Source organism: Triturus cristatus, chromosome 2_2 (assembly GCF_964204655.1).
Source record: "Triturus cristatus chromosome 2_2, aTriCri1.1, whole genome shotgun sequence".
Taxonomy (NCBI): domain Eukaryota; kingdom Metazoa; phylum Chordata; class Amphibia; order Caudata; family Salamandridae; genus Triturus; species Triturus cristatus.
In genome coordinates, this window is record NC_140582.1 from 383581804 (window position 1) to 383653892 (window position 72089).

Here is a 72089-nt window from a genome sequence, read left to right on the forward strand (position 1 = left end):
CGTAATTTAAAAAAGTCGAGATTTTGTTGGATAGTGAGAGCGTAAAAATTACTATTCCCACTCCAGTGAGTGCAACAGTAGGGAAAGCGTTGGATAGCGTAGGGGTAAAAATTACTATTCCCACTCCAGTGAGTGCAACAGTAGAGAAAACATTGGATAGCGTAGGGGTAAAAATTACTATTCCAACTCCAAACAGTGCAACAGTAGGGAAAGCGTTGGATAGCCTAGGGCTAAAAATTACTATTCCCACTCCAGAGAGTGCAACAGTACGGAAAGCGTTGGATAGCGGGAGGGTAACAATTACTATTCCCACTCCAGAGAGTGCAACACTAGGGAAAGTGTTGGATAGCGGGAGGGTAACAATTACTATTCCCACTGCAGAGAGTGCAACAGCAGGGATAGTGTTGGATAGAGTAGGGGTAAAAATTACTTTTCCCACTCCAGAGAGTGTAGCAGTAGGGAAAGTGTTGGATAGCGGGAGGGTAACAATTACTATTCCCACTCCAGAGAGTGCAACAGTAGGGAAAGCATTGGATAGCGTAGGGGTAAAAAATACGCACAAGAGTTCACAACAAAGCAACCGACAAAATCAGCCTTCTGCTTTTTGAAAGCTTCCATCCCAAAGCCCTAAGACAAAACCTCCCGGTAGGGCAATTTCTGCGCATCCGCAGAAATTGTTCAGAAATTTTAGACTTTCATGAACAAGCAGACACCCTGGAAATGAAACTCAGAGCAAGAAATTACCCCAAAAAATTGGTCAAGAATGCCAAAAAAAGAGCTCGAAACAACAACCGGGCAGCTCTTTTAGAAAATACGCCAAAGGAGCCGGGGAACCGGATGGTGTGTGTCACCACGTTTACCTCAGCGTCCAACAAAATTCAGAACATTATTCAAAAGAAATGGCGCATATTAAACACCAGCGACAAAGTCTGGACCCAACCCCTATTTGCGTACAAACGCAGTAGGAACATCAAGGATGAACTAGTTCATACAAAACCACCAGCCGCTACAGATGACAACCAACTGACACTATGGGGCCACCAACGACCAACTGGACATTACCCCTGTGGCGATTGCGTATCATGCCAATTCACGGCCACCACAAAAGAAGTGGACATAGGTACTGAGCGGCCATGGACTCAGAAGAACTTCTCTAACTGCAACACAGAAAATGTAGTGTACCTACTCAAATGCCCTTGCCAACTCATGTATGTTGGCATGACTACTAGGCGTGTAAAGATCAGAATTAGTGAGCACCGGAGCACTATCAGAAGGAAGAAAGATAACACCAAATTAACAAAACACTTCCTTGAGAAAGAACACTCTGATAAAGATCTAAGATGGACGGTACTGGAAGTAGTACAGAAGCGCAATGGCTGCCTCCCACATGTCTTACATGTTAGAGAACAGCGTTGGGTGTTTCGCCTTAGGACATGGAAAAACGGATTGAACGATGATATCCCGTGGCTACAAATGAAGTAACTTCCCTTAGCGCTCACTAAAACATACACTTTAACAGTACCCATTATAAAGACAAAAACACAAACAATAGACACAGTAATACATGTGAATAGAGCTACACGCAGTTTCCCTTACTCCCTAAAACTAGAATCATCTTGATCAGCAACCATGCGGTAGCTGTAAAATCAACTTGTGCACTAATTGTAGGTTTAACCACACCGCCACCCTGACTGTAAACAATCTGGGTTTGTTTTCTCTTCCTTTCTTCTGTGTAAATACTTGTAACTGCTCCCGTCATGAAATAATACTCATGAGCAGGGCACATGTTCCCCATATTTCTATATAACTTGTCTACACACGTTAAATATCTCCAGAAACTATGGCAGGCGCTCTCATTGGACCACAGCTGGTCCCGCCCCACCCCAGGCAATCATCTGAGGTAATGACGGGACACAGGAAGCGGCGTGTCATAGAGCAGCGCCATGTGCTGACACACCCCAACGAGGGTCAGGCAACAAACAGGCAACGTGCAGTCCTTTCTGCATGCTTCGCTCAGGACACAGGAAATGCAGCATCATCACTGTGCGCCACGCTCACCTGAAACCCATATCGCATGCCACGACCCCACCCAACAGCATAAAAGCTTGCTGCGCACTACACTTAATGTCGACGGGGAGGAGGCTGGACGCATGCAGCACTAGGTTTTCTAGCGGGGAGTACGCCTTGAACTGTAAGTCATTGTTCTGATTTCTTCTTCCAACAGGTTGAAATTATAGTAGACCAAGCACGCCCTGACGGTTTTTTCTGCTAACTAATTCAGTATCTTTGATATACCTTCCCAACCAGTCTGGTTTTTAACCCTTTTGTCTTCATCCTTTATCGTCTCCCACCAGAATGTGGCCACAAGGATTTCCCCCCTACCCCTCCCATGGGGCAAATAGGTTTTTCCAATAGGGTAAGACTTCTATATTTGTTTCACATGAATGTCAGAGTGAACACAGATGCCTGACACTCATATACATTTTTCACCTTTTCACTTTAGGAGAGAGCAGTAAGTATGGAGCGTGACTGTGACACATCAAGGTCTACCGAATGACAACCATTTTGAGTATTTTATGTTTGTCTCACCCCCTCTCTCTTACAGGTTTCTCTAAACAGGTGGCAGCTGGCTATAGGCCTACACCCCAGTGGTAAGATTGGAGCCCAATATTTAAGGTCCTGACGAATGCCACGTACCCAAGTGGACAATACAGGCAGAAACATGTTGACCCCCTATTAACAATCACTGATTCACAGCGGCGACGGGATGATAAGGTCCCCACTCACCGCACTTATATATTTTAATCCCACATATTAACCCCATAGAATAAAAATTGTTCAGGTATACTATGATGGTTTTTAAATTCACTCACTCCTTTTTTTGTTTGGGCCCCCACTCAGTCTAGAAGTGCATCCCTGTCTTCAGGTGTATGCCCGCCCTCTATCAAACGCGGTTTTTAGAGGGCGAGGACTGGCAGATGATGAAGCATGACACCTGGTGGTGTGTGATGCCAGTCCGTCAATATTTTTGTGATTTGCCCCCACTAAATTGGGCATCTCTTAAGACACAACTAGGGACGGTCCTTTCTGTGGTTCATAGCTTTGGTTGGAGGCTGACCGTTCTCTAGTGCCCTAACGCCTCTAGTTCCCTCCCCGGGCCAGACCCTGGGTGTAACTGTGGTTCTTTGTAAAAAATACTATTCCCACTCCAGTGAGTGCAACAGTAGGGAAAGCGTTGGATAGCGTAGGGGTACAAATTACTATTCCCACTCCAAAGAGTGCAACAGTATGGAAAGCGTTGGATAGCGGGAGGATAAAATTACCTATTCCCACTCCAGAGAGTGCAACAGTAGGGAAAGCGTTGGATAGCGCAAATGGAAAAATTACTATTCCCACTCCAGTGAGTGCAACAGTAGGGAAAGCGTTGGATAGCTTAGGGGTAAAAATTACTATTCCCACTCAAGTGAGTGCAACAGTAGGGAAAATGTTGGATAGCGTAGGAGTAAAAATTGCTATTCCCACTCCAAAGAGTGCAACAGTAGGGAAAGCATTGGATAGCAGGAGGGTAAAAATTACTATTCCCACTCCAGTGAGTGCAACAGTAGGGAAAGAGTTGGATAGCGGAGGGTAAAAAATACTATTCCCACTCCTGAGAGTGCAAAAGTAGGGAAAGTAATGATTTAAATTTAAAATAAGATTACATTAATTATCAATACCGATAAAAAGTTAATTAAAAATAATTACCAATTAATAACAATTAATTACCATTTAAAAATACTAATTATCAATTGATAAAAATGTATTACCAATTAATAATAATTAATTACCAATTAAAAATTAATTATCAATTATCAATACACATGAATAAAAAAATAATATTTACTTTATTACAATTAATTTACTTCCCACCCAATTCCCCTATAAACCCACAACCAACTCCCAATAATAAAAAATACAATTAACAATATTATCAATTAATCAATTAATAAAAATAATTTAGCAAATAATAAAAATTATTTTGCAATTCACACAAATTATTTACCCATTAATACAAATGAATTACCAATTATTAATTAATTATCAATACACATAAATAAAAAATTAATTATTTACTTTATTACAATTAATTTACTTCCCACACAATTCCCCTACAAACCCACAACCCGCTCCTAATAATAACAAATACAATTAACATAATTATCAATTAATCAATTAATATAAATTAATTACCAATTAATAAAAATTAATTACCAATTAATAATTATTTATCAATTAATTAATTATCAAAACATATAAATGTAATTAACATTTAATTAACCATAATTAAATTACTTCCCACCCTATTCCCCTATAAACCCACAACCCGCTACGGAATTAAATTACGTAATAATTAAATTACATAACATTCATTTGTTGAAATAAATTAAACATACATTACAAAAATAATACATCATTTTAACACCTATACTACCATACATAACACACAATTTTTTTTTCGATATTATGGTAATCTATATTTTAAAATTCGATATTATGGTATTCTATATTTTTAAAGTCTATATTTTGGAAATCGATATTTTGTACCCCAATTTCGATATTCTGACCTATCTATATTTTGATAATTCGATATTCTGTCCACTCTATATTTTAACTTCGATATTCTGGGCAGTCGATATTTTGGAATCGATATTTTGGGTGTTTACCATGTTTACAAGCTCCTATCCCCACAGGAACATCACTTTTATTGATGTTCCTGTGGCGATAGGGGCTTCACCCTATTTAGAAGGCGGCACTAACCCACCTAACGTGGCTTAACGCCACCTTGTAAATAAAGCACCCTTTTACACTATACTTAGCATCAAAGGGATGGGCAATGGATGTTGCTGTGGGCGTTCCACCATAGCACCAACTGATTTTGACTCTGCACCCTATTTACAAGGGTGGAGTAAATAGGTGGAAGCACCAAAATTAAGATCAGGGAAAACCTGGTCTTAACATGGCAAAACGAGAAGAAACCCTTTATTTCTCCTCGTTTTTGCTGTTTCTATGTGTGCTGCATTGAGCAGCACACCGACACAGTAAACCACCATGAATATTTGTTTGTGTGCAGGAAGGTGTCCCTTACTGCACATAAAAAATCATTTAAAAAATGACGATTTGCAACTTCTATGTGTGCTGCACAAAGCAGCACACATTGAATTTACAAATCGCCTTTATGAATTGTTTATGTACAGAAAGGGACACCTTCCTGCACACAATCGTTCCCTCACTGCAGGCACTCATGCACTATGGTGCAAGGTTGCCTGTGTTGGGGCTAGGCACCTGAGTTCAGTACCAATGCTAGGAAAAATGCAGGGATGCACCGTATTTATTAAATATGGTGCATCCCTGCGTTTTAAAAATGGCGAAGCGCATGGTTAGCTATTTTGGCTTAACGCAGTGCTCCGCCAATCTTTTGGACAGGGAGGAGTAAATATTTTCTTCCATTCTGGGTGCCCCGATACAAACTGGGACACCCACTGCTTAGTTTTCTGTTTTATGGCAGCAAAGGGGGCCCACTCCCACACTGCTGCATATTGAAAAAAAAATGTTTTGGTTGCTCGTTTGCAGCCAATCAGATCCTATCTTTTCATCTTCCAGTATGACAGTTCTACTGTGGCCTGAAAGATCTATACATTTTTAACCTTTAAATTCTCAAAAACTACTGAATGGATTTAAACTAAAAACTTGCTTTTTGGGTAAAGATCTAGTTTCGGCGTTGGGTCTAGTGAAAATATCTACCTTTGAATTTAGACTCTTTTCTGGCAGTTGGAGATTATAAGAGTGGCAAGGCTGCAGACTGAAGCTGAAGAGGGTTTAACATCATCCATTGCCAGCTGGCAGCGGACGCTCGGAAATGGATTTGCTAAAATAAAATAAAAAATGTGCTGTTCTCCCTAAACTGCTGTATAAATATGTATACAACTATAAATACGTTTCTCTACCTATTACCAATTTAAAAAAAATGGTAATAGGGAAAGAACAACAATAAAACCTACTGCTTACCAATATTTAAGACCCTAACCCAGAACGCAGCGAAAAGCAGAGCACACGCCAAAATGGAATCATTTTATGTATTGATAAACACACCCAATAGCCAATCACATTCTGCCTCATCATGTGCATGTACTGTGTTACAATATTTAACTACGTGTTTTAAAACATAACTTTAAGAATGCTTAAGCTACTCACACATACAACCAAAAATTACTGTTAAACCTAATGATGTATTTTCCTGCTAATTTACATCTACATCCATTCACACATACCACTCTTCGACACTTCAATCTATGCTATTACACTCTACATAACTCCATTCTACTGCACACAACTCTACAACGCTACACTGTAGGCCAGTTGTTCCCAGACTTTTTCAACCCATGGCTCCTTTGACCTATTGACTTTTGGGCATGGCTCCTCATTATGTTACTTTTTTGGCAGGTGAACGGGGGGCTGTAAGCATGACCTCGGGAGTACGCAAATTTTTCTTTGAAAACAATCAGGGTGAAGCTAAAAACTGAATATGCAGGCCCACCCTTCTTCTAAAGTCTAATGGTAGCTAATGCAGCCCACTGTGGCTCAATCAGGCTGGCCAGCATATGCACTGGTCACTCCCTTTCCCCATATGCTCATGGTGATGTGTATTTACCCAAGAATTTAATTCCTCTATGTGCTTTATACATTCTGCCACTGTGGAACACATGCGTTAGCTAGTGGGTTTCAAGAGTTTATGTATAACTCCATCTCCATTTTGGGCTCTCTTGTGACAAGTGCAAAGAAATGTAGATGACAAGAGGCCTCCATCACTTACCGATCGTTGGAATGGTGGTGACAATGTCACCCAATTTCTACTTACACAGGATTGTAGTTTTGCTGGCTGCATCCAATCCAACTGAAAGAAAAAAGTGATAATCAGGAAAATATAAAATGTTTAGTCCCTTATTAGTGGAGAAGTATGGCGCAGCGGCCAGAGCGGCTGACTTAGGAGTGTGGGGCTCACAGTTCGACCATCAGCAGCTTCTCAGTTCAGCATCTTTTAACCCTGGGCAATAGTTCAATGAATCTCCCCCACAGCCCCCAGTGCCCTGAAACCCTCAAGGGTGATATGTTTGCGCTTTACAACTGCCTTACTTGTGGTGGTGGTCCGGCCACTGCCACACTGTGGGGCTGCCTGCAGTATTCTGAGTATGGCAGTTGGACTGCCATGACCACTAGGCTAGGCCCGCGATTTGCAACTGGCGTGAATAAGCTGGCAGTGCCACTGCTGGCGCAGCCAAGCATATTACTAGTTGCCGTTTCACTGCCTTTTTCAAGCAGTGAGCCTGCCATGTAAAGGGTGGTGGAGAGGCAACTAAGGGGGCCTGTCCTGGTGTTATACCCAGTTGCAGCAGTGGTGTGACATTCATTACCTTGCAAACGTCTCATTGTTTCATTTAGCAGTTCCCCTCTCCTGCCAGGGCTAGGAATGAGAATACAATGGTCCATTGTGAGACACTGCCAAGCCATGCTTTGGGTACACACGAGCCATATTGATGGGGGAAGGGGAGAGCGATCACTACTGTGCATCAACATGTTGCTAAAGCCAGACTTTCATGTTATTTTATTACAAGTTCACTAGTTCCGATCACTTTACTTTAATCTCCTCCTTCAATGCCTGGAGACTGTCTTGTGGAAGAAAGTTATGATGAAATGACCAATCTGTTCAGGTCCTGTGCTCCTCATGTTGCTTTGCATCCGGTCTTGTATAGTAAGCCCTATGTAAATGCAATTTAAACTTTACCAGCCCCTAAATCACCCGAATGATTCAAGTAAGCATCAGTTTCAAACACAGTACTTTCATCATCTTTGGATGTGAGGCAGAAGTGCGGAGTGAGGCAGAAGTGCGGCTGAGTGTAGCAGAGTCAAGCGATCAGCGCGAGACGACCAGCGTGGTACAGAGCGGAGTGCTGCCGCCAACCGCAAGCTCCAAGCCACAAGTTGAAAGTGGAACGACAGGGGCGTGGCTTGCGCGCCGCACAAGATGGCAGCGTAGCTGCGGAGCTCCATCACCGACTCCCGGTTTCGGACCTCTCCGCTCAGCAATACCAGGCGGTTTCAACATACAGGACCAGACTTTGATACCTCATGATGAGGTGAGCTCCCTGGACCACTTTTCGTGCCATTTTTTGCTCTGTTGAGCTTGGAATTCAGCACGACTCGGCTTGTTGTTATTATACGGCCGCCATTTTGTTTTTTCCTCTTCGCCTTCTCAATACCTCACACGCAATGCTTCTTCCTGAAATTTTATGTGCCTGCTGTTATGTTCACCGAGGGTTTTATCAAGTGAATGGATTTACCCTCATGTGTGAGAAATGTTTGCTGATTGCTTGCATGTCATCTCCACGCAGCTCCTGGTATCCAGCGCTTCTCTGAAGAGTCACCATTTTCTATTTTCTTCCTTGTGAGGTGAATGTTTCAGTACAGCTTTGCTATTGACTTGAGTCCTGCGGCCTGTTGTTTTTATCCTCTCTTGAGCTAACATGCAGCTTTTATGACTCATTTCTTTATGGCTTCTACATTTTGATACTCCTGCTCCTCGGAGGTGTCTTTAGAATCTGGCTCCTTTTTACACTAAATTACAATATACTTCTATGGGGAAACTGCGGAATCTTAAACTTTCTGCTTCTACTAAGCTCGCTGTTGGTTCTGATTCTGACTCAAATTCCCGTGACATGGAGGACTTCCCTCCTCAGAAATCCGACTCTCCTTCTGGCGCTATTCCTAAATCACACATCATGAGTAAATTGCCAACAACTTCTACCAAACGTTCAAAGAAGGATCCTCCCTCTCCAGTGTCTTCTGCGGCTCCTGCATCAATGGGCTTGATCCTTGAGGAGATTTGTGCACTTAAGCCCTTCATGGAGAAGACTACTAAGTCCTTACAATGTTTGCATGATCGGGTACTTATTGTGGAGCAAAACAACGGAGTCTCTTCAAGCCTCATGTTCTCGAATTTCTTCTTTGGAGTCGGATATATCACTTCTTAAGAAACAGGCAGAGGATTTGGAAAATCGTAATCGCAGGAATAACCTTAGACTTTATGGTCTTCTGGAACACACAGAAGGATCAAATCCTACTACCTTTTTTCAATCCTTTCTTCCGAAACTTTTGGACTTACCAGCTTCTTCTTTCATCAACATTCAAAGAGCACATAGACTGGGTCCGAAAGTCTCTAACAAACCTCGTGGTGTTATTATGCTGTTTCTTCAATATACTGACCTTCTACAAGTTTTGTCAGCCGCCAAATCTAAAAAACAAATCTTCTGTGAAGGTCATCGCTTGTTTCTCTCACAGGACGTGGCTAAAGTCACAGCAGATCACCGCAAACAGTTTCTTGATCTTCGTCCACAATTACGTGCTCTAAATGCCAGATTCGGTCTCCTCCATCCTTGCCTCTTCAAGGTTACCTATAAAGACAAAACTACGACATTTGAAGACCCAGTGGCCCTACAAGAGTTCCTTCGTCATCATGGAGCAGATGTCATGGACATTTCAAGGGTCCCTTAAATTGTTATCATGTCTCTCGTTTCTTTAGTTGTTTCCCTGCTATGTTTTATATATATTGATCGTTAATTTGTCTACACCTTTGTATTGTTCTGTATACTAAGTTCTTATTTATCATATGTCTTTTTCCTCTTCTTTTTCCATATATTCTCTACATTTATATTAATTTTCTCTTTTTTTTCTGCAGGTATTGCATTCTCTCAACCCATAACTTTTTGTCCTTTTGTCATGTGAAGTCTTGATATAGTTCATCGGATGTTCGATGATGTCTTCCTTCGCTGCTGTCGTCGTCGTCTTCTGGCGTCGTCACCCTCACTTTTCGTTTTGTATTTGTAGATATGTCTCTCAGTCATCTGTACTTGACTTGTACTGTCTCCTATTTCTCTATCTTTTTCTTTTTCCTTTTGCTATTTCTTCTTTTCTTCTCCTTTTGTCCTTCTTTCCTTTCTCTTTATCGTCTTCTTTATACTACATCGTTATTTTCTCATTCTTCTTCTTCTTGCCTTTTTACTTCCTCCTTCGCTAGTTCATCCTCTACTATATCTTCTTCTCTATTTTCTCAACACTATTTCTACTTTTGTTCTAGTAAGCATAATCTTTGTTCACACTCTTTTCATTTACATTACTTTTCGGGTTACTAACTGGAACATTAAAGGTTTAAATAACCCAATTAAAAGGCAACAGTTGTTATCTCACCTAGCCAAGTTGAAAACAGATATCGCCCTACTCCAAGAGTCTCATATTTCTGAGGTTGAAGCTTTAAAGTTGAAGCGATGTTGGGTGGGTCATGTTTTCAATTCTCCTGCTGTGAGTAAAAAGAATGGAGTTCTGATTTTATGTCATAAAAAGTTAAATGTTTCTATTGTTCACCAAGAATGTGATGCTGATGGTCGTTGGGTGATTGTTAAATTTCTTGTTGATAAGATCCCTATTGTTATTTGTAATGTTTACGCTCCTACCAGAGCTGGTAAAAAATTTTGGCCTGCTATATTTGAAAAATTGCTCTCGTTAGATGATGATTACATTATTTTTGGTGGTGACTGTAACTAAATCCTTGATCCTATCTTAGACAGACATTCTAAGGTTAAATTCTCCCCATCTAAAATGCACTCTCAATTCACCGCCTCTGTACAACACAAAGCCTTAGTCGACATATGGAGACTATGTCACCCTGATCTTTAGCCCAACATGCCATTCATTCTGAAATTGGTTCTATTTTAATTTCTGATCATGCCCCTGTGTTTGTCGATATTGATCTCATTCCCTTCTCTCCTCACCCAGGAAGATGGCGATTTAATAATTCTTTACTTCTTGATCCCATTTTTTGTCAACAATTCAGCACTTTTGCTACTGAATTTTTTGCGATTAATCATACTCCTGATTCCTCTTTCATTATGGTATGGGACTCTTTCAAAGCTGCTGCTAGAGCTTTTATTATCAATTTTGTCTCACGGAGGAAAAAACGCATGGAATCACAATCTAACCAATTACTCATTAAAATTAAACAACTCGAATATAAGTATTATCATTCTAATACTGAGTCCACTCTGAAAGATCTTATTGACGCCAAATTCACTTTTAATAAATTAACTACTGATGCTGCCTCTAATTTTTTGTTAAAGAGTAGTTCTCGTTACTACGGAGGTCAAAACAAAATGGAGAAATTGCTGGCTAACTATTTGAAAGTGAGGAAGGAGCAAACAAAAATAGAGTCTATTCAAGGCTCATCTGGCGTTTTTTATTTAAAGACAAAGATATTTTAAACAAATTTGTGGCTTTCTACAAGTACCTTTACACTCCTGAACTCATTCCCGACTCGGCTGATCTTCTCTCCTATTTTCAATCTATACCTCCTCCTTCATCCAGTCACATCGACTTCAGTCCTCTCGAGTCTGACATCTCACTCGGAGTAATCTCCCATGCTGTTTCAATCCTACGCCGCGGAAAAGCCCCTGGTCCCGATGGTTTCACCATTTAATTTTATAATCATTTTGCATCACTCCTTCTTCCAAATCTTTTACTTTTATTTCAATCTTTTCTTGACTCGGGCTCATCACGAGGTACGTTTCAAGAGGCTTTGATTTGTTTAATCCCTAAGGAGGATAAAGACCATTCTCTTTGCAAGAATTATCGTCCTATCTCTTTGGTCAATACTGATTACAACATTTTTGCAAAGATCTTGGCTCTTCGATTAGATCCACTTTTACCTAATCTTATTGGCCCAGAACAATCTGGTTTCGTTAAGGGACGGCTTTCCTCTGACAACTCACGTGTCTTTTTTAACGTTTTGAGTAAAGCCTCTTCTTTAGATCATCCTCTAGCTGCAATTTCTTTAGATGCTGAGAAAGCATTTGATAGAATCAGTTGGGATTTTATGTTTAATGCTTTAAAATGGGCCGGTTTCCCTCCTAAACTTCTTGCTTTTATCTCTCTCCTCTACTCGGGCCCCCAGGCATCTATTTTTGTTAATGGAATGGTCTCAGATTATTTTTCATTACATAGAGGAGTCAGACAGGGATGCCCATTATCTCCCTTATTATTTGTTTTAGCTCTGGAACCTTTTTTAACAAAAATTCGGCAAGATGACAATATTACTGGTTTTCATTTTGGTCCCCAACAAGTTAAGCTTTCAGTTTATGCTGACGATATTCTTTTATACTGTGCGGACCCCCAATCCTTCCTTCCCTTTTTTCTTCAACAAGTTTCTTCTTTCTCTAAAGTTTCCGGTTATCGTCTTAATGTTGACAAGTGTGAAATTTTACCTTTAAATACACTATGTCAAAAACACCTTTTCGAGCATTCCGGTTTCTCTTGGCAACCTTCAAGTACTTAGGAATTTGGTTTGCTCCCCTATTATCTGATACTCTTAAAATAAACTTTGACTATATAGTCAAAAAATGTAATAGTGCCATTAGGCGATGGAATCCTCTCTTTTTATCTTGGTGGGGCCGTTTAGACTCCATAAAAATGATGTTATCACCTCTTATATTATACACTATTTCCATTATTCCTATTCGCATTCCTGATTATTATTTTAAAAGAATTGACTCTATGCTTCTTAAATTTCTATGGAAAGGCAAACGCTCTCGTATAGCTCTTTCTTCACTGAAGAAGGACAAATCTAATGGAGGCCTTAGTTTCCCTGACTTTAAAACTTATTATCGTGCTTTCTCACTAAAACAAGCGGCCCGTTGGATTTCTGAAGATCTTTCTTTATACCCTCCCTTACGGCTAAAAATAGAATCTGCACTCCTTACTCACTTTAATTTTTGAGAAATTTTATCCTTTACATCGAATATGGCTTCTCTTCGTTCCCCTATCATTTCCCATTCCCGTAATCTCTAGATCCCTATCTTGTCTTCTTCCTATCCCTCTATCGGCTCCATTCATCAACAACCTATTTGGCATAATAAACACCTCTGCATCCGTAATTGATCCATCTATTGGAAATCGTGGCATTCTAAAGGCCTGAGATGGATTTCTCAACTTGTATCTGATAACCAACCTCTTTCTTTTTCTGATCTTCAATCTCAATTTTCTTTACCTTCATCTTTTCATTCACATTATAGTCAAGTTCTTCCCACCCTTGTTCAATATCTTCAATCCTTACCCACTAATATTGAATTACCTGCTCTATCTAAAAATGTGTCTTCTGCACTAGATCATTCTCCTTCTGCTTGTTTTCTATATAAATCCTTTCAATTTTCTTTGGATAGACTCAATCTAAGGTTGAGGTACAGTGGGAAACAGATTTTTCGCAAATTTGGTCAATTCCTCTGTGGGACAAAATATGGTCAAAAAGTCATAAGACCTCTAGAGCTGCCAACACCACACAAACCCTTTTTTTCATTTACCATCGGACTTTGCTTTCTCCGATGGCGTTAGCATCTTTTTCACCAGACACACCTTCTACTTGTTGGTCCTGCCCTTGTCCTACTGCTGACTTAAAGCATATGTTATTTGAGTGCCCTACCATTCTTCGATTTTGGAAACTTGTCTGGTCCCAAATTCAGAAAATTTTTAATATTCAAGTTCCTTTTTCCTTTACTCACATCTTCCTGGGTTCTCTTTGTCCCCTTTGGCCACAATCCTCTCAACGATACAAACTTCTGGACCTTTTGTTAGCTGTTGCTTTTCACCAAATAACTTCCAATTGGAAACAGGCTGATAATGTTACTTTTCGCTCTTGGTGGAATGCGGTTTGCTTCCATCATCGACTAGACACTAATTATGTTTCTCCCATCTCTCTCGCCGTCAAACGAGACCTTCTTTGGCTTCCCTTGACCACTTACTTATCCTTAGTCGCTTCCTCAAACTCTACTTCTACAACTAGATCAGATGATGTACAGAAGCCACCATAACTTCCTCCATTGCCTTTTATTTTTCTTGTTGATTAACTATTATTTTATGATTGATGAGTTTATAATTGAATCTCTTTCACTGAATATTATTATGCTTACAATGTATATTTCCATTGGTATAAATTGTTTGCAATTTCCCTTCCCCTTCTATCTTTTTATTGTATAAGATATGCTTTTTATCATTTCACTGTTTTTTCTTTTTCTGCTTTATTCCTTAATAAACTCAAACTTAAAAAAAATAAAAAGCGGAACGACCAGGGGAGAACGGATTATGGAAACAAAAAACGTCGACCGCAAGCAAGAGTCGAACCATAAAAGGGTTCAGCTGCCACTGAAACTGATAGTTGTGTATGTTCTTTTGCAGTGTTACTGGGATGTATACAATCCTCACACTCCGTCTCACAGGCTGCCACACTTGACAAACTTTTTCATTGGGATTTACAACATCCGTGTTGTGAAGGGGGGTCCAGCGTATGTCCCACATGTTCTGTCAACTGACCTGTGAGTCTGTTCGTATGGATGCATTTCCCTTTGTGTGAGTTTGTGTAATAAAGGTGTTCAGCACAATCCAAAGTGCCTCATCTCTGTCACTGCAGATCTCTTGCCAGTTTGCATGTGTCATCTATGGCATAATTGTCAAAGATTGAGCATATGAGTATATGTGTACTTCGGCAACATGCATGCAGTTCTTCATGGCTAATAATCTCTATTGTGCATGAAGTACCTGGTTGTGTATGTATTTGTGCAGGTTGCTCCCCACAACGGAACGTCAACGCCTGCTGACGGTGTGTCTCCTGTGCGCAGCTCCGCATTTTGTTGCCTGATCCTGTGGCCGTCATTTTTGGTGATTCTTCATACATTTTCTCGGAGTGAACCATGAGTAACCTGACACTCCTTCCTTTACATACACCTGTTGCACTGTGTCTTTCTGACCTCCTTGTCTTTGTGTGCTACTTTTTGCCTAGTTTCTCACCCCTTCCGCCTGCTGCTGCCTCACCTGCGGCACCGCCCCACCGAGTGCCCTGATTCTGCAACCCACACGCCTCCAAAATGCTCCTCCCTTCCCCCTCCACCCATTCTTAATGCAGCCAGCAGCTTGTCTGTGCCACTGTTGCGCCAACGCCGTGCCAAAGGCAGGACCGTCTGCACCTGCAATGTGCACAGTGCACGACCCTCTGGTCCTTGCATGACCCACTTCACACAACAGGCTCATGCTGCAGCCACCCTCCAAGCAATGTCCACCAGCCAAGCAACCGCCTGCTATCAGGCAACCCCTAAGCGCACACACGACACCTTTGCATGCTGAGTGGGCAACTCCAACTGCCTACACAGTGCTGCCCCGCCTACCAGACCCTGTCAGAACAACCAGGTCATGTGCCTCCTACTCCACACCAGCTCCGTCCACCAGCACGCCATTGGACTCTGTTACCTCCTCAACACAACAGCCCCACACATCGCCTTCATGACAGTAACCTGGATAAAAGCATCCTCAGCACACAACTTCTTCATTGCCATCTCTGACGGATACAAGATCACCCGCAGGGATGGCACCAACAATCCCGGAGGATGAATTGCAATTTATTCACAAGTACACCCTCAGAGTCACAAATCCGGTTTTGCACCAACATCCTGGCAACCCTCAGAGTAACACTCATCTACAGATCTCCAGGCCTACATCCACAATTCCGCAAAGCTATCAACACGTACATCTGCACGCACGCCCTCACCTCCACAGGCTACATGTGGCTGGGGGCCAGTAACTTCTTGCTGGAGGAGAACCACCCCACCATCCATCATTGGTCCATCAACATTTGCATCCACGTCTCCGACAAGCAACAGACTGCCCCACACCCCGCTACCGATCCCCCAAAGATGCTTGATGTAAGTCACCACAGACAAGCTGTGTGGGACACTCGAACCAACACCCCCGCCACACCCTGCAACCTCACACACTGGATCAGCAACTGATCCAACAATCTTGCCACATTGACGGACTTTCCTGTGAAGCACAACAACAGTTAAGCCACCTGGGACAAGGCAGACCTACTGGACTCATACAGATCTAGCTGGACTCTTGTGCAAACCTTGCAACACAAAGAGCCATCAGTTACCTTACAGCCCTGGAAAACGCCACACACAGCCATCACCATATCATCAGCAAGGACAAGTGGAGATCCTTCAGATAGGGCCGAGGCACCAAACCACACAATATAAAGGAGCTCATCAGCATTGTGAGTGAACTGACAGCAGCTCTCCATCCAAAAGACACCCCACCCTTGCAAGGCAGATCAAATCCCTTGCAACTTTCTACCACTGCAAGCTCATGGACATACACGACAGCCTTGGCCCACAGAGGCAGAAAGCACTATTATCCACGCGACAAACCCCCCTCAGGTTCTGGACTCCCGTCAGCAGCAAATACACTACCTGGCTCATGTGCACCATCCACTCTGGCTCTCCATCAGGCCCCTTCCCACACAACATCTCAACCACATCATTCCCCATCCTTGAAGCCCACGTCCAGCACGTCATGAATGTCTCCTTTGAGTTTGCCACATTCCATGGGAGCTGGAGGCATGCAGAGACCCAGGCCCTTCTTAAACAACGAACGGCAGTATCTCAGGATCTCCTGGAACATCACCCTGCTTCCCTACCCAGCAAATGTCATCAGGAAGACACTCAACACGCAGCTGACAAACTTCCTCCACACAAACAGCTCCAGGCAACCGGCACCAGACCATCTTCCACAGTAATCACACCACTGCAACCGTCATCATTGCCACCACCAACGACAACTTTGCCCTGCTCAACAATGGTGAGACCACCCCCCTTGACATCTCAACGGCATTCTACACCATGTGCTAACACACGGTCAGCTCACACATCTTCAGCACTGGTATCCAGAGGATGGCCCAGGATTAAATCACCAAGTAGCTCACCAGCAAGGCCCAGGGAGTCGGCCTCCACCCTTCAGCATGTGGTACACTGGGGTCATCTGGCCCATGCCCCAGGGCTCATCTCTCAGCGTGACGATCTTCAATGTCTCCATGACCCCCCTCTCCACCATCACATGCGCACACATCCTCATCATCATCTTGTATGCCATTGACACCCAGCTGCTCCTCACCCTCACCAAAGACCCAGCCATTGCCAGATCCAACCTTCAAGAAGGCATGAGATCCGTTGACCAATGGCTGAACATCAACCACCTGAGGCTGGACTTGGACAGGACTGAGGTCATCATCTGAGGATTGTCCCCTTACGGCTGCGTCAACTCCTTATGTCCCACCGGCCTGGGCACCGCACCAGCACCCAGTGGCCACGCATGCAAGCTGGTGTTCATCATGGACTCATCGCTCACAATTACCATGCAACTCAACACCATCTGCACCTCATGCTGCAACACCCTCCGCATGCTGCAAATGATCCACAGATAGATCCACTTCAAGGCAAGACAGACCGTCCCCCAGGTCCACGACACCAGCCGGGTCAACTACAGCAACACCCTCTACGGAGGAACAACAGCAAAACTGCAGGAGAACTTGTCCACATCCAGGGTGCATCCGCACAACTCATCTTCAACATCCCCCGCCCCAGCCACATCACCGTCCACCTGAGATAGCTACAAAGGCTACTGTCTGCTGCAGGATCGCCTTCAGACTCCTCACCCACACTCAGGAGGCAGTCCACAACTCCAGACCCAAAACCGACCTTGGACGTCTGTCATCCAACACCCCGTTGGCCCAACTCCGTGCAGACAACCTTGCCCTGGCCACCATTCATCACATCCACAGAACAACTGCATGCAGGAGATGGCTCTCCCACCTCGCCAAACAGACCTGGGACTCCCTCCCTGGGCACCTCCACATGACCCATGACCTCTACGCATTCATGATACTCTTCCAAATTGGTCTGTCCGAGCAGTATTGCAAGCCCCCCTCAGCAGCTTGAGGCCATCACGGGTGTGTATTGGGCTCCATATCTGTATTTGATGATACATTGTGACACATGTGTGTCCTCGACCGGACTCAGATCCCAGTGTATGGATGGCTGGAGTTAGTTCCACACTCAGGCATACTTTGACATATCCCCACACGTATGTTGTGGACTCATGCGAAATGACTGCAACATCAATTTTTTTTTTATTTTTTTTATTATAGGTCTGGGGCGTGATTTGTGCAAGAAAAAGGTGCAATACAGGGACCCTAGAATCCAAAGTTCCCAGGGGGAGATGGTATCCTTGGCATTTGAAAGCAGCAGAGTCCAGACCACAGTGTTTGGCATCATTGGTCAGACTGTCACCAGCAAGTCCATGTGGCAGAGAATGTCAGTCAATGAGGTGATGCTGTTGCACATGAAGGCCATGTGCCAGGCCAGATGACCTAGGAGATGTGGATGGGCCGCTGCCTCTCACGGTCTTTTCCGTGGATGACCCACCTTCCTCAGGGGACCCTCAGATGCAGGCCTTGACGATGCGTGGGACGCGCCGTTGGACAAATCCTCCTCCTTCTCCCTCCCTGTGGCTGGTGGTGGTCTTCGCCTGGTGGCACAGGGAGGGTTGCCCATGTTGTCTGCGATCCGAGTGAATGGCTTATGTCCCTTTGCACCGCCAGGAGCTCAGCCAGTCTTGCCTCCATCCGTCCTTGGTGTTCTTGTTGACTGGCGTGTTGCTCGGCCTGCTGGTTCTTCATCTCTGTGATGGTCCCCTTTATCTCTGTGAGTGTCCCAACTACCTGGCTGATATCCCTGGTGTCACGCCGGTATGCCTCCATGATGTTGTGTATGTGTGACATACCGGTCTCTTCAGCTGGCTGGCCAGGTTCTCGCCTCCACCTGCCTCCACTCCCACAACCCCTGCCCACAGGAGCCTAGCCTGCCGTTGTGGGCACATCGGGTCTATGGGACCCCTGAGAGATGGCAGTGGTGGTGTTGACTGCCTCCTCCTGGTTGCCCGGCGAACCTTGTCCCTCCTGGTCAGACTGGCTCAGTAGTTCACTGCGGGCAGGGCTCCTTGGTGTCTCCTGGAATGTGGCAGGAATGGGGGTGGTGGTTGGCACAGATGTTCCTGAACCAGGTGCTGCAGGGGCTTAGACAGCAGAGGGTCCAGGTCGGTCCGGGTCATCCGTGGAGTGTTGAGAGGCGTCGCTGCCGGTGGGATCAGGTTCCTCCCGAGCCTGGGACTGTGATTCTTCACCCCCATTGTTGGGGGGAGATTCATCACGTTGCCCTGTGTGTGAGAGACAGACAATGTTAATGCTGTTTCATGCAACATCCATGTTTCATACACATTCTAGTTGGCACTGTTCCTCCAGGTAGTTGTATGTGCCTAGAATTCTCCTCAATGTTCACTTGTGGATGGGTATGTTGCGGGGGACAGATTGATATGTGTTCCTGAGTCTTTGACTTGTTGATTTTTGGCTTGGATGCTTCTTCGGCTATGTATTGGTCTTGTTGTGTTACATGTCCATTGTGACAGTGGGTAAATCCATTGCCTGTCCCGGGGGTCTCTGCTTGTGTAAGGGGTGTGTGTGACAGGGACTGCTGGTGGGTGTAGTGTGATTTGGCACTGGGGCTCCCAGGTGATGTAGCTGTCCCCCCATGGAGCATGCTGCCATGACAGTGAGTGTGAGTTCCATTCCTAGATAGCTGACCTTGTTGTCTTGGTGTTTGTGTTTGCACTGGTCACAGGAGGGCCTTGTGCTGCCTACACCAGGGCCCAGTGTCAGCTATCTTGTCAGTACTTTCACAGTCCCTGTGCATTGAGCATGGTGCATGGGTATGTACCTGGGCCATATGGGATGAGGGCAATTGTGTCTGATTTTGAGTTCAACAATGCGTTTTGTGATACCCACCCTCCCCGCATACCGGACATCTATTCTTGGGTTAGTGCTCTGTGTAGCATGGGACATAGCATGGCCTTGCTTTCTCAATGGGGCATACACATGTTAGTGGCATTAGCGTTGTTTTTGACTATGGTTCTGGCCAGTGAGTGTTTGGAGGTAGTTGCGTGCATTTTGTGTAGTTGGGGTGTGGATGCCATTACCCCCATGTTACATGAGCTGTTTGTGTACATTTTGAGTAGAGGGGATTCTATCATCAGGAGAAAGATATGTGCTCTAGCACTTTTAGAATGTGAATAATATGGAACATGCTCGCGTAAACTTTAGCCGGCAGCGAGCGTAGTCATGTAGCTTTCTCATCTGGAAGGATTCATTATCTGTGTCACGACACCCCTGACGAAGGGATTCGTCCCAAAATGCATTGAGTAATCTAATAAAATACGTGGCATTTAGAAACCATCTCGCCTCCTGTGTCTGGGTGATCGAGCGTTTATTGAATTTACAATGAGTAAAATGAATTGAAGATAACGTAAAAATGGCAGAAAAAAGCAAAGGATTAAAAGAAAGAGTACAAGAAGAATAAGGAATTAAAGATTTAATTGATAGGACTCATTGAATCAAGTGGCTGTGCTGCTGGTATTGGAGCTGAAATAGGGTCCAGAGTTTTTGTTCATATTGCAGCACAAGTGGGCGGAGCGCTTACCTGGCATGCACGCCTACAATGAATAATATCGTCAAGTTTTAGAGTAATTTTCAAGGATACAAATAAGGTGTGCATCTCACTACTCAATTGCTGTATTGTTTGTGTACTCACCAGGCTCTGGAACTCCTTGAAGTCCATGTACTCCCACCGGCGGAAGCAGGGCCATCACCTTCTCCTCCCAGGGATGGAAATGTACTGGTCTGCGGGGCTCACCACCTCCAGTGATGTTGCTCTGGGCGTAGTCGTCATTCATTTTTCGCTTGACTGACCTCCGCAGATCGTACCACCTGGCTTGGCATTCAGTCCTGGTCCTTCTGATGGGTGCAACAGCATTCACCCTATCGACGATCCTCTGCCACAGCCATGAATTTTTTGGCTATGCTGGTCTGTCTGACCAATGTTCCAAACAGCTGTGGCTCGACTCTGATGACTTCATTGACAAGGATCTCCAGCTCCTCCCTTGTGAACTTTGGATTCTTGTCTGTGGGCTAGGTGTGGAGTGAGGGTATGGATGGTTGTGGGTGTGTGAGTCTGAATGTGAAGTTGTGGGTCTGAATGTGAAGAGGGGGTATGTGTGAAGGAGGTTGTGTGAAGGTGTATTTGTTAAGGTGGATGGGTGCAGTTGTTGGTGTGTGCTCTCTAGCTGCAGTGAGTCTGTTGCAAAGGCTCATGGTTTGTGTGTGTGGGCCCTTTTTATTGGTCCATTTGTGGGTGGGCCTCAGTTTGAATTTTTGGTGGGTGTGTTATAAGGGGTGGTTGTGAGTTTGCCCCACTGTTTGCCTGTTTGGATGTGGCCAGGTCAGTCATTTCCATGTTTTGTGCACTGTAGACGTGTTTTGTGGTGTTGTGCGAGTCGAATAGACCCTCCTTGTGCTGTTTTACATTGCCTATGTATGGTGCGTACATACGCGATGTTGTTGTGAGATGCGTACATACGCGATGTTGGGGTACGCACCATACATACGCGATGTTGTTGTAAGGTGCATACATACGCGATGTTGGTGTACGCACCGTACATATGCGATGTTGGGGTATGCACCGTACATACGTGATGTTGTTGTAAGGTGCGTACATACACGATGTTGGCGTACACACGTACATGCGCGATGTTGGGGTACGCACTGTACATACGCGATGTTGTTGTAAGGTGCGTACATACGCGATGTTAGCGGACGCACCGTACATACACAATGTTGGCGTACGCACCGTACATGCTCGATGTTGTTGTAAGGTGCGTACATACGCGATGTTGGCGTAGCACCGTACATGCGCGATGTTGTTGTAAGGTGCGTACATATGCATGGGGGGGCCTGTACGACTCGCACTCCTGGAATAACTTTTCCCGGGATACGAGTCGTACAAAGTTTGCTTCGTAGCGGGTAAAGTCATTCCCCGTGTACGGGACGTTTTCCGTACGAATCCTAAATCGGAAAGCCGGTCCGGATCGTACTTGTATGGTCGGACTGTATTTTTAGGATTCGTACGGAAAAGTGTCCGGGTCCGTCTCGTACAACTTTTCCCGATCCAATTCATACGGATCGGGCCGATCCGTATGTATTTTTCCCGTACGAATCGTACTTCACACGGGTGGGACGGGACTTGTACCATTCGTATGGGAAAAATTACAGATACGAGTCGTACAGAAAAAATAATACAGGATTGGAATCGGCCCCTATATGTTTCCCTACTTTCAGAAATGAGTTGTGTAATTTCTGTTGTTTTTGTTTGCCTTTTAAACTGTTGTGTCACTGCTACATGCTTCACACATTGTCCTAAGTTGTGCCCGCATACTCTGTGCCATGGCTTCCAGGTGGTTGAGCCCTGGTTGAAATTATTGAAACTGTGTTTTATGCTAATAGCTTTATGGCCTTATTTCTTGAGGCTGACTCACATCGACCCCAATTAATAATCCATGTTTTTACAAAAAATAAAAGACACCTAGAAATTGGGATCACCCTCCTTTATACATCCCCCAGATAGAATCTGGAAAAAATGTGATAAAATTATGTGAGCAGCAAAAATATTAATATTTGTATTGTATAGTGCAACTTTCACCCAACTGGCATCTTGGTGCAGTAAAAGCCATTAAATGTAGGTAAATCATAACCGTAAAATGTGTTGACTCGTTGGCTTAAAACCAGGTTTTAATTTGTCATCTGATTGCCAACAAATTGTAAGAGAGTGGTAGAAGGCTGAGAATTCTAGAGCTTTAGACAGTTATAGAGAAGGCTTTGCCTCTCATTCCTTCTTTGTGCATGTTTTCATTCTATTGTTGCTAACCCCATAGAAGAACATTATCAGATGAGAGAGATGAATAGCTTAAAACACTTTGATTTTGTGTTCAATATTGCAATGTAAACTTATTTATTGACCAGCCGACTAGACTACGGGAACGCCCTCTACGCTGGAACCACAGCCAAACTACAGAAAAGACTCCAGCGCATACAGAACGCATCCGCACGACTCATCCTGGACATACCTCGACACAGCCACATCTCTGCCCACCTGAGAGACCTGCACTGGCTCCCTGTCAGCAAGAGGATCACGTTCAGGCTCCTCACCCACGCACACAAAGCTCTCCACAATATGGGCCCCGAATACCTCAACAACCGCCTCACGTTCTACACACCTACCCGCCAGCTCCGCTCCGCCAGCCTCGCCCTCGCCACCGTGCCTCAGATTGGGAGAACCACCACCGGAGGAAGATCGTTCTCCTACCTGGCTGCCAAGACGTGGAACTCCCTCCGCACCCACCTACGACTTACCAAGGACCATCCCTCCTTCAGGAAGCACCTCAAGACCTGGCTCTTCGAGCGGTAGCAGTTCCCCCCCCCCCAGCGCCTTGAGACCCTCACAGGTGAGTAGCGTGCTCTATAAATGTTCATGATTGATTGATTGATTGAGTGAAACAGATATATATTTTATCTGCTGGTACAAAGCACAGAGAGTTTAGAGCTGGGTAGATTTGGCCTTGATTTTTCAAATTCAGGAAGGAGCGGGGTGCTGCATTCTGCAATAGACGTGGCTCATAAATTAATGTCTCTGGATGCCCTAAGCATGGCACTGTAGCACTTCCGTCTAGAAACTTACACAGTCATCAGAATATTATGTGTGAATGTAAGGAGTGAGAATAATTCAAAAAGGTAATTTTACATGTGGAGATATCCTCACGTCTAGATCTGCACCTGCACCTAGTTGTAAATCATATGGATGGAACTCTCCATTTCCTTGCATACACCTCCATCCAAAGGTAGACTTAGAAGTTGTCACCAACTCAATCAAGGGGCCAGAGTCTCCTAAGATTGAATTTATGACTCAAAAGCTACTTTCAGTTTCCTGACCTCTCCTCCACCAGGTACAGATATGTCTGTAGAAAGTAATAGGGCATTGTATGAAATCAATTAGAATTATTTAAAAAATGAATGTTTTTTGCTAGTCCAAAAATGTTAAAACACATTTCTTTAGTTTCTATCGAACATGATCTATCACAGCAACAAGGGACAATGCACCTGCATATTACATATTACATTTTAAATGACCTTTTTTCAATTTGCAATTAAATGAATATGTTTCATATTACATTAAATGGTAATTTCCTTCTCCCCATTAGAGTATCATTTGCGTTGAATGTGCCATAATCTTTGATGCAAGTAAAGTATTATTTCTTTCATGTTTTTTTAAAGTTAGCATTTACATCATATTTTATAAAAATGTTATTATGTTTTTTATAAAGTTAACACATTTACAATTTTGAAAACAATGTTTAATAATAAAGTGACAATTCATTTGAATGAAGTTTACCTTGAGATGTTAGTAAATTTAATTTATGTTGTTCATTTCACTATGCATTAATATTATTGCCAGTCACTAGTCATTTGTATGGGACTATGTTGCAGTACCCATGAGTGACCATGTGATGTGGTTGACTTACTCAAACGCTGAGCTGTAGAACATTAAGCACTGTTCTTTCAGCAGTACTATGAAAGTTAATGTAGGTGAGTTTTTTTGTGAATGTGAAGTGTCTTAATCATATGTGGGTGTTCTTTGTTATGTTACAGACTTCCTTAAACACATCGTTTAATTTCCCTTAAGCCCGCCCATTCTGTAATAATTATTATCATTTGTCCCACTCCCCCCTTTGTCCCTTACACATTTACTATTAGAACCTATACTTACGTGGGCAGTGTTCTCTGTACATAAAAGATAAGAGAGCAGGGTCAGCTCCTCCACGAAGGCAGAGGAGCATCGCCCCACTGCTTTTTAGAAGGGAAATAAAGGAAAAATATAATGATAGTAACTCAATGTTATTATCATTTTATTTGTTCCTGCTGCAGCAGCTTTGCAGGACGGGGTGGGGCTGCTATAACGACAGGAGCAGGGGGCACAATCTGTAAGTGCGCATGAATGTTTGGCTGGCCATCTCGCGCCCGCCAAACATTCATGCCACTTTGCATATTCTCCACCCATGCTTTATTTCAGCCTGGGTAGAGAACATCCCTGTCTAAGCACTGAACTACGTCACTCAGACCAATCACAACACTGCATTGCAACATTGTGATTGGCTATTGGGAGCCTGGTGTGCTTTCTGTTCTGGCCAGGGCAAGGGTCCACAGGGGAGAGACGCAGCGAGGAAGTGGCAAGAAGGTAAGGTTTTTTTTTACAACCGCTTCCCCCCCGCCCCACCACCCCGATCCTTTCCAGCTCCCATTTTAGGAGAGCGGAGGTGGAGATCTGTGATCAGAAGTTTGTGAACAGCTTTTCAGAGTAGAAAAATGTGTAATACTTTACATACTCCACAACATCTTTTTAGTATGGGGCCCATTGAGTGTATGTTTTAAAGTTCTTAACTGAAAAAAAACAAAAGGTATTTTATTTGAGGTTGTTTTGGGTAATCTACATCTATGTATCTGTTTCGTTCCCTTAGAGATTCAGAAGGTTAGTGTACATCCAGTTGCCCACTACTCTAAATTCGTCTTGAAATGATTATATGGGTCTGAATACCTTGGTTTCCAGTTTGAGGAAATCTGGCTGTCATCTGTGCAAAAACTCAGCTCAAACCCATATGCTTGAAGTACGTGTGGAATAGTAGCCACGTCGACTTTAAAGGAAACAGGGAAAAAAATTGCTCCTACTGGAAAACCATGCTCTACTTCAGATGCCATTTGAAGATGGTAGATAATATGTTCTAGTTTTTTCATTTGTGCATCTCATTAGACTGTGATTCAAAATGATTAAAACAAAAGTATGTCAGCACTGAAAACCAATGTTTCCATGAACACAACTGACTTCAAATACCAAAGATGCTCTACACTACACTAAACATTGACAAAGACAATAGATCTGGTCTTGGTAGACTGGTGCGATAATTGACTTTCATTTGTATTGCAAGTATAATGCACAATAAGAAGATATGTGTAGTGTCTTACTTTAAGAATAAGTTGTTCTTTGACTCTGCATGGAATGTGGAATCCCTAGGTTGCTAAGGAAGGTTGAGCAACTGTTCAGTTGACAGTTACCAGTCTTCAGTGTTGGATGGGGTCCCTGATGTCTTCAACTTAATAAAGACTCTTCTACCTCTACATCTACCTCCTGTGTTCCTGTGAAGAAGGATCCTACATTTGGTGACGACTGGAAATAAAAGAACACCCACGCTTACTCCCAGAGACCCCAACACACAATTTCATAGAAGATGCTTCAAGGGGAACAACGTCTACTTCACATCTCATCTCTTTCTGAGGAGAAGACAGACACCTCGTATCCTGCACTTGTATTTCCTGTTCAGGGTGAAAGCTGAACATTTGTGAATCCAGCAGCTGGTGAGGTGTATGTTTGTGATATTTGCACGGATGGGAGACCCCGCTGCGCACATGTATCTGGTTGACTCATGCTGCCACTTAATGTGTAGTAAGCAGATCTACTCCGAAGAGGCTTGTGGAGATTCATGTTGGGACATTTTGCATGAGGGGGAGCTCTACTGGTGCGAGAGATAAACTGTTGTGCCGTGGTGGGAGCGACTAGTTGCTAAGCAACCTCACCTGGTGTCATCCGCCCGCATCGACTACTCCTCGTGCGCGTCCCGCTGCGACCATCCCTCGTGCTCAACAGCATCTTCTCGCACATTCTGTGTTTGTTTAAAGCGGTGACGTCCTTCTGTGTCACCTGCCAAGTACCTGACGTCTGCTTGTGAATCTCAAGCGTGTCTCGGATACTCGACGCTGACACGCACAGCGTTTCCACATGGCACATCATTACGTTATCACCGCCATCTTGGTTTGGGTTTGTGTGTGTTATGGAACGCGAATGCTGACATGCACAGCATTTCTTTATACAATATTGTGGATCAATTTGCGTGTCAATGTAATCAACCGCTGACACGCACAGCATTTCCTTATACAATTTCAACCGCTGACACGCACAGCATTACTTTGTGCACTTCATTCTTTGATCTTATGCGTGTTTTGGAGCTTCACTGCTGACATGCACAGCCCCTCACCAAATTGTCTGCTGCACTGTCTCCCACTGACCTGCACAACATACCTGCCTTAAGAGAAAGGAGGTATTTGTTTCACTTTACAGTGCAAGCACCGTTACAAGTACAAGTTTTTTATACTGTGCAAGCACTATTACTATTTCTGGTTCTGCTTACAGTGCAAGTACGGATATAGATACTTGTTTTGCATAACAACGTTTCACTCTTACTAAAATTATTACATTTCTTGTCATCTTTACATTTACATAAGTAAGAGTCCTTATGTGCATGACATCTTATTCTTTTCTTTTAATACAATATTTGTAAAGTGTGTTATTTATATATATTTTCAATTATGCAAAACTTAACTGCACCTCCCTTTTTCTTATCTTCTCTCGGTGAGTCTGCCCTTCTATGGCTCAAAGAAGGTTTTTAGTCATTACGCTAGGGTCTGTGGCACGTCTCTCAGCACTGAAAGGAAAACATCTCTATTAATGCATTTTTTGGGTTCTGAGGAACAAGAAGTTTTTGAGCATCTCCCTGAACTCACAGATGGGGATGCCACTGGTCTAAATGAATTTTAAATTTCTATAAAAAAAACTGGATTTACATTACCTTCCGAAGATCAGCACTGTACTAGAAAGGTATCATTTTGGAAGGAGAATGCAGAGGCAAGAAGAGTCTGTGGAACAATACATTACTGAATTACGCAAACTTGCCGCCACTTGCAATTTTGCAGCGTCTTTGGATGAACGTCTTCGGAATCAATTGATGTCGGGATGTAGTATTGACAAAGCCAGAGATAACTTTTGGCAGAAAGACAATCCGTCTCTACATGTGGTTATTGCTACTGCTAAAACTCATGAACATTCAAAGGCATGTGTTGATACTATTCGTAAAAACGATCCTGTAAAAAAAGTAATGATAATGGTGTTTTGGTCATTGAAAAAGAAAAAGCAACTAGAACCAAAATACCTGTTAAGATAGAGAGCAAACCTGTCATATCCAAGATGTTCTCTGGCAAGTGTTTCAGGTGTGGCAATCCTGGGCACATGGCCAATTTTAAAGGTTGGCCTGGTTTGAAAGCCACATGTAATGGGTGTGGATGCAAAGAGCATTTTACAAAATGTTGCAGATCAGGTAAAGATCTGAAGAAAATCAGGGAAGTAGATCTTTATGAGAATGATTCTGATTCAGAGGTTATAAGCATTTGTCGAGTCAAAGATTCTGGTGGCAATGGCCCGATGGAGGTTGTCCTAATTAATGATGCATCAGTAAAGATGTTGTTTGACTCAGGGGCCAAGGTGACTTTGATTCCTAAGTCATTCTTTGAACAATATTTAGCAAAGAAAGTTAAGTTGTCCAAACCTGATATCACACCAAGGGGGTATGGTGGAGAAATAATCGATCTTTTAGGTTGCTTTGGGGAATAATCGATTTAAGGGTAGAATTATTCCTGGAAAGGTGTATGTCTCCATGAAGGGAGATTCTCTCATAAGCTGGTTCCATCAACGTGATTTACATGTAATCTTGGATCCCAATCAGAATCCCTCTGTATGCTTGAAAGAAATTCCGTCTGTTAGCCTAGTTGGTGACGGATGGAAGCTATGGGTCAAGGATATTCCTGAAGTATTTGATAATAAACTTGGGTGTCTCAAGAATTACTTACATAACATAAAAGTTAGGCATGATGCTGTACCGAAAATTGCCAAAGTTCGGAGAGTACCGCTTTTAGCAAAAGAAAGCATGAAAGGGGAACTTGACATGTTGGTAGCCAACAGCATCTTACAAGAAGTGGAAGCCACGGAGTGGCTTTCTCCCATTGTTATGGCCCGCAAGGCCAATGGCGAGGCCAGACTCTGTGTGGACTTGAGGGAGTTAAATAAGGCTGTGGTAGTTGATCATTACCCTCTACCTAACATCAGTGAAATGTTATGCTCATTAAGTGTTGCCAAGCACTTCTCCTCCCTTGGTTTGACTTCCGCCTACCACCAGGTCAAACTACATCCCTTATCTCAGAATCTCACAGCCTTTGTGATGCCTTTTGGGACTTTCACATTTTTGAGAATGCCTTTTGGCCTCATTTCTGCTGCCTTTGTATTTCAGAGAGTCATGGAGCGAATCTTGAGGGGTGTGGATGGAGTGAAGATCTACCAGGATGACGTCCTTGTGTTTGGCACTGACACCAAAGAGCATGATTGTAGGATGAGAGCTGTGTGATGCAGGTCTCACCTTAAGAGCTGACAAGTGTTGCTTTGATGTGACAAAAATTAAATATCTAGGGCATTTGTTGTTGTCTAATTGTATCAACCCAAGCCTGCTCTGATTAATACTATTGCCAATCTGAGGGCACCTCAAGATAAAGATAAACTTGGGACATTTTTAGGGATTACTGAATTTTATCACAAGTTCATTCATAATTTTGCAGGTGTTATGGAGCATTTAAGAAATCTTTTTAAAAGGGGTTTGAGTTTGTTTGGTGCAAGGTGTGTGATAAAGAATTTCAGAATTTGAAAGACTTATTGAACAAAGCTCCAGACCTAGGTAGCTTTGACCCAAGAAAGCGTCTTACTTAATGACTGATGCTAGTTCAAAGGGTGTTGGAGCTGTTCTGCTTCAGAAAGTTGACGGTGAAGAGAAAGCCATATTGTTTTTGTCTAGGCCTTTGAGAGCTGCAGAGTTCAATTATTCTGTTATTGAGAGGGAGGCTATATATTGGGCCACACGCAAGTTGCGTAAGTTTCTGTGGGGCTGTCAGTTTTCGGTTTTAACCAATCACAAACCTTTGAAGGAGATGTTTTCAAAGAAAGGCATAGATTTAGTGTCTCACCGTATCAGAAAATGGGTGTAGCACTACAGGAATTTAACTTTATGTTTTCTTATCTTCCAGGTACTAGTAACACCTTAGCTGATTGTTTATCTAGATTAGGTAACATGTGTGATGAAGAGGTTGCTGTTCAGGGTGAAGGCGAATGGTTTGGCGGTGAGGAACTTGATGAAGAAGTTGATGTTTGTCTCATCAGTGAGGGCATAATTTCTGAAAAAAAGATTAATTGTTGCAGAAAGTTGTTTCAATGGTCTTGAGTCACTGGTTTGATAAAAAAGACTGTGGTGAAGAACTTAAAGGCTTCTGGCAAGTCAAGGAGGAGTTGTCTGTGGTTGAAGATATTCTCTTGAGAGGTAGTAAATTAGTTCCTCCTCGTGACCTCTGGGATCGTTTGCTGGTGAGTGCTCATGCTAGCCACATGGGAATTGTCAAGACCAAAGAGAGAATAAGAGAAACCTATTGGTGGCCTGGAATTGATGCACATGTAGAAAGGGTTGTAAGAAATTGTTTTAAGTCGGCTAGCAGCGATAAGAGCTTAAAGTGCAGGACGCAGCCTATGGTTAAAAGGGAGCAGTCTGATGGACCTTGGTGTGACATTTCCATAGACATTTTAGGCCCAGTAAGAAAGAATACATGTGATCGGTATGTGGTGGTGTGCATGGATATGTACTTATGTTGGCCCGAAATTATGATTGTAAACTCTGTGGAGTCAAATGTTGTAATTGAGTTTTTAGGCAAGTTGTTTAAGAGGGAAGGCTTTCCGTCTTCTTTGTTGTCTGTCAACGGCGTTCAATTTACTTCTAAGATTTTTGAAGATTTCCTGGCTTCAAGAGGCATTAAGCACAAAAGAGCAGCTCTCTACCATCCTCAAAGTAATGGTTTGGTTGAGAGGTTTGTGAAGGTCTTGAAGGAATCCTTACAGCAGGCGAATGTGTCAGGAGGAAACTGGGAACTGGCTTTGAGAAAGGAAGTAAGAGAATATAGGTTTACTCCACATTCTTTCATGGGGGTTTAGCCTTTTTGGCTGTTCAAGTGAAGAGTGCCTAACGTTTAAGTTTATCCTTCTTGGGTTTTAAGTAGGAGATCTGTTGTTGATGAGAATGTTGGATGTTTTGAAGATTGGAAAGAGAAGGAGAGGTGGGTGTTGGAAAAACGTAAAGTTTGGTTTGATGATCGTAGAGTTGTAAAAGAAACAGTTGTGTTTGTGGGAGACTGGATCAAAATTAAGTCGCCCCGCCTGAGTACTGGTAGTTCCAAATTTAGTAGACCATTTAAAGTTATTAAGGTTTTTATAAATGCCATTAAGAACAGCGATCACAGAGTGTGGAGTCTCAATAGAGTATCAAAATGTCATCTCACGGATGTGTGTGATTCCTCTGATCCAACCTCATCCATGTCTCCTGTGGAAGGGTGATTGAGATCTCACAGGGCAGTCAGACGTCCCACCAGGTTTCAAGATTTTGTGTGAAGTTTCATGTTTCTTATACCTGGTTTCTTTATTTTATTTTATTTCTTTGTTATTACATTCTGTGGAAATCATATTTCTGTTTGGATGTTTGCATTCCACTTTGTACAGTTGCTTGCAGTTTTGGGGTTCATATTGTTTATATTTGAGAGGGAGGTGATGTACTGTCTTACCTTAAGAATAAGTTGTTCTTTGACTCTGCATGGAATGTGGAATCCCTAGGTTGCTAAGGAAGGCTGAGCAACTGTTCAGTTGACAGTTACCAGTCTTCAGTGTGGGATGGGATCCCTGGTGTCTTCGACTTAATAAAGACTCTTCTACCTCTACATCTGCCTCCTGTGTTCCTGTGAAGAAGGATCCTACAATATGTCTCCACCTAAATATGGTTGCTCTCTGTATGGAATAAAATGTTTTGCTTTAAAGATCGCTTTCAGTTATGCCTTCCATGTAATTACTATTTGTGAAGGAGACAAGAATAAATCACCAGATGACCAAGCACTCAAATGGCAGGTAGCTACTATGTTACGGTATCACTTTAGAAAATAATCGTTAAAAATGTTAAGGACAATCAATCGCCATCTAATTTCACACCTTAATTGCAGGCAGAATAAATAGGCACTTTTTAAAGTTGATATTTATAAATTAAATAAAATGTACAAAAATGCACAGTATGAACCAGTTATTTTAGTGAAGAGAAAGTAACTTTTTTTAGGTGGCTGTGGACAGGGTGCACAGTTTTTTGTTCAGTCAAACTGAACGTAGCCAGTGGGTAAAGTATTCGGACCCATTGCCCCATGCTATAAACGGTGGTCAGCTGTCGCAAAATGTGAATGACAAGCAACCAGAACAAATGAGCCTGCTGCCCAAAAGCTTCCCTATGTTTGTATATTATGTCATTTCTTTTGAAAAAAACAATAGCGCAAGACAGCCAAAGCTGCCTCAAAAGTTAGACCTAAAATATAAAAACAAAAGAAAGTACGGATTTTGATGTGGTTTTAAGAGACCTTTTAGTATTAATTCTATAGCTGTTATGTCATGCACAAACATCTCTGTTTTAAAACATTTGGTGCTTAATCAAGCAGTCAACGGGCTGTACCAAACATTCAATTAATAATTGAAATAATTATTGAACAGAAGTGGCACTTGTCTAACTGCGTATTAATCTGGCTCGAAATTTGATTACGTAGTGTCTCATACCATTACCAAGTGGGACGCTTTCTGGAAACAAAGCACACGTCTTCACTGTGAAAAAAGGTAATAAGCGCTGTCGCTTGGGTAGGCATTCGTGATGCATTTGAGCCTGCAGCTGAGGCCCTTACTCTCAGAAAAGTATTGCTTCGAAGGTAAACCAGGCTACAGGTGACAATGGGGCATATGTATGAAACCAAATTTTAGTCGCAAACGCTGCGAATCGCAAAAAACTGCGTTTGCGACTAAAATTTCGCTATTTCATATGTATTCCCAGCCCAAAATAAGAAATCACTAAATTAGCGACTTCTTAGGCTGCGAAACTCCAAAATTGCGAATAAGCTTGCGAATTCCTAATTTTCGATATTCTCAATTTGCGAAATTCGCAAAAAGGATATCGCAAATTAAGAAATCGCAAGCAAATGTATGAAAAAAATCGCTAATTGCGATATCACGAAATTCGCAAAATAAGAAATCGAAATTAACACCAAGTGCATGCAGGGGGTAAACAGGTGCAAGGTACTTAAACCACCCCACAATGCAACAGAACCTTCCACAATGGAAGCACTGTTTGTGATAGCCAGGAGGCTGCGTATTCAGGCTCTTGCACAGAGGAGAATGAGACAGGAACGTATATTCAGACTGTGCATCACTCTGTTCCAGCACACTGAAGAGGACATTCATGACAAGTACAGGCTGCACCCACAGACCATATTGGACCTCATTGAGGAGCTGAAACCCTATTTCGAACACCCTACACGCAGGACACAAACAATTCCCACACATGTGCAGGTCCATGCTCCCTGCACCTCCTGGCATCAGGGAGTTTTCAAGGGGTCATAGCGGAGGTTGGCGAGGTGTCACAGAGTGTACTTTCGCTCTTTTTCCATGCCTTTCTAGATGCAATGCTACAGAGGCTATTACATCACATACACTTCCCCACCACCCAACAGGCATTACAGCAAACAAAACTTGACTTCTACCAGATTGCACGTTTCCCCCACGTCATTGGCTTCATCGATGGGACCCATGTGGCCATCACACCCCCATCAGCAACTGAATATGTCTACAGAAACCGTAAATGCTACCATTCCGTAAATATACAGATTGTGTGCAATGCAAAGTATATCATCAATGACATTGTACCCAAATACCCTAGCAGTACACATGACTCTTTCATCTTTAGACACAGTGGAATACACAGACGTCTAGGTGCTGGAGAGTTAGGGGAGGGATACCTGCTAGGTAAATACATGGCACACATCCATACATCCACTACATCACTGGAGGGTGGGGACATTGACTTACCTATTGTGTCTATCCCTGCAGGTGACAGTGCCTATGCAGTGCGGGACTTCATCCTGACCCCGTATCTGGATCCAGCCAATGCAAGTGAGAGGAGATACAACAGGGCACACAGATCTACACGCTGCGTCATTGAGAGTACGTTTGGAATCCTAAAGAGCCGGTTCTGGTGCCTGCATAAAAGTGGAGGTGCACTGCAATACAGCCCTGAGACCTGCTGTAAAATCGTGGCAAGCTGTGCAATGCTCCATAACATGGCTATGAGGAAAGACACCACAATTGATGTGACCGATACAGACACATCGGATGACGATTGCCCTGCTCCCCCTGGCAGACCAGCATCAGGAGTCGGGGCAGCTGCTGGACGCCAGAGACGGACTGAGATCACACAAAACTACTTCTAGGTGAGTAATGATGACATGAGACAAAAGATTATTCTAATGTGTGCTGTGTTTATTCACACTTCACAATCATTAAGTGTTGCTGTACCCAGCACATGTTATGCACACAGTGCAGGTACGGCACAAGTAACTGTGCAATCTGCATTGTTGGGTTACATCACCCATTGATGCTAAATTGTCACTGAACAGTTCACCTCCTTCGGTGACACATTGGTGCTATTTGGGTTCCAGGCTGAGTGCCCTCCGTGGTGTTCCTAGGTCCTGCACCCTGTCTGGAACTGCGCCTTCTTGCTCCATGCAATGTAGGTGTGATGCTACTCCTACTGGAGGTTTCCTCACTCTCGCCAGAGACCATGAGAGCGGTGCCACCTGAGTTGGCCATCTGCATTTGCTCCACTGCACTGGTGACCTGTTCTAGCCCTCTTGCTATGTCCTGACAGCAGTGCGACATATCCAACTGCATGGTAATGCTTCTACGTGTCAGATTGCTGGTGGTGGTGCAGAGGCGGGTCACGGCCTTAGTATAATTGTGCAGTCGTGCATTGGCACGTCGGGCTGCCCTGTCACTGGCGTCTTGGTTGTGCCTCAGGGAGTCACAGAGGTCACGTATGGCACCTGCCATGGCCATGATGTCCTCCCCCATGTTGCACTGATTTTTGTTCAGACTGCATAGCTGCCTATTTATTGAGCACAATGATTTACATTGCAGGCACTGTACCTGCAGCATGCTGTGTTCCAGCCATGAAAATATGATGTTGTCCGCATCAGTGGCAGTGCTGCTCCTGGGCCTTGACCTGCGTCTTTCCAGTGCTGGAATGCTCAGCCTTGGTGTTTCCTGACTCGGCATGTGTGACACACCCTGACTCTCCTCTCTTCTGTCACTGGCCTCCCCTGTGGCCTGTATTTCATCCTCCAATGGAGGCAGTGGGGGCACATGTGTGCGCTTCCTGCGCAGGATTGTTGTGTGCTTCGTATCATCACTGGAGTCCCCATCGTCATGCTGCTCCTCTGGATGTTCAGGCTCATCTCCCTCTGCACTGTCATCACGTGCCCTGGATGTAAAGGGGACTACATGAGTTTGTGTCTTTGTCTGCAATTTGCACTCAATAAAGTTTCTACACTTTGTCTCGGCTAACTTCTGACACTGTATTATTCCCTTATCCCCAACCCACATGTTGCATTAGATTTCCTATGTCTCATGGACACACTGTCAGACATATTACTACAAGTTCCATAATGCATTGCTGGGTGTGCTGTAAGACTTGGACTGGAATAACATTTGTTTTGTATATTTAGCGCATTTGGGGAAGTGTGCATGGGATGGGGATCAGTGCAGATTTATTTGGCATGCATCTTACCTTGGCTGCTGGATGCAGGATCGGAGCTGTCAATGTCAGCCACACCACCGACGCTCTCAGGCAGGAGGGTGGACTCCACAAGCTCCTCGTGGGGTGTTGGCTGTACTGCTGTGGATGGTCCTCCCCCGGTCTTGTTTGCATCCTTTAGTCTGGCTGCCACCCTCTCCTTCGACCTTTGCCGCATATCGTACCATCGCTTACGCAATTCCTCGACAGTGCGATTTGTGACACCCACAGCATTCACTTTCTGTTGTATCTCCAGCCGGATCTTTCGTTTCCTTGCGTCTGGGACTCGCAGTGCTTTTTTCCCAAAGAGGAGCTCATGGCTGCAGACCATCTCCTCTATGAGGACCTCCTGCTACTTGTCAGAGAACTTGTGCTTTCTCTTTCTCTTCTCTGCCTCCTTGTCCTCATGTTGCTTGTGGGACTCCATTGGGGTTTGTTCTCTCCTGGGATGCCTCCTCACACTCTCCAAACAGCCTCTGGGTGTGGCTCAGGTGAGCAGGTGCAGGAAATCACTCCCACTTCCTGGTTGTGAGGTCATCAGGCTGCACCTGTATTGCAGATTCCCGTTTTTGTGTTTTCTTCATTTGCGAATTTCGCAATTAAGGAATCGCAAATGATGTTTCTGAGACTTTTTTGCGATTTTTAAGAAATCGCGAAACATTTGCGATTTTTTTTTTACATCCCGATTTGCGAATCTCTAACTGCAAATCGCAAAATATCGCAATTTGAGATTCGCAAAACGGGAGTTTCATACATATGCCCCTTACTTCAATATGTTTGAGCCTGATCATTCTTCCAGACCAGTAGTTTCCAGCACAATACTGATTCAGGTTACCATATACACGTGTACACGCACAGGATACGAACACATAATTTGACAGACAATAACAAAATGCTAGTGAAAGAATCTAAAATGGTTGCACTCGGAGAGAACTACATGTTCACATAGTTATCACCTTAAAATTAAACAAATCTGCACCTTAAGATTTACAATAACTGGCGCATCCCTGCAGATCAGCAGGGATGCGCCAGTTATTTTGTGTGACGTTAGGAACCCCTTGAGCCACAATGGATGCGCCGCATTTACAATGTGGTGCACCGTGGTGACGTTAGGAACCCCTTGAGCCACCATGGATGTGCACCATTTAGAATGCAAAAAGAACTATTGATGGACAGAATGCAGAACAATGTCATACATTCCCCCCAGGACAGAGATCTGGGCCTAAATCCATCGTTTTTTTTGCTCACCATGCCATTACAGTTTGGACCCAGCCATATGCAAATCAGTCTTGACCCTGTGCCCGATGGTAACAGTCCAGCCCGAACTGCCAGGCCAGGTCCTCCATGGACTGGAACCAAGCATCCTGGGACCGGTTTCGGGGTTTCACCCCTCTTCAGCCAGGATAGCTTAATTCCAGTGGCATGGAGAGCACGGGACTCATGTCTGAGCATACCCGTCCCACTCGGGGTGACAAATGCAAAAAGAACTATTGATGGACAGAATGCAGAACAATGTCATACATTCCCCCCAGTACAGAGATCTGGGCCTAAATCCATCGTTTTTTTTGCTCACCATGCCATTCCAGTTTGGACCCAGCCATATGCAAATCAATCTTGACCCTGTGCCCGATGGGAACAGTCCAGCCGAACTGCCAGGCCAGGTCCTCCCTGGACTGGAACCAAGCATCCTAGGACCGGTTTCGGGGTTTCACCCCCCTTCAGCCAGGATAGCTTGATTCCAGTGGCATGGAGAGCACGGGACTCACGTCTAAGCATACCCGTCCCACTCGGGGTGACAAATGCAAAAAGAACTATTGATGGACAGAATGCAGAACAATGTCATACATTCCCCCCAGTACAGAGATCTGGGCCTAAATCCATCATTTTTTTTGCTCACTATGCCATTCCAGTTTGGACCCAGCCATATGCAAATCAGTCTTGACCCTGTGCCCGATGGGAACATTCCAGCCCGAACTGCCAGGCCAGGTCCTCCCTGGACTGGAACCAAGCGTCCTAGGACCGGTTTCGGGGTTTGACCCCTCTTCAGCCAGGATAGCTTGATTCCAGTGGCATGGAGAGCACGGCACCCACGTCTGGGCATACCTGTCTCACTCGGGGTGACAAATGCAAAAAGAACTATTGATGGACAGAATGCAGAAATGTTTTGAATGTGCCTGATAATGTTTTAGCAAACCATGGGGGCATATTTACAAGCTCCTGTCGCCACAAGAACATCACTTTAAGGATATTCATGAGGAATGCAGCACACATAGAAGTTACAAATCGTCATTCTGGATTGTGTTATGTGCAGGAAGGGACACCTTCCTGCACATAAACAATCATTCCCTCAACGCACCCTTGCACTATGGTGCAAGGGTGCCTGCATTGGTGCTAGGCAACTGATTTTAGCACCAGCACAGGAAGAAACGCTGGGGTGCACCATTCTATTGTAAATAAGGTGCATCCCTGCGTTTCTAAAGTGACGGCACACGGCATTAGCAATTTTGGAGCCACTTGCTTGTAAATATGCTCCCATGTTTCTCCAAATTGGTAATTATATGTATGCTACATGATTTCAGTCTTTTTTCTCCAGTTGATCTGGACTGTAAATCATATCTCATTCTGCTATTTTGTTATACGTATTACTGATGCCATGAAGTTCACCTTAATTGTTCCCAGCTCCCTTTCTCATTTGTTTCCTATTCTTTCTGAAGACAATGTGGCCATTGTGCGAGACTTTCTGATCACTGCCATTATTAGTATCATAATATCCAGCAATGTTTTAAGAAGCGCCTTTCGAATCTCTAAGTTGCACTTAAAGGAGATGTTCATATGAACAGTGAAGGCTTTTAATTTGGAAAGGTTGAGCCTGGGTCGTGCAACAATTAAACACATGGGGCCGTATCACACACAGTGCCCATACCATAATACAGCCCAGGGTGTAACTGGATCTTGTCCTCTTCCCTGTTACCCCTTTCTTATATTTAATTTCAGCTGCTGTGTACCAGCGGTATCTGTCTGCACTCATTTTAAAGGACTGGGAATACTGGCACATTTATATAGAATAAAATCAAAGTTAAAAGGGTATTTATTGTAAGTCACCAAGGAATTTCGTGACCATAACAGAGTGCCTTTAATGGCCAAATTCAAATGTATAGATTACATTCAAATGTATTACTAATTTTGGATTAATTAAAATCATTACATAAAAAATACATTAATTCCCCCACCCCTTTCCCAGTGTCATCCTTGGTGGCTTATGTTGTGCCCCATCTATCATGCAGAATCTTCAAAGAACACAATCCATATATGTTAAGAGGATTTGGTAACTCCGAAAAACATTTCCCTTATTGCACCTAATTTACTTTTATTGGTCACTGACGTTTAAGGTTAGTTGCACTATCCTTATGATGTATAGTAGGGGGCTATTTTATCTCGTAATTTGTGGGCTTCGCCACTCTTTCTAAAAACACATTAAAAAAAAAAAAACTTAGCTATGTTTTATGTGGGACACCTTTTTCTGGTCCTGCCTCTTTAGCCAACAGCAATTTGTATTTTGGTATTTTCAATTTTGAAACAACACAACATGTCCCAGAATGCACGTGCTGCAGGCTACAGAGGCAGGTATTGCTGATGGTTTATAGCACATGATGTGGGGCCCCTTCACAGATGTGTTTAGACAGCCTCCAGAAATTAGAAGAGCTGACCCAACCTAAAAACAAAACCCATTAATGTGTAAACGTCAGAGGAGTGAAATAAATGTTTTTTGCTTCTTAGATGGGACACCTCCTTGTATTCCAGTAGGCTGGTTTAGACAGCCTGCATTTCATTCCAGACTCAATGAGGGAAACTGGAATGTTGCCCCAAGCACTGTGTCTATGAAGTGACAGTTTATTTTAAAATCTGCTGCTACACACCTGTAGTGTTTGGGTCACACACACCAACATCCATCAAGCAGAGTGATGGTCGCTGTGCCGTGAGAAATGTGATGTCACAAGTAGCTTCTAATAGCTTATCAAAGGTTACTCGGTGTGTCATTTTCTTGCAACCAGAACATTCTGACCTCAGAATATGACCATTATAAATAAATATATACGGGATAAAGTACCCGATGGCGTACATTATAAAGATATTGCAAGTCACCGAGGAGGTTTTATAAGTGGCTTTCCCTCAAACCACTTACATTCCTGGTGTGTAGCTCTTTCACATGAAAAAGAAAGAATATTTACACACATGAAAAATAAAAATAGAACCTCTAGTGCAAAATTAAACCTCATAAAAGCTGTTAGTTATTATCAAAAGATAATAAAAACAGTTTAATACAAGGCAATAGAAGCATACAGAAATATTTTAACTTTTCTATATTTACCCAAGGAGTGCACAAATAAACATGATTTCTTTACTGCTCTGCATATGCTCCATGACCTGTCTTGACATCCCCCCTCAGCTGTTGGTTCTGGCAACAGGCATTGTGACATCAAAACTCAGCTGTAATAAGTTATTTTAGTTGAGTCCTACTTTATAATCCGCAAGTGGGTATGTCACACGTCTCCGATTATAAAGTAATTAGAGATGAGTTTAATATACTGAGATTAAGGCCCACTCACACACACTATCAGCCAGGGCTGGACTGGCCATAGCAGGCACCGGGCAATCCCCCGGTGTGCCGCACTGGTGGGAGCCGGTTTTGGGCCCCTGGGAGCCATTTTTGTTACAGGACCATTTTTGCAGCATAGTTGCAAATTCGGCCCTGTAACAAAATCGGCCGAAAACCAGCGTGGGCAAAGAGCTCAGCGGCACCCCCAAGCTCTAGGGGGGGGGAGTGGGGGGCGGGGGGCCGGCCGAGCACTTTGCCAGGGCCGGTTTTGGTTCCCAGTCCAGCCCTGCTATCAGCTGGATAGATGTGCAGTGCACTAGATAAAAAACACTACATCCCATTACTGTTAAGCGATTTCTAATCTATATGAATAGTAGTCCTTACAAATGAGGCCACATAGTGAAAATAGTCGAGGAAAGGATGGAAAACTATGCACTTTTTCTATTTTACAAATAATTATGCCCTTTTTCCAGTTCTTCCCACTCTTTGCACCAAAACGGCCAGTTTGTGGCAAGAAGCATCTGTCCAGTAAAATAAAATGAAGGGCATACAACTCTGATTGAGAAATTTAAATGCCTGTAAGAATAATATGTTTTTAATGTGAATTGTATAGAAAGTGTGTAAATATTGTGAACCGATTAGTTCTGTGTTTTAATTGTGTTTTTATATTATGAGGCACATTACTGATCACTATCAACAATTTATGAAGAAAGCACTACTGCAATTTTAAGCATGAGAGCACTGCCTCGTCAGTTGCTATTGCACGTTAGGAAGGAAACCATTTGCTGCCTTTCCCAGGTCTACGGTAGGTCACACATCCAAGTGAGAAAGAGCCACAGCCCAACCTTATGAACAGATTGTACTAACCGTGGGACAGGGAGGTGTAGTTGGGATGGACCTCCTATTTCCCAACTAGAGCGGTATGTGCTCTGCTTCTTTTCGTGATCCATGCAGCGCTGATCCTTCTCTGCCTTTTCCTTCTCCTTTGTCCATTAGCGGAACATCATTATCACCAGTGGAGATCATATAAGTAAAGTAACCCTCACTGCAGGTGAGTCCTAGGGATATTCTGATGTTGATTGTCTGAAAGCCTCTCATGAAGTATGGTGAGTCATGGCCCAGTGACCAGGCTTCAACATGGACCTGAATTCTACCAGTGCCTTCATATGTCATTCTGAGTTGGTTGATGCAAACTGTGGTGGTCCACAGGCCTGACAGCTGCTAAACTGGTATTAGCAACCAATTGTATTTAGACAGCGAATGACTGGTCAGTAGAAGCCAAAGGAAGCACTACGCATGCATCTACAGTGGTGGCTGCTCCATTAGAACGGAGAAGTTCCGCCCCCCACCACCAGCAGCAAATAAAACAATAATAAAACGGGTTTTTAACCTGTTTTATTATCGTTTTATTTCAGTCCCATGGACCCACCCCCAGGACTCAGATGAATCTTGGGGGCTAGTTCAGGGGATGGCACTGTTTGAGGGGAGTGGTGGGAGTCACCTCATTTGCAGTGAAGCTCTCTCGAGCGCCAGCTGCATTGCTGGGGCTGAAGAGAGCAGGCACAGGCTCCCAGTCTGCCTGGGAGTGCAGTTGCCGGCGCTAAGGCCAATCCCGACCCTGCTTTCATGCAGCATCAGGATTGACTGCAGTGAATTCTGGAAGCCTGTGCCCAGAAGCAGGAAGAGTGAGATGAAGCTGGAGATGGCGGTGGCGTTAGTGTACGTTTATTTTATATTTATTTATTATTTTTTTAGTCAGTGAAACTTCTCCCTCCCCCTTCCCCACCTCCCTCCTCTGCCCCCCCCCCCCACTTTGGCAGGGGACGGGTGGCTACTGTGCACCTTTTGCCTAAAATATGTCTTTTGCATTATTAAAAAAACACACACAAATTATTATGTATTAGCAGCAAAGATTTAAAGTATTTCAGTTTCTGAAACAAGAATACCAAGCAACATTTGTTAGTGCTCTATAAGAAAATTACATAATTAGAAAAGTGAACCAGCACCAAGTAATCACAAAACATATATTATTATTTTAAATCTAAATTAGTAACTATTTAACATCCAAGTGGATTTTGACATCCACAGTGGTGAGCATGAATATGAGCGTGTTTTGCATGAAACCACAAGCGTGTCTGTATTTTTTTTAATTACTATTTTGCAGGATGCCGCACTAGTGTTTCTCTGCATGGGTACATGCTCCAGTGAAGCCTGCTATTTGTGACCACGTGAGCAGATATTCCTAACCTACTTTCACAAATGTTTGAGTGGTAACCCATTGTACAACTTCAGTCCACAAATGTAAAATGTATAAGACTACCAATCAATCAACTAGTTTATGTAATGTGAGCAAATTCATACTTGTCCTGCTTTTTCAATGAAATGTACTAACCATGTTGGGACCTGTTGAAATTTGAAATTCAAGCCCCCTCCATGCTTAGTACTTCTGTATGAAAAACCGATACTGGCTGAAAGCTGTGCTTGTGATAAGGAGCTAGTCATTGTTATCTTAGGGTTTAGGGGGCCGTGAGCAAGATATACTTTGACGAGTCCTATTAAGAGAAACTTTGAATTGTATTACCCATTGTCTGCAAATTCAAGCCGTGGAAACACTATGAAGAGAAGAGAAGGGTATGGCACTGTGCGTCCCTTCAAATAATATATAACACAATATAGTTGTACGGTGACAGCGATACACAACGAAGGATACTCAGAGTAACAAAACTGTAGTATATGGTGTTGATGCAAACTTTGCATAACTGAATCCTTAGATTCCTGGCTTATGGGAAAGTCATCCTTAATGGAAGAGGAAACCTCACTCACTTATTAGTGTCATACTTCATCATAGGAATCCTCTCCCCACCCTAGTAGGACAATGCCACCCGGGCGGACTTGACCTATTTAAACCTGGTGGCAGCCTTTGTATGTGGGGACTCCTTCTCCTACCCTCACATCTAGTTCTGGAAGGTTCTTCAGTTCTCTTCTTTCCCCTGCCAAGGCACCAACATGTCTTAGGGTGACGTAGGGCAGGCCTGGTGTCAGGTTCCTTTGTGTGTGTGTAAGTAGGTAAAGCCCTTTGAAGTGAAAGTGAGCTCAGCTCCTCCCCAGCCATCCTGTCAAGAAGGTCTATCCTGTCCACATCCGAGCCCCCTTTCTGTGACTATCTGGAAGTAATTTGCAAACCCCAAGAGAAGAGCCATTCATAGTTATATAACCCAGTACACTGGGAAAAGGCACAGACTGTTAAAACAAGAAAATGTCAAATTTCTAAAAGTGTCATTTTCAGAATTGTAACTAAAACTCTCACTTTACTATTAGTTAGGATTTTTAATTACAATTCTTTTGATTGTAAACAGCATATCTCCACCTGCCCCCAATCCAAATTTAGCACTGGTTAAATGTAATAAGTTAGCCGAGTGTTAGTCAATGGGAGAGATAGGCCTTACAAGAGTGAAAACAACTTTACGAGCTTTTGATTGCTAGGATGTGTAAACTTAAACACCCATTTTAAAAACAACATACCCTTCTCTTTGAGCCTTTAGGGCCTACGTTAGTGGTGACTTAAATTTCTTATAAAGGAATATTTAGTCCTAGCAAAAGATTAATTTGCCAGGTCAAAATGTCAGTTTAGAACTGCACTACAGGCTGCAGTGGCAGGCCTGGGACATGTTTTAGAGGTTGAACAAAGCAAACACAAGGAGATGATGGATGGAGCACTGAAACTTTTCAGACACTCACCCCCATTCACAGATCTGGGTTAAATCCATCATCGTTCTTTAGCTCACTTCGCCACCCTACTTCAGACACAGCTATATGCAAATCATTTTTGACAAATGCCTCATGGGAACAGTCCAGACCGAACTGCCAAGCCATGTCTTACCTGGACTGGAAACAAGCATCCTGGGACCAGTTTCGGGCTAACAGCCCTCATCAGCCAGGCTATCTTGAATCCAGTGGCAAAGTGAGCAAGGGACCCACGTCTGAGCATACCCTGCCAATTTAGGATGAACAAAGCAAATACAAGGAGATGATGGACGGATCGCTGAAACTTTTCAGACACACACCCCCAGTCACAGATCTGGGTTGAATCCATCATCGTTCTTTAGCTCACTTCGCCACCCTAGTTCAGACACAGCTATATGCAAATCAGTCTTGACCCAGTGCCTTATTGGAACAGTCCAGACCGAACTGCCAAGCCATGTCTCCCTGGACTGGAAACAAGCATCCGGGGACTGGTTTCAGGCTCACAGCCCTCATCAGGCAGGCAAGCTTGAATCCAGTGGCAAAGTGAGCAAAGGACCCACGTCTGGGCATACCCTGGCAACTTAGGGCGAACAAAGCAAACACAAGGAGATGATGGACGGAGCGGGTGTGGACCATAAGTGAGAGTGATTAACTGGCTTATAATTTATGGATATGGTGCGTCCTATAATTCTTTTTATTGGTATCTCTGGTTCAGCAGCCGGGGGAGGGATGGGGACCCTATCTTCATCTCCCCCCTGTATGGGTATTACAGGTATTCCTAGAGGGCACCCAGTCTTTGAGTAGGTAAACTCACCGGTACTATTACAAATTATCCTACACTGGGATCAGTGGTGGCTGGTGACATTTGAAAGCGGTGGCAGTGGCGGCACGCATAGGACATGCTGCGGGGTGGTGGGGTGGGGCAGGGGAGGTGCAGGGTGGGGGTAGTAAACTCGGACATACGACAGAACAGAGGAAATTAATTATTACTTTCCTCCGTTCCGTCGTAAGTCCGAGTTTACTAGCACCCCACCCTGCCCCTGCCCCTCCCCCGCCTCACCGCCCCACAGCACACCCTATGCAAGCCGCCACTGGCGGTGCAGCGTAAAAGTGAGGGATGATTTATAAGTAACGGGCAAGCACTATATTTTCTTTTTACTTTTGCCATGTCATTATTTTTTGTTTAAATTTACCCCCATTACCCATATGCGCAGAATCGCAATTACAAATGGAACACTCAACCACTGCCCTGTGCTCTCTGCAGAGAGGCCCTGGAATGGATGGCCTTGAAGACTTCTGAAAACCTTTTTCACTCGCTGACAGGCACTCTGAGACACTCGCAGTGCCCTCAGACTCAGCTCCAAAGCTCTCAAGTGGTGCTACTCTGTTAAAATTGTGCACTGTACAAGAGCAATGTTATACATTAAATAAATGCAGAAGCAACATTGTTCAAATAGCTAACACTTTTAGGGGATGCAACTATGCAAGATTAACACATGCATTCTAACCAGGAACTAAATCACTGAACTTAACGGTTTAAAGTTATAATTAAATGTTTAAAATGTTGACATTTATTTCCCTCAATGCAGTTGTAATTAGTTTGCCATCTCTTCCTGTAGTTCCCTCACTACAGTACCACTGCACTCTTTGGCAGTCTGGCTCATCGCACATCGTAGACTTTACCATACAGGTCAATAAATTTCCCTCTAACCTGCATCTAAAACTATTCAACGTAAAGTAAAATAGCGAAGATCATGAGATCACGTATTTTGGGGCATATCAACAAGGGCTTTATCTCTGCTTTTTTGGCTTTAAAGGCCAAAAAAGCAGAGATAAAACTAGCACCCTATCAACAACAGGGTGCTAACATGCAAATTTGCATGTTAGCACCCTTTTACTCTACGCTTCCCCTTGCATCTCTAATGAGATGCAAAGGGGGCGTTCCAGAGTAAAATAATAGGAGAAATGTCACTAAGCGACATTTCTCCTATTATCAAGAATATCACTAACCCAGTTAGAGACAAAAAAAGCAGCGCTAACCGCGATTAACACTGCTTTTTTACGTCTGGTATTTGTCTGACTTAGCCATGATATCCTATGGAAGGAGGATATCATGGCTAAGTCTGTCTGTCCCTCTCAACAAGCTAACGTGAGATTATCGCTGGGTTTCCAACGATAATCTCACGTTAGCCACTTAGCGTGAGGATTTTTATCGCTATTGAGATAAGCGTTGCTAATAGCACGCTATCTCAGCGATAAAAACCAATGCTAGCCGGCGATAGTTATCCTAGCGCTAAGTGCGCTTAGTGATAATTATCGCCGGTTGTTGTTGATATGCCCCTAGGTTTCAACATAGGAAAACTGCCCCTTGCCTAAAAATGTATCGGTAAATTTGGTTATTTCAGATAAATGGGGACCTTTGCAGTGCTGGACAGCTTTGAGGAGACTGCTTCGCACTTGATTCAGTCAGATTGTTTGTTTGCCCATTATACTGAGAAGTATACATATTTACTCACAAGTATATGTATTCACAAGTGTATACTCGCAATACCTAATTTTTACGTGTGGGTTTACCTCAAGTTAAAAATGCACAATAAAATAAATAATACTCACGATTTCAGTGTGCTTGAAGGGATTTCTACGGCAAGACAATCTAGTCAGCACTAAAGAGGGCAGCCCAACCTATCTCGAGCAGCTGCAGAGATGCCTAACTGCCGCATGTGGCAACAACAATGCAGCAGGCGCCCCGAGAGTGAATCGCTCTATCACAGTCACAACGCTGTGCTTCTGTCATAACTACAGTAGGGGGGCTCCGCAGACAGAGCCTTGACAGGTTGACACCTTCGGTCACCGTCAGTGGCATTATGTGACCTGGATATGCTCAAGCCTGACATCTGCTACTACCCATCGACCTATGGATGCGGTCGGCCCCTGGCTGCTGTAATTAACATCAAGGCAGTCCAGGAAGACGGAACCCAAGTCTACGTCTCCCTCACCGTCACAGAGGCGCAACTTGTGTAAAGAGGGCCAACTTCATTATCTGTGACCAAACCACTCATTCAACCAGCCTAGCTGTTCTGGGTGTGACGTTGTATGTATTTTACAATATAGAGGTTAGGCAGCCCTAATGCCAGTGAGATTTGAAACTCCTATCAGGTTACATGGGTGGTCTGGAACTCACTCTATGTAAACTGCTCAACAGTCTGCCACTCTGTATTAATTACACCCACTCTGAATAATTTCTTAGACTAACTAAAACAATTGGTCCATTACAGCACTGCTGCAGACTAGTGCAGGCGAATCAAGCAAGAACAACAAAGCACGTACCTCAGCTCCAAGTCTTCTTGAATGTGGCAGTGCTGATCAGAGTGCCCAGCGGTGTCGCAGCCATGTACCTCAGCTCCTCCAAGAGAGTTCCTGTGCGAGGCCACAGCGGGCATTGTGAATGGAACTGAAACAGAGCCGCTGTCTCATCCGGTTACTGCACTGGGACTACTTTTATGAGGTGAGAGCACCTAGTCCCATCCAAAGAGAAAGTGAGGGACAGGACTCTCACCACATTCGGAGGTTTCCAGGGTGCAGTAAAAAATTGTTGAGCTCCCCCACAAAGGAGGGATCCACCTCAAGAGCCCGAGTGCCTCCGTACATCTCTGAGGCTGATGTCTAGTACTCATGTCACCAACTCAAAGGTAACCAATCCTGCCACTGCTCTAATGCATTAGAATCATTAGATTGGACAGAGCAGGCTAACCCAGTGCTCCTTTTGTGAGTGGGTGCCTGTGTCTGCAATCACTGGCTGTTAAGACAGCTGCGGGATTAGTGCAGACAGAAGTGTGCATGTCCGGATGGCAGTCTCAGGACAGCCGGCCAATCCAACACGTGCATTCTGCACGGTTCGTGTCATCCCTGCTGCTGTCAATCAGCAGGGATCACCCCACCCTTACACTGGCCGGTAGTAAGGATGAGACCATTTTAATAATTTATTTGTTGAGGTTTACTGCTGTGCTCACTGCAGGTGGGGCGGCGCTCCTCTACCCTCAAAGAGGATCCGCCCCTGCCTGGGATTGGTGACTGGTGATGAGAAGCTAAGAGATCATCCAAACAAGGGCTACACTCCAGGACTAATATATGGTGGGTTTGCAATTTGGTAGTGTTCCTTTGCTCTACTCAGAGACTCTCACAGCAAGCACTCTGTGCAACAAGGAAAGGACGATTCACAACCCGATTCAGTGTGTATCACTCTGTGCAACAAGGAAAGGAAGGTTCACAACCCGATTCAGTGTGTATCACTCTGTGCAACAAGGAAAGGAAGGTTCACAACCCGATTCACTGTGTATCGCTCTGTGCAACAAGGGAAGGAGAGTTCACAACCCGATGTAGGTGGCCAAATAGCGATTGGTAACGCTAAAATTAGCAGAATTTCAGTGTTTGCGATCACTATTTGGCTGCAAGCAATGTAGGTGAGTTTAAACCTACTAGCAAAATAAGGAATCGCAAAATTGTGATTCCTTATTTTGCTCTTGCATTTAAGGAATCGGAATTTGCGATTCCTTAAATGCAATGTAATAGCACAAAAGAAAGTGCACTTTAGCCTTAAGGAATCGCTAATTACCACCAAGTTCAAGTTGGTGATAATTAGCTATTTCCTTTAAAAAAGCACTTTTCTGCTTTTTTTAAAGTGCCATGTGGCCCACATTCATGCTCTAAGGGCATTTATGTGTGCCACATGTGCACACATGCACATTTCAGGGATGCAACAGGGTGTCCTTTTGACACCCTAGCACCCTTGAAATAGCGCCCGCTATTTGCCAATCTTTAATAGCGAATCGCAAATAGTGAATATCTTCCCATTCATTCCTATGGCCTCCTAGCCCATAGGAATGAATGGGTAGGTATTCCTTATTAGCTAATCTCAATTAGCGATCCGTTATTAAGGAATATTAACGAATAGCTAATATGTTAGTGATTCCTACCTACATTCAATTTTGCGAGTCCTTAATAGCGAATCGGTAAAATTCGCTATTAAGGAATCGCAAATTTGATCTGGCCCTTAATTGGCAGCCATGGAAACGTATTGTAAAATAAATAAACTAAAAATCAATATAGGGAAAAATAAAACAATTACATTTAAGAGAAACAGAAAGTAGAATTTTATCTCCCACTTAAACTGTTCAACCATGGAAGAAGTGGATTCCTTTAAATCTTTGGGGGTAGTAATTAACAGAAATCCTAACTGGTCTACACACATTCAAACTACCCTAAAAAATCAGAGGCATCGGCAAATGCAAGACTGGTCTGGAAACATGGACGATTTTCCATCCACATTGATAAGGTCTTCATAACAAAGGTAGGAAGTCGAATTGTCAACTACATGTGCAGGGCTCACATTTTTCACAACTAGTGACCTAATTTCTTAAAATCATGAAATTTTGATTTTTGAATATTTTCCACCAATTGTCAATTATTGAAGAAAATACCTTAGTCGGTGGCAAGCTCTGGAATCAGGACAGCTAGGAGAAAGGGCACAGTAATTCAAATCATGATCCACATATCAAGCTAACAACACATACTGGAATTGAAAGGGTGAAAGATGAGCATACATGCCACCACACCGGATTCAGGTGGGAAACTCACGATTTTTAAAGCCAAACATAGCTTTATTTTGGCTGCCCCCCACCAAAAATTTTATTCACTTCAATTTAAACCAATGGAGAAAATTAAGGGGCATATTAGCAAGGGCCAGATCGCCGCTTTATCGACACTTTTTTGCAATAAAGCAGCGATTTTTTTATCGTCCAATTACCAAGCTGTCGCTAACAACAGTTAGCGACAGCTTCCAGGCGATAGCAACCGGTTTGGGGTCCGCTTTGCATGTCAGCGATATTTATTGCTAATGACATGCAAAGTGGGCGTACCCAAAATGGTAGCGACTGAGCTATCGCCTATTAGCAATACCCGCGGCGTGATAAAAAAAGCGTGCTAACCGCGATTAGCACCAGGATTTTACACCTGGCAAAATCCTGACTTAGCCATCATAGTCAATGGGAGGTGGATTCTACGGCTAAGTCCCCACCTGCCTATTAGCAAGATTTTCCTTAGCGATAGGATTTTTATCTCTGGAAATCTCACGTTACAGATGAGATTCGCCGCTATCGCTGGATTTTTTATCGCCGTGGAGATAAACGTTGGTAATACTGCATTATCTCCATGATAGAATCCAGTGATAGGAGGCGATAAAAAAATCACGCTAAGCGCGCTTTGCGATAATTATCGCAAGTTGTTGCTAATATGGCCCTAAGTTACCTGAATTTTCCTTCTAGAGCTTCCTCTTCCCAAATGTTTATAAGTATGGATAGGGACTTTACATATGGCAGCCATTTTCACAATAAGGCCGTTTTCCAATGACTGTTCTAAGTTTAAAATAGGGTGCAAACGGTGTTTGTTCCAAAGGGTGTATCCTCACTAGATTCATTGGCTCAGTACTGAGCTGATTGCCTGTTTTTTTGTGCAATGTGTCTAAAATCATACATATAATTTGGAATTTCTCCGAGTTAATGGGTGACTGTCAACAGAAAAAGTCAGAAACAGCAAGCAGAGATTGCATCTCTTTGTTTCTAACTTTTTCTGACCAAAGTTCATGTACTCAGCGGTGGCTGGCACAGGTAAGTGCGGTGGGGCGAGGGCGGGGTGGGAGGGGGTTGTCAACAAATGATGGAATAGGTATAATGAAATGACTAAGCAATACTTATTTCGTCATCTGTCTACTTCCCCCCCACTGTGCCCCGCGCCTCACCACCGCCTCACTGCGCTTACCTGTGCCGTCCGCCGCTGCATGTACTACCTTGGAGAAATGAGAGTTGTATGTTTGAACTATAGATGCCTCAGACATCATGAATTGGTGCTCAGATCTGGGCTTAACTGACGCAGGTCATCAAGATAAGTCCCCAGATATTAAATGATATGTTTCTTGCAAATTGCGCTCCATCCTGTGTTTTTCCACAGAGATTTCCTCCAGCACGTTAACATGGGCGAGTCCCAGTGCAACAATCTTTGTTGGTGCTCCCCCCCCCCCCCCCCAAAAAATATTTTGTTTATATTGAATTGTATGGTTTCTCAGCCACATAGTAAAGATATGCAGTATAAATTAATAGTATTTGAAGCTTACGCTCAAAACTATGTAAAGGAATAAGGAATATACAAAAGGAATAGCTATTAATACACCATCAGTCGGATAGAACTGTTTTATTTTATAACTGAAAATAACGCACGTCATGTTTTTGTAATTATTAACATGTACTAACTGTGTTCATGGTGTAACATATATATATATATATACTTTTTATTTATCAAATCCGTTTCCCATTTTTTATGTTAAAGAACTCATCTTCTTGAACTGTTGATTCTGACCTTGAAATGCCTCCGACTGAAAGGGACGGGTGGAGGGTCTCCTGTGTAAAGGGTAGAGAGTCTCCTGTGCAGTCGAGGGATGGACAGAAAGCTTAAGAAAAACGCAAGCCTTCTGGCCAGGGTTGTTGCTACCCTATGAAAAGTAAATATGGCCAATTGGTTAATCTGCAAGTCTATAGGATGCTTGAGAGCCAGTATAGGTTTCAATTTATGGAGTCACTGGAGCTTCATGGTGCCAAAGAGTTATTCTTTTTGAGACATAATACGAGAGTGTTCCCAGCTGAGCTCTGGAGTGTGTTTTTTTAACACAAAATACATTACACTAGGTACAGTCTAATTGTGTGTTCCCCACCGTGCCAACAAAGATTCAGTTATGTGACTCTTTGGTTACACAAACAAACTCCGCAAATCACATTAACCAACTGAGGGGCATATCAGCAAGGGATTTATCTCCGTTTTTGCGGAGATAAAACCATCGCCCTATCAGCAAGAGGGTGCTAACATGCGTATTCGCATGTTAGCACCCTTTTTCCCTACGCCGACCTTTGCATCTCTAATGAGATGCAAAGTGGGCGTTCCTCCCCAGAATAACGGGAGAAACTCTGTTGTTTTTACCGCTCTGGAGATAAGCATCGCTGATAGCGCACTATCTCTGCGATAAAAACAAGCAACAACCGGCGATAATTATCCTAGCGCTAAGTGCGCTAAGCGATAATTATCGCCGGTTGTTGCTGATATGCCCCATGAGGTCTCATAAGGTACAAGCGTGAAATTCACAGATTAGTTTAAGTTGCATTTATTTTCCATTTAAGCTGTGTTGATTATTTTATATGCACTTGCTTGAAGGTTAAACGCCAACAAAACATTTACAGCATATTTTGGTTTTAGTTATTCCTTCCCCCTCACTCACTGCATACCCAATGCTCTCAAAATCAGGGACATTTCTCATACTTCTTTTTATGCACTTCAACCCCAGCTTGCCAACCTCTTAGTTTACACTTTTGCTTTAGCTGCTTCCTGCAAACCTGTTCTGTAATGCTGATTCCCGTGTCATGGGTCACAATATGGAAGCCCCTTACAAAACCGATAACAATAAAGTAAGAGGGGTTTTTGAAAGGAAAATCCAGCAAAAGGTGATAGCAACGAATGCTTTATTTTTTAAATAAAAATGTAGAAAATATTAAATTAATTCGCTCGTCCATCCTTGGAACCATTAAACAGCTTGGTATTCTCAGTGCATATCTGCCCTCAAATCACCACGAATTCTCGCCGCCACCGACTTTATGTGTTCCTTGGTGTGCTTAAGTGTGAGCTATCCTGCGTCTAGTCTAAGTGCACCTTATTAAGGCCAGATCACTACATCAATCTCGTCAAAATCAGCTATCAGAACATGATTTTCAATAGGCTTCGACATTCGTTTGCATTATTTTTGGGGTTTTTTGTAGTTTGGTAAAACAATGTCCTCGTAGAGGCATCCATCGTTCAACGCCTCGTCAGAGAGAGCAAGCATTTTATGAACGCAATTCAATGTGCTCACCAGACTAATGGTATTCAGTTACACATATATACCAACATTTTAGTGCAGGAAAGAGGGATATTTAAAGAAAAATCTGGTGAAATTATTTTTCCTATTGACTTTTATGGAAGCAGAGGAAATGTTAGCCAGAAGTCGGGAGTCTGCCGCCTGACTAGGGTGCATTGGCAGGTATGCAGTTACCGTTAGTGCAGTCCTGCTTTGTTTCACTTTATGGTGCCCTGTTCATATCAGTTTTGTGTGGAAAACGTATTCAAATCCACTTTCAGTCAGTAGTTAAGCAGTGTGTCATGGGCCCTAATGCAAAGAAGGAAATGGGCCCCTTAGAACTATATAAGGCAGCAATAATAAGGGTTTAGTGGGCCTCACAGCCTCTGGGACCGGATGTGACTGCACCTGCTGCACCAAAGGAAGCTCCACCCCTGCATGAAGGGATGAGGCAGGGGTTGAAGTGTATAGGAAGAAATAAGGGAACCTTTCCCAGAGAATAATTTAGACCATTATTTTCAAATTTAAAGAGTCTACAAAGTCCTGGAAATATTTAAATAGAACATTATGTATAAAAGCCTGTACTCATTTTTAACAAGCCTTTCCGAGTTTGTTTACTTTAATTACAATGGATGACCCAGTCTCTGCACATTGGGCCTCATATACTATTTTTCCAAATAATAGGACTTGGTCTAAATCTGGGAAGTCTCGGCAAGGACGCGCAACATCCTGTGATTTTGGGCAAATCACCTAATCTCCCCGGGGCCGATTCACAGAACTAATCTGAGATAAAATCCTAAACTTACTACTTTTGGTATTCACAGAAGGCATTTAGTAGTAGTAAAGTTAGGACTCCTAAATTTACTACTACTAAATGGGGATACAATCCTAAACTTACTACTTTTGGTATTCACAGAAGGCATTCAGCAGTAGTAAAGTTAGGAATTCCAACTTTACTACTACTAAATGCCTTCTGTGAATTCCAAAAGTAGTACATTTAGGATTTTATCTCAGATTAATTCTGTGAATCAGCCCCCTCATGCCTCACAAAAATAAATGTGTCTTCATATACCGCAACTGGTGCTTGTGTAAAGCGCTCTGATACCTTCGGGTCAAATTCGCACTATATAAAACTCTGTAAAAAAATAATAATCATAATGATTCACAATTTGTGTTTTCCTATTTGTAATGTACTTAAATGAATTCTGTAAAAGTGGTTGCAATTTGTGCACCTACTTCTATTGAATGTGTTGGTATTGTGCAAACTAATCTATGTATTGACAGGTGTGTTCACAAAATACTGAATTGCAGTAGGTCGCAATTTGACCTACCTCGTTAATGTGCAAGAGGTAGGTCACACATTGTGACCTAGTACGATTGGCTAGAGTCACAGCATGGTGGACTACTGGGGACAGTAAACCACCATTTTAGTGATTGTGTTTAAATAAAGAATTTTTTTAAATGCAGCCAGTTTTCCTAAAAGGAAATTGCTTTGTATATGAGGAACCTTATTCCCTAATGCCAGACGTTGGCACCACACTACAAATTAAACTGTTTATGTATTCTTTGAACATCACATAAGCTTTTGTACATCTGCAAACCTACATCTTGAGTGAAAACAAAGAAAGCCTTAAGTTCTTGGTATATTTTCTCATGTTAAGACGTTATAACTATACTAATAATAGAAATAATATCAATTATGATTATTAATAATAATGATATTAATATTGTTATTATTAGTATTATCATTATCATTGTTTTCATTATTATTATAATTTTTGTTTTTTTTATTTAAAAACAATTCGAGCTTATGCTACTTAATACATGTTAAAATGTACATGCTATGATTAATGCTGCTGCTATTGTTTGTGGTGTCGCATTGCTTTGTGTATTAATGATGAGTTTGAAGCAGAGGGCCACAATGCTACTCCTCAGGGACAGCAAATCAGCTGGGTATTCAGTAAAGCTAAGTATTATGCAAATAATTGACGCTTAGTGCAATATATGTAAATTTGTCCTTGAATATTCATTTTTGTGTTCTGAATGCCAAAGCTATTTTTGGTCCTCTGGGACTAGAAGTTTCGTTGTCTAGTTTGAAGTGACAAATGGTACCAGGAGTTACCAGCTAATATGGCAACCCTTGCTCCTTCGGCATCCATCCTCGTTGACAGGTTACATGTTTCTTGCAAATAGTGCTGAAGTTACACATCATGTTACACAATTATTAGAATCCCCGAGAATCAAGAGTAGTGGAATTTGTCTACTCGTTGGATTTAATTATGGATACAAAAAGTCTTCCTGTGAGATGTAGTTGACATATTCACAAGTTTAAGATTCGAGGTGAATTATGGGTAATTCAAGATGGAGTGCGCTTTTTAGGTAGGTAAAGGGTGGCAAACTCAGACATTTGTGGTTATTCACAGATCTCTTGTTGCCTGTTTTCCACCATGGAAATGGACTCAGATGTGCTTCTATCATGGACAAACTTAAGTGAATTCCCTTGGTGACGACAGACATTTTTTAATTAGAATCTAAGGGAAAGAGAAACTCAGAGAGGAAAGTGTTTTGCTCGTGTCCAAAAATAAAATTATATCAGCAAAAAACTGATTTGCTCATGCAGAAATGGCCACATGGTAAATGGTCAACATTGTAGTATACATAACATCCAGGATTGTTGCTAATTTGTTTCAAACTTCTGGGATCTCTTCTCGAATCTCTAAAATGTTAGAATCTGTTGAGTATCTAAAGAGGGACATATTAGTCAGATTTGTGCTGCTGTTCTGTCCTTGGAGGGAGTAGAGGTTGTACCCTCTCTGGCAATGCAGTAGAGTCTCAGTTGTTGTAAATGCAGGAAGGGGAGGACGAGGCCGTTGGCAGTGTTGCTTTTCAGGCTTCCTGGGGGTGTACCCTTAAGAGCACCATCTCTCAGGCTTGTGATTCAAGGGCAACTAGGCCTTCTCTGCTGTATGTGGGGGCGTCTCTGTGGGTTTCATGAGTTGGCTCCCACAGTGGCATCTTTCTGGTGATGGGGCTAGGCACATGTAGGGTTTCTCTGTTTTCGAAATGGCAGCAAACTAAATTAAATGGGATCTGTCACAGCCGCACCACTGCTGCAGCTTGTTTTCGCCTGCAAGCACTGGTGGAGAAGTGTGGCTCAATGATTAGAGCGGCAGACCTTGATGCAGAGGTCTAGCCCGGGACCAGGGTTCAATTCCCCGCCTCGGCGGGTCTTGGGCTAAAAAATTCCACGGACCTGATAATTCTCGCCTTGGTGACTATTCCAATCATGGAGTCCCACTCTGCAACGATGGGCAATAGCTTGCTTAATCTCCACAATGGCCCCCACAATGCTAAGGATGCCTGGCCTCCACCTTGGGGGTGCCCAGGAGTGGACGCCTCACAGGGAAAGCCAGGATGGGTTCCACAGCGGTATTCGTACAAGCGCCTTGAGACCCTTGCGGGTGAGTAGTGCGCTATACAAGTATCAATTTACATTACATTACATTACATCTGCACAAGGACAGCGGTGCAGGGAGTTGTGTCAAACGAACTGACTACATTTTAGAACCTCCTTCTTAGCCATATCGAAATAGAAGTCACAATACAAAGAGGCTGATGTCCACTGCCTATTGTGTTGTTATTACATGTATGATCAGAGATATATAAAGAGTCCAGTATTTAATTTGGCGCACATATACCTTTTCAATTGTCTGTAGTCATTGCTCACGTCAAAGGCCTAGAATTGGAGATATTTTCACATGTCCATCGTTTTTTGTTTCTGGTTTCAAGGCCTTTTTTCTAAGAAGCGAGATTCTAACTGAATTCAGTTTTTCTCCTTGGACCCTACTCGCCGGATTTCAGGGTGACAAAAGGAAATACGCCCTTATCTCTACGAGAAGAAGACTTGGCTTAGGCAGTGCTTAATTTGGGCCCTGGTTTTCCAGTGCTCAGCACCAGTACCTATTTCTTAACGCTTGCACTTTGATCATCAACCACATGGTGGCAGAGTCTGGTTATTTTCTTTAAAAATGAGCACATCAACATTTTATTCCAATAATAATAATAATACCAGTACATTAAGGCCATTTTTAAAGTTTTGGGTGACCTGGAATTAGTCCATACTGTCACATTTGTAGGAGCAATGTGATGGTTAGTGGTTAGCACTTGCGCTGAATTTGGCAGCGCTGGCAGGGATAGTGGGTGGCTGAAGGTGCAGTTTCCTCCTGAAAAATACCTAGGGCCCAGGCACTTACTATTTTACAAATCGTGCACTGTTTGACCGCTTTATAATTCATACTTAATAAACTGTATTATTTTCGACATAGAGCCTACCAAATCAGGCCCAGTAAATAAAAATAATACATTTTTTAGTTTTCCACATGTGATTGCCAAACCCTGCTTCTGGCGGATTTTTCAGGAAATCCGCTAGGATTAAGGTAATGTTTATTTTTTGCAGACTTTTCACAATAGGGGAATATTTTTTATATCTGTGTTGAAATTGGTGTTCTGGAAGATATAGTCGTTTCAGATGATAACTAAGCATCTAACCCTGCTCTTGAATGCATTTCGTTGTTTATCACGTTAGGCATCAAAGCTCCATATGTTGCCATTGTATAACATTAACTTAGTTGAATGCATATTTGCATAGCCATATTTCTTGTTTGCATGCAGAGACATGGATTGTTTTCACATTTCGGTATAAATCTGTAACAAATACTCTAAACTGTAGAAAAGTAAATAAAGTCTCTTAGCTTACAACCACGATAGAAGAATATAAACAAAACAAAAAACAGTGTCTTCATATAAAAAGTAGTTACAACAATAAGGCGCAGCCCAGCGTTTCCCACAGCACTGGCGCTAAATTTAGCTGCCTAGCGCCAACGCAGGCACCCTTGCACCCTAGTGCGTGAAAGGGGGCCTTATTTAGAAGTCAGCATTAAGCCATGTTAAGTGGCTTAACGCTGCCTTGCAAATAAGCCAAAGCCCCTGTTGCCACCGCAAAGTCGTGCATAGTGATGTTGTGATGGCGATGGGGCTTGTAAATATGCCCCAGTGTGTGTTCCCCGTGAGTGGTTATATGAAATGACTAGTTCAGTTCAGAAGAAAGCGCTGATTTATTCTGGTCTCATCATGGCTACTTTGCCTATGTGGCATTAAATCATTTGCACAATGGCGTAACAAAACTTGAGGGGACCCCCTGCAAAGTACATGTAGGGGGCCCCCTCCAGACTCACTCAGATGCTCTCAGCCCAGTATACTGGGCTGAGGTGGCCCCCTGCAGCTCGGGCCCCCTGCACTGCAGGGCCACAGGGGCCTTTGTTATCCACTGCATTTGCATCAATCTGTGCTCACAAGCTAGTGATGGAACACCAATTTGGCAGCAGGGCTGGCTTTAGCACTGGTGGCGCCAGGTCGGCAATAATTTTTGATGCCTTCCCCCTATGACCTCCTTTTCAGAGTCCCTCACTACTATCGGTCAAAAGTACCCATTCTCTCTCCATAGCCTCTTTCTCACATACATTTAATTTGTTTTTAAACACTGGTAATTTCTGGCTTTACTAATGATGTAGCGCCTAAAGGTTTGAAAATTGTAGTGGTGCATTATATCCACTGTTAGTTGGCACCCGCACATAATCAATGCATATTTAGATGTATCGTACACAATGTATTAAGCAAATGTATCAGTTATAGCGTAACATAGAAGTGTTAGAAATGTGAAACTATGTTGTGAATATATTCGGTGAAATACCTGATGACTAGTTTTGTTCAAATGCAATGTATTAGTTAAACGTGGGACATGATTCGAATTTACTCGTATAGGTTGCCCATTCATGTATGTGAAAGTAAAAGTACTAAGGCTTAGGATGTGATTTAATAGCGTGTTTAACCTGGTAGAGGCCTGAATGCACATATATCGTCAGAGAAAAGGCCTGGTATTTTCTTATGTTAGCTGAATGCGGTAGGCCGCAATGATTTATTCCGTTAGAGGTTTTAGGCTGCAGTAAATTGTAAAAGTTAAAAGATGCGAAGTATTTCTCCATCCCATGATCTCACCGCAGGTGCAAGGACAGTTGGTTTGTTAGTAGAAAAGGTCTTTGTCTAAGAGTTGAATTATGGGGAAAGCCAGACATGGGAGTGCATTGGAATGTGCCAATCGCAACTCCTCGGGCCAACGGTGTCTGGGACTCAAGGCCAAGCTGATGGACGATGGAAGATGGACAGCGCAGGACGGAAAAGTACTGGAAGAAGACCTGGTCGAGGAGGTGTGCCAGAGGGCGTGTTCTATGTTTTGGGGTTTCATATTAGGGACAGCACCCCGAGGGTTGAGCAGAACAGAGTAGCCCAGAGCAGAGAGAAGAGGTGGGCGAGGAGCTAGAAGGAATACTTTAGATCGAACTCTCACTAAGTGAAGACTTCTTAGGGAGTTTCACTTCTGACACCTTTTCATGATTTCTTGGGTCTCAAGGGAACGCTAAGTAGGGATGTCATCTAGCATAGAGTAGGGAGAGAGATGCTTGGGTTTAATGATTCCTAATATCGACATTGGCTTGGTAGTTATCTACCTCATGCTTTTAGAGCTTGTACTTTTGTTTATATTTAGTTGTATGCGGATTCTTCATAGGGTAGCATTTGTGTTAGTGCCTATTTACCTGTTGTGCCTTGTATTGAGGTGCCTTTATCTGCAGATGTTTATGTTGATAATAAAATACCGAGAACACTAGAGCTTGAGTTTCGAGTCCTTAATTATGTCCAATTGCGGAAAGTATTCTCTGATAATTGTGTTTGCTCCCTCCACGCTATTGGGCAAGTAAAAAGGTTCAATCGGCCAGAGTGGGTTCTTGGAGATACATGGTAAACAAAAAAATTGGGCCCCAGCACTAATAAGAATGTTTAGCTACCACTTGAACCCTTTCAGCAACATTATAAATAGATAATAAAATACTGGGGGGAAAAAACAGAATGTCCTAACCTATTTTATGCAGTTTGTATGCATCTATTTGATGACAGTTCTTAACAATCACTGTTGTATGTTAGGGTTGTATCTTATGAACTGTCCTAACAAAAGGATCTCTGTGACAAAAGCAGTAATCCACTCAGCTATCCATATAAAATAAGGATCTGTGATCTGCTCGGCACGCGTTCTTTGTAGCATGCACTTTCACCCTCTGTGCTACTTTATGGAGAATCAAAACTGCAAATAGACAAAACTTCCTCTCTAGCAAGAACTTTAACCACAAGAGTTATCTTGACATTTGTATTACTGCTTGAAAGCTGGACACAAAAGAAACTCTGCTGCAGGTGTTTTTAAATAGGGAGTTGTTGATAAACACAGTGCCCCCCCTGAGGTAAGTGCCCCCACTGCCAGGTCAGCGCCCAGTGCGGCTGCACCAGCCACACCTCCCTAAAGCCGGTCTTGTTTGGCAGTGAGGATGCACTGACTTTGCATCCACTCAGTCGGTATTGCACAAGCCAATGCACAATGTTTGGTGACTTCTATAAAAGTAAAATGCTATGGGAATGCACAAATGTAAGGTGTGCTCCCACGCACATTTTCTATTACGGTCCTTCACTTAAAAAAACAAAGCATATTGTCTGACCCACCCATCTGCATTGTGGTGCCATGGAGAACTAATAAAGTCGAGTATCAAAAATAGGGATCATGAAAATTTACAAAGGATGTTCATTTTTGTGCATCTTTAATACATGGCTATTTAAGTTATCGAATATTTATTCCATTGTACAGATGCTTAATAGTCCACTTTCTGCTCACAAAGCTATGCAGATGAATGCTTGAAGGAAAGTAACCTTGTGCTGCATGTCGCCCGTCATTGCCATACCTAATAATGCTGCAGTAGGTGCAGTGACACCGAGCCCTGAGGAGGGGCGGACCGGTACAAAAAAATGGGCTGAGGCACCAAAATAAAAGTGGCCTCTATTAGTGAAGTAGGCAGGTAAAAAAGTGGCCTATGTTGGCAAATTCTTGTGCAGTTTTAAACTTGTAAAGACACACTGTAAATGTGCTTTACATGCTATCGAAGACTGCTTGAATTTGAGCTTGCTGCAGGCGAAATTTGTTTTATTATCAGGGAAATCAACAGAAAATACAAGCACAGCAGACCATACACTGGCCCACAAACAGTCAATAAAGCACCACACACATGGAATAGTCACACAAGCCCATCGGGCACTCTTTGATTGCCCTATAGGCCAGTCCGACCCCCGGTCTAAGGGACCAAGGGGCATATCATCAAGGGCCGGCGATAATTATCGCTCAGCGCTCTTAGCATGAGGATAATTATTGCCGGCCAACTCTAAATTTTATCGCGGAGATAGCGTGCTATTAGCAACGCTTATCTCCAAAGCGATAAAATTCAGAGCGCAAGCTGCCAAATGTGCGAATCACACACCTTTTGGCGATAGCTTGCTGATAGGGCCTCACATACTTAGCCATGATATCCACCTTCCATAGGATATCATGGCGTAGTCAGTTTCAAAGCAGGCATAAGGAAAGTAGCGATAACAGAGGTTATCGCTAACTTTCTTGTCGCTATGCTGCTTTGCGTGAGGCTTGATAATAGGAGAAATGTCGCTTAGCGACATTTCTCCCGTTATCCTGGTGGGGAACGCCCACTTTGCATCTCATTAGAGGAAATGGCAATGAGGCAAGGTTTCACGCGATGGCCTGACCTTGCTAATAAGGCGATAAAATTATCGCCGCTTTTCGTCCGAAAACAGACGCAAAAGCGGTGATAATTTTTTATCGCCTGCTTGCTTATATGCCCCCAAGTGAATGCTGATTGTTGTTATAATTTACTACTAAATCCGCACGTCGGGGATGGCATTTTCCCTGCAAGCACTTGGTCGCTCGGCACTTTAGATACCCCACTGCCCCCAGTATCCATTAGAGAGCCTAAATAACATACAAACATGTGTCGAAAAACTTGAGTGCACCACTGTCCACACTGTAGGGAGGCTAAGAGCTCTCAACTCCTTCACCCTCAGTAAATCATTCCACTGGGTTATTTAAAAAACACACAAAAAACAAAGCTGCGTGTACATCATCTACATAATGTGGGGAAATTTACCAGTGTGAGCAGTCCTGCAGCTTGAACACATGAATAGAGTATGTCTTGTAATATATGTTAAGTAGGACTGTAGAGTATGGCCTCATTTTGGCTTTGATTTTATTTCGGAGGTCACTTTAATGCGCATCCAACTACCCCACATAGGCGAGCGTTTGTAATAAAACTAAAAATAGAGGGGTATTCTACTGGCCCATCCTTTGCATAGGCACAGCTATTTAAAATGTAGAATTGAACATTCTCGACCCATACAACAGATGCTAGTTAAAATGTACATTTTGTATGCCATCATAATGGATTCTCCAGGCATTTCATTTCTTTTTGTGTTTTTTCATCCCACTGACATATCTGCTAACACACTGAAATCACCTACCCCTTCTCATAATGTGGCAGGGCATGAATTGGAATGTCCTTTTATGGCTTGCCTCCTTCATCCGAAATAAATGAATATGTGATGATACAACGCGTGGTGTTACCACACGGTAGGTAACAACGCGGTCGTTACAGCGGCCCCGTTGTTACCACGCGTGGCTTTACATCGCAAGTCGTTTCTACGACTTGCGCTAGATGGCGCGCTGGACTTAGGAATAGTATAAATTACTATTCCTACTCCAGTTAGCGCAACAGCAGGGAATGTGTTGGATTTAAAATCCAGCACATTCCCTGGTGCTGCACGCCACCTAGCGCAAGTCGTAGGAACGACTTGGGAAGTAAAGCCACGTGTGGTAACAACGCGCTCGTTGTAATGACCGCGTTGCTACCTACCTGCGTGGTAACACCCGCGTTGTAACCGCTGTTTCCCGAAATAAACACCAAACTAGTCAAAATAGAGTATTCCAAATCACAACATTAGTCAAGTCTTGTGGTATCGCAGAAAACGTGGTACTCTCAACCTCATTAGTTACTGCCTATAATTAACCGATAATATGACTAAACTGATACACCAACAAGCAGGCGATATGCAGGGGTCCAACACAAGTCCCTGTGGCACAGGGGGACCCAACACTTCAATGGGCCCACATTCTGACTAAAGTCTATTGATATCTGTGGAATTTATAAGGGTTATCATCACATTTTAGAAGAATGGGAGGGCAACATTTTGTATTACCTATTTCTCAACATTTCTGCTGTATAGTCTAGTCTGGATGTGACGTCATTATATCAACTTGCACCCCAAAACCAAAGTTCTTTCTCATATCCACTTCTCCACAAAACCCTTACAATAGCAGTTTTTTCTCATACCATACATTTCCAGTACCAAATCTATCTCTAAGCTGGTACTCGGCAGGAAAGTTCACCTTCATCTGGTCATGACAAATCTAGAGAAATGGGGGTAAACTTCAGCTTAACCTACTTGAGCTTATGAAATGATTCATCACAGATGTTGACTTTCACACACCAGTCCATGCACTGGCAATGCCAACATTAGATTACAGTAGTTTGCTTCTTTTAATTTAGATTAAAATACTTTACTATGCAGCTGGTCGTTCGACCCCAGGGATGACAGTCTGGACGTATTACCCTGTGCTCAGCTCCTTACGTTACATAGTATATAAAGTAGTCTACCAAAGCATGCTCAATATATGGCTGAAAAGCTGTTATCTTTGGATTGCTCAGAGCGGAAACATAAATGCATTAAAACACCACACATAAGTCTGCAACATACTGTCAACCAAGTCCAGGCATGACCGGCACAGGTAAGAAGCGGTTGGGAGGGGTTGTGGTGGGGCGGTGGGGGGCGGATTTGACAGACGATCGGATAGGTAAAATAAAATTAAAAAGTAAATAAAACCAAATACCTTGCATTTGCCGCATCGCCAAGTCAGTGATGCGGCAAACGCAAGGTAAGTGATTTTACCTATCTTGTCGTCTGTTGACTTCCCCCCCCCCCAGCTCTCCTGCCTGGTCCCACCATTCTTACCTGTGCTGGCAGCACCTGCCCAAGTCTTCTCAGGCTGTGCCCCACAAACCTGGAATCTTCTGCAAAAGTAACATTGCCTGAGACTTCTCACTCACCTTATTTGTAACTGAAATCCTATCTCAGAAAATTCCTCAAAAACAGTTGTACTTGCTCAACTACATCCCATGTTGTGAGATTCAAGCCCAGATTATTGAAAGTGCCACAAAATGCCACACAGCAACCAAAGTTGTGGTGCTGCCCTGTGTGACATTACATTACAAGGAGTGAGAAGGCAAGTGCCATATTGACAGAGATGTGGCACTGTCCTCTCTACCAAGCTCTGGCGCACAATTAGGCAGCTGAGTAAGACACACACACCTTTGCTCCATAGTGCAAGAGTGTCTGCATGAGTTTTGCATACGTTTTGTACTGCAAGGGTGTTCTTCCAGGACAAAATATTATAGACTAACTATATAAACGTTTTCACTTTAGATGTGTGCGGTACAGTGCAGCACACATGTGAAGTGGGAAAAGTTAAGAGAAATCAAAGCACTTCTACTTTTTAACGCCCGCTTCAAACTGGTGTTATTTTATGGCACAAACCCTGTCTACTATTGGTAGTAGATAGTGCTTTGCATCAAACCCATTGGTGGTTACATGGGAATTTTCATATCCCACCCATGGAATGGCCCCTTGATGCAGAGTAACACAAAGCAGCACTTAGCACGGCTTTGCCTTATTTTGGGGGAACTTTCCAGAGAAAAACAAGATTTGTGCTGGAAAGGAAATAAAAGAAATTGCACAGGTTTGAGTCACTTTTCTGATGCAAAACCAAAGCAAAATGTTTATTAATCTGGGCCACACTAAACTTATCTCTGAATGTACTATAAATTACTTAATATTATTCACATGTCCATTATCTGGCTCCTACACCTAATTTTTACCCTTATTTGTTTGAAGCTGCCTCCATCTTTCTTTGCCCCACTCAGGCTTATGGTTCATGCTTGTTCCTAACCCCTTATTACTGATCCTTCTACTAGCTTAGCATATGCAACCAACATATGTATCTAGCACCAATTGTACAATAGCTTTGCTACTCCAGTAATCAAAAGAAACAATTGATACTGACACATGGGCTTTTCCAAGGCATGTGACAAAAAGATCTTCCCTTGAGCCAATTAGCTGACAAGCTTACCTGGGATGCACCTGTGTTCCTGTAGAGTGGTACTGTGACCTGTGAGGACTTGGGCAGCATGTCATCATCCCCAGATAACTTGTATCTGCTCTTTACTACTTCTGATCTCTACTGATGAAGAGCTAAATGCAGAGATGCTGATCTGGAAATACAACACTACCTGCACCAATTTTGGTGAAAAACTACAGCAACTTTGACATAAGCATACTACATTTACCAGAATTCAACATGGTGAACTGTGGTGGGATGAGAGACAGTGTGATACCTGCCACCTAGTGTTTAAAAGGCTCCCTTGAGCCAACAAGCTGATGCGCCCACCTGGGATGCACCTGTGTGCCTGTGGAGTGGTACTGGGACCTGTGAAGTCATGGGTAGCATTTCAGCAACCCTAGATTACTTACCTCTACTCCTTACTACTTCTGCTCTCTATTGATGAAGGGTTAAGTGCAGAAACTCTGGCCAGAGTTAACAGCACTACCTGCACCAATTTTGGTGAATCACTACAGCAACTTTGAAGTAAGCATACTACATTTACCAGAATGCAATGAGGTCAACTGTGGTTGGATGAGAGGTAGTGTGCTCCCTCCCCCTTTTTGTTTATTTTAATTCATAGGGAGTGGTATGTAGATATGAGGTGAACCATTTCAAAACCAGGCCATTTATTCTGATCCATTTTTGGTGGGCTTCCACGAGCAGCTTGTGATCAACCACGTCGAAGGCCGTTGATAGGTCTAGGATGATGAGTAGGCAACTTCTATCAGCGTCCGCCTTGTGTATGTCCTCTGCTATACTCAGTAAGGCTGTTTATATGTTCCATCATTTCCTGAAACCTGATTGAAAAGGGTCAATAAGATTCTTACAGTCAATATGTTGGTTGAGTTGTGAGGGGACACATTTCTCTAGTATTTTCGCCAGGAAGGGAAGGTTGGGTCTGGGTCTGAAATTCTTGAGGTCATCCGGGTCAGCACCTGGATTCTTTAGCAAGGGGGTGACTTGTCCTAGTTTGAGGCAGTCAAGCATCATCCCATTGCTCAGGAAGCTATTTATTTTCATAGTCAATAGAGATGTTATGGTATGGTTGAGACTGTTCGCTGGGAGAGGGTCTGCTAGGTGAGGGGAGGGCTTGGAGTTCGCAATCATCTTAGAGATGTCCTCCTCTGAGAGTGAGTTGAATGTTTTTCAGCTCCTGTGATTTGAGGGGTATCTAAGGCTTATATGAGAGACTCCTTCTTGAGGGTTCATGGGGAGTGAGGGTGTGTTGATTCCCTCTAGTCTAAGGGGAGGTTTTCTGGAGGATGGCACGGTGTGTTGGTCTAAAGAGAGTTTGATCTTTGTAATTTTATAATTGAAGAATTTTGTGAATTTGTCATAATGATCTTTGGAGGCATGAGGAAATTGTTTTGCTGATTTCAACCTTTGTTGTGTAAAAACATTGAAAAGTCCTGTAGGGCAGTTTTTTGCTTTGCCTAGCACTCGGCGGGAGAATGAGGCTTTTTCTTATTTTCTGCATTCCACTCTAAGCTGTTGACAGTTTTGGTCTCCAGAGTCTTTCTGCAGCCCTCAGTTGTCTTCTTTGCGCATTGAGGTCTTTGTTGAACCAGGATCTCGAGGATGTATCTCTGATTTATTTTAATTTCGGAGGAGCTAGTTGATCTAGGATGACTGACATAATTGAGCTGTAGTGGGATGTAAGATCAACTATTGAGAGGCTGTCAGTTGGGGGGGAGCAGAAGCATTATATCTCATCGAGATCAATTAGGAGAATTTGGCTTATATTTTGTGACTACTAAATGGCTTTCTGATATGGATAGAAGGTAATTCCTTTTGGTGTTTTTTGGAACAGGATGATGTGGTGGCGTTTTGCAGTGCAGTGTCCGCACTGAACTCCGGGGGCCGTAGTGAAGAAACTACCAAAATGAATTAATTAATGGAGATTGGAGTTTTGGATATTTTGATGGGAGCACCCACGTACACTTGTATATAAGTGAGGTTAACGTGTTTCCTGTGCCCTGCAAAAAAGAGATAATAAGCTATTGATGCAATTCCATGAGCGGTGTTGAAAACTATCTGAGATATACCGAACCCCTAGTGAAAAGGAACATAGAATTCAAATTAGTAGAAGTGCAACACTGACATATTCACGCTTTGCGTGAAAGGAGTGATGTTTACCTGACCCTGATGGCACGCTGATATTAGCGTATATCAACAAGAAGTGGTCCCGCTAGGAACTCCCCTGCATTATACTTATAAATACCCCTACGACTCGTTGAAATCTCATAATCTTGAATGGTCCTGAGGAAGGTGATCATTATAAGGCTAACACCACCGAAACGCGCATCCACCCATTTGTGTATACGCCCAGCTCACAACACGGTCATGGTTATGGAGACTTAAAACATCTCTGTCCCCATCTGACCAGGAGGTGTATGTGCTCTTAGGTTGGTTGATAGTATGGATGGTATGATAGAGTATGAATGTCGATATGACTGTGTAGTATGAGAGTGTGATGAATCTATAGGGGTCTCATGGAGAGAACTGTTCATTGTATGCAATTATGTATAATACTTGTCTGTTTAGGAAATTTATAATATAAAAAGGAAAAAGATGTTTTCAATGACATGTATGGCTTTTAACTCTTTATGATATTATGAACAAAAATAAGCTTAAAATTCAAAACGTTAATAAAAATATTTTTTGATTAATTGGCGTTGTTGTATGTCACATCTCAGGATTTACGATGACAGCCCAGTGGAGCAGATTTATCCCCAAAAACTAAAGAAATAGAGGTCAAGTGGGAGGCTTTCCTTTGTTTTCTAGTGATGTGGTGGTCTGAGCAATCATCTGGAAGGATTATATTCAAATTTACCGCATTGTTGTGGGTTAGGATGGCGTACAGGGTTGCGCCTTTGGTATGTGTTTGTTTTTTGCAGTGCTGGATAAGGTTTTTAATGAGTAAGAGCTCATTTAGGGTTGGAGAAGAGTGTCTTTCACATCATTCCAGTGTAGATTGAAGTTGTCTAGGAATATGCTATTGTCGTTGGGCAGTGAGTAGTGAATTATCATTTCGGATAGGTGTTCTCCAAATGAGAGTGAGTTGTCTGGTGGGTGGTAAAGAAGATGGCAATTCTCCGTTTTGTTTTTTTTTTTGTTATTTTCATTCTGATGTGTTCAAATGTTATGTAGGTAAAGGTGTCTGTATCTGTCATGTGCATGGTGATCTTGTGGACAATGGTTATGCCAATACCTTGGCGGTTTTTCCTGTTTTTCTTTATAATGAACAAGCCAGGAGGGACTCAAATGTCTAGGATTGGATAGGAGGAATCATTTAGCCATGTTTGTGTGATGAATGCAATGTCAATGTCATAGTTTAGGATGGCTTCAGTCAGATCTATTGCATGTTTGGTTGCTGATCTGCAGTTTATGGGCTTTCAGTTAATATTTCTGCTGCTGTTGGGCTTCTGCGAAGGGAAAGCCATGGGGTCTTGATGTAGTGTGTTGGTGGTCTAGCAGGCTTTGGAGGGTTGATTTCTCTCCCGATGCCAGTAATCACCTGGATCTTGGAGGTGGGGTTGTCTGGAGTTGACGCTGAATCATGAGTTTAGGTTAAGGTTGTTGTTTCCTTCAGAAACATCTCAGGGCTCGTTCTTTTTAGCCAGTGAGCTAGACAGTCAAGAGGGGTTGTAAGCTAGCTTTGAGGTTGGGTCTTGGACTGTTGCAAGGATTGTCTTATGATGTTTTGGAGGCAGTGAGGGCTTATGGCCTGCTCCAGCTACGATTTGAGGATCTTTAGGATATTTTTGAAGCCATGTGTAACTTTATAGAGTTGATTTTCCATGTGACTTGGTCATTCCTTCAGGTCATTAATAGCCAAAGGGTTTGGAGGGGAGAGTGAGGAGTCATTGAGGGGAGATTTATCATGTGCGTGGTATTCTAAATATGAGGGGCATAAGTCAATGAGAGAGGGTGTAAAGTTACTGTGTGTTTCTTCCCTTGTTCTGTCGGTATTGTAGTAGGAAGTTAACCAACCTTTTATCTTAGCCTTCGATGAGATGAGAGGGATTGGGGCAATTTAGGAATGTTGGGTACAGGTTGCACTAGGTCTGCTTTCTGCAAGGTGTGGGAGGGAGAAGGAATGTAGGAGGATGGTTCAATTCTGGGATGCCAGGGGTGTTGGTGGTTTGAGGTTTAGGGTTGTTGTTGTTAAGAACTGGTCTGATCTCTTTATTCAGCTTAGCTGGTAGTTCTACAGCGAGAGGGTAAGGGGGTGTGATGCCTTTGAGAAGGGTAGAAGAGGCAGGTTCTGTTAAGGTTTTCGTGTACATAGAAGGTGCTATGGACGAGGAGCTAGAGCTGGGATGACTAGAGGATCTTGACCATTTTTCATCCTGCCTCATAACCTGAGATGGGAGTTGGGTTTTAGAGGACATGGAGTCAAAGTAATGTAGGGTAATGTCATTATTTTGGATCAATATACTTCTGTTTTTGTAGATGTGTATGGTGGTGTTGCCATTGGTAGTAGGAGAGTTAATGTTTGACAGTTTTCCTCTGTACAGGACATTGATGTTTTGTTATATTAACAAGGTTAATTAGCGTTGTGCAGCATTTCATGCGTCAAGATGTTTGCAAGATGAGATCAGTTTTCTTTAGGTATTTGGAGATATTATAGTGGATATCAAGTAAGCAATGAGAACTTCAGGGTGTTCCTTGATCAGTCCGTATTTGTAGTTGTTGGCAGCCTTAGTTGAGGGTTTCGGGGAGTAAGTTATGAGGAAGGAGTTTGGCCCATGGGATTTCAGGTGGCTGGGAAGAGTAAGGATGGAGGTTTCTGTTGAAGCGGGCATACTTATTTATTTGTTGGTGTCTCTAACTTATTTTTTATCGACTGCAGATTTTGGTATGGATATAGGGGTTTGGATTGCAGTGATAGGCAGCCAGTCAATCCAGGTCATTGTCACTGCAGAGTCACCAGAGCTTCTTAGAAAGTTCGGGGGTTCTCTGAAGTTAAGACCTCTTATGTGAGAATTGTACTCCAGATGGTGAGGTTTAAAGTAGTATTCAATTATGCTGCCGCGTTTGGAGTACTAATTCTTAATGGTTGTTCTCCTGACAGGGAGGACGAGAAGATGTTTTTGTAGTTGGTACTGGGTTTGGGGTATAGGGAGGTGTCGGTGTACATGTAATAGGGTTGAAATTAATGAGCTGCTTCCCAATCCAAGATTGCCACCTATTCTGGTGTTCTAGTCAGAGAACGTGTGCCCAAACCAAAATGGCTACCACTCCTGTTGGTTTAAGTCCCTTTTCTATTATTAGGAAGGGGGGCTGGGTAGGACATCTTCTGTTTTAGTGGTTCCCTTGTGTAGAGGTAGATAAATCAGAGTGGGAGGATTTCAATGATGCCATACTGTACCTTTGGACAAACATCATGAAGAGCATTGTTTGCAGTTCTACCTGGAACTGCTGTGCTATTTGCCAACATCAAAAACAGTTCAATATATTTCTCTGGGTTCCATTGTTTTGGTCAGAATTTTAAATGGAAGGCCCGTCTCCATTGTTACAAATCCTCCATACACAGCTGGCCCAATCTAGCGAGTCGCCTGTGATTGGGGCTGTGTCTGAATAGTACCCTTTTCATTCTGGCTCTGTGGGGACTGCAGAGTGATTCTAGGTGCATTTCGGCGTTGCCCTGCTGAAACACCTGAGACATGGATGTTTTCTACATTCCCTGGGAGATGCATTGCTGCCTGCACTGTATTGATGCACCCACAACTCTTATGTTGGTTGGACTCCTCAAACTTATCAAGTTTTCTCTGGCAGCCAGAAACATGGCCTTCAGTAAGTCATCCGAACAACTGCTTTTCAAGGAGGTCATGTGGAACACAAAGTTGTCACCTTCCCCCCACCACTGAATCTCCCTCAGATTCCATATTGAAGGAAATAACAGCAATGGGGTCCAGACTCAGCTCCACCAATGTTTATATGTCCACTTTGATGGTAGAGTTGAAGTCCAACCAGCTCAGGGACGTTCAGCAAGAGAACTGAGGGGGTGGAGAGCTGTGTTGAACCGGTGGAATCGAACATGGAACAAACGGCAAGTGGATGCTTGATCTGTGGAATTTCTGCAAGAAAAAATGACCGATGTTGTGGTCCGTGTCAAGAATGGCAACATTCAACTGTATGGGGTGCCAGAACACTTGGAGAAAGACAATGTTAAGAGATCCCTAGTGGGACTCCTCTCTTCTCTCACAGCCCTCCTTTCTCCCTGACCTGGAATGTCAGAGGGCACACCAGATTAGGAACATAAGATCCTCTTAAGGGGCTCCTGGAAAGGCATGTTCTTCATTTCATGCCTCCAACGACCTGAGCAGGTGCGGCAGGTTCTGTCGGCAGCCAGTAAACATGGTCCCTATGATCTGGATGGCCAATCGGTCTGAATGACTGCAGACTATTGCCCTGATATCATTGCAAGGATTAAGGAGTTTCTCTAATTTAGGCTGCAAGTGGAACATTAAATATGGCCTCATTGACCCTGCTACAATGTGAATAGCATGTCATCGGAAATCTAGAGACTACATGTACCAGCCAACCTGTCCCGCTTACTGAAGAGTTTGGAAACCCCCATATGGATATTGCACCACCACCTCCACCTACTGTTTGGCCCCCTTGCCACTCAGACCCTCCACTGGATTGCCCCAACCGAGGCCAAGTACACTCACACAGAAAGAACTTCGAACGGGATAAGATGATATGCATTGTATAGGAACTGATAAATGATTCTCAGAGAGACAAAGGCAGGTCTCCATTAAAGCTCATGCTATCATCTGGAGATGCCACCACAAGGACTACTACAGAAAACAGACAGCCGGTGGCCCCTCAGAGTATCGACTTCATGTTTTTCATATCGTTGTTGTATTGTTTTGGGTTTATTGATATGCCTCCATACTTTATTTTCTCTACTACCGCTAACTACTCTTTTTATTCCTCTGCACTGCCTTGAGGTCCCTGAGGTTTCCTATTCATACCCATGTGCGCCAGGGAAGTGGAGGGCCTCATGGGCCCTGTTAATGGCACTATTTAAGCCTTTGACTCATCTGTTGTTGAACTTTCATGTAGCGATTGGGTAGGCACACCTCTGTAAA